The sequence below is a fragment of the Phaseolus vulgaris genome, chromosome 4, assembly GCF_051622355.1.
Source record: "Phaseolus vulgaris cultivar YP4 chromosome 4, ASM5162235v1, whole genome shotgun sequence".
Classification (NCBI taxonomy): Eukaryota; Viridiplantae; Streptophyta; class Magnoliopsida; order Fabales; family Fabaceae; genus Phaseolus; species Phaseolus vulgaris.
Genome location: NC_143501.1, coordinates 45,996,585 through 46,067,534, shown reverse-complemented (window position 1 = coordinate 46,067,534; position 70,950 = coordinate 45,996,585). Strand labels below are relative to the sequence as shown.

Below are 70,950 nucleotides of genomic sequence, written 5' to 3'. Positions count from 1 at the left end.
TCATGAGGAAATTGCTCATATCACCTCTCTGTTGGACACTCAATTCAAGATCAAAAACCTAGGAGACCTCACCTATTTTTTGGGCCTAGAGGTGGCCAGAAACAGCCAAGGGCTCCACATCTGTCAACGAAAATACGTACTGGACCTTCTTCATGAAACCGGCATGATCAATTCTGCTCCTATGCCTACACCCATGGTTCACTCATCTCGACTTTCCTCCTCTGTTGGCACACGACTCAATGACATTGAAACCTCTGAATATAGAAAACTCATTGGCAAGCTCATATATCTAACCAACACACAGCCTGACATTGCCTTTATTGTCCACAACCTCAGCCAATTTATTTCCTCTCCTACCAATCTCCATCAACAAGCTGCTTTTCGTCTTATTCGGTACTTGAAAGGCAACCCTGGAAACGGTATCTTCTTTCACAGCAACAACACTCTCCAACTTCGCGGTTTCAGTGACTCGGATTGGGCTACCTGTCCTGAAACCCGAAAATCAGTAACCGGTTACTCCATCTTTTTGGGTGACTCTCTCGTCTCATGGAAATCCAAGAAACAACAAACCATTTCCAAAAGTTCTTCTGAAGCCGAATATAGAGCCTTAGCCACAACCACCTGCGAGATTCAATGGCTAACCTATATCCTGCAAGACCTTGGTATTTCCTATATCCAACCAGCAACCATCTACTGTGACAACCAATTTGCAATACACATTGCCTCAAATCACGTGTTTCATGAGCGTATCAAGCACATCGACATTGACGGTCACATCGTCTGAGACTAGATCACTGTTGGGCTTCTCAAGTTGCTTCCAATCTCTTCCTCTATGCAGATTGCGGATATCCTTACAAAACGCCTTGCTCCAACAATATACAAAGAGATCCAATCCAAGCTGGGAATGAGAAACATATATTCCCAGCTTGAGGGGGGCTGATAAAATAACTGTACCCTTTATTAATAACTGCACACCTTTACACACTTTTGTTTTGGACCTTCCATTTTTTGGGCTTTTGTTTTTCTCTTTGTAATCTATGTTTTGCTGTTTGACATGTACATATATATACTCTTATGGATCCAATAATAATTAGTTTTTTCTGTGCCATTAAGTTTCACAATTTAGACTTCTTTCCCTCTCTATGTTCTCTGTTCTCTCTCCCTCTCTGTTTAGGGTTTTTCATCCTCTGTTGGTTGGTGCCTTGGGTGATTGCTATCTCTTTGCCATGGCGGTTAATCACATTATGGTATCAGAGCCATTTTCGAGCCTATCCTAGCAAGTGTTTGTGTTGGGCCTATCGTGCCACCCGCTATCAGGCCGCTATCGGACCACCCATAATATATAGTCCCACGCACGAGTTGGTAGTCTCGGCATGAGGGGGTGTGTTGGAGATCCCACATCGACTAGAGATTAGAGCCTTTCATAGTATATAAGTGGGTGCAAACCTCACCCCATTGAGCCGGTTTAATGGGGTTGAGTTAGGCTTAAAGTCCACTTCGTAATAACCCTGGCTCTCAAACCATCAGCAACTGGTTTAAGATTGAGAAGTACGAGGATGCTTACAAGATGGTTTATTGTCCAAGTGTGTGCAATTATTGCAACTATCCAGTGATATTGGAATATATCAGGATCAATATGGCAATCGTTTAGCTCTAACTTCTGAGCCATACAAAGTGCAATTCCAGAGGGTTCAATCCTAAATGAGTTACATACACACAAAAGAATGCCTACTTCTGGACCTGTTGTTCAGGTGGCTTTCCCTCCAAGAGCTGGTATGGTTCACCTCAACCCATTTCTCAGAATAGCAGCATTGTTTCTTCATTATGGTTGCAAAGTCACTTTCATCACTCCAAAACCCACACTCTCTTCTTGAGTCAAACCACATCTCTTGCTTTGTTCTTCTTTTCCTCGCCAAGTAAATACACTTCAACCTCAACCCTCTGCATCCAACAATGAATATTTTGATATATACTTTTAAAATGATTTGTTATACATATTTTTTAAAAAAATTATCATGAAAATTATTACTTGAATTGCAAATCTAAAGGAAATAAAGTGGATATGTACCAATTAAACACTATTTAAACCTTAAAACATTTCGAATTCTGATAAATTTCCAAACCCTCAGAATATTTTGTAACAATGAAATAAAAAGCATTAAACACCAACACTCAACCAAATTGGAAATGTAATCACAAATTACAGTTTGAGTATATGTTTGCATACTATTTTATGCAGTTGAGGTTACTACTTGTTCTTACAACAAGGACCAAGAATACTAGAATCAGGTTGACAAGATTAACTCTTATACAAATCTTCCGAACTTTGGGCTGGACTCTCTCGGTCTCTTCTCGCATTGGGTGCTCTAGGCTTCTCCTCAAGGTAGATGCTCTCGGCTTCTCTTTCGGCTAAGTGCTCTTGGCTTCTCCTTCGGCTAAGTGCTCTCGGCTTCTCCTTCAGCTAGGTGCTCTCAGCTTCTTCTCGGGTTGGGCTCTCACGGCTTCTACTCGAGTTGTGCTCTCAGCTTCTTCTCCTCACAGGTGGGTGTGTGGACCTGCAAGGCGCTCCGATGCCAAAGTCAGATATAGTTTTATGTTCATCAGATAAATTGAATCTCCCTCACCTCTTGAGTTGAACCTCTATTTATAAGGCTCTCTTATTGGGCTTAAGAGTTACTTGGGTCTTTTCTTTTTGCACCTAACATTTTGAAAACACACCTGTATATTTGGGTCCATCTTATGGACTTTGCTATAATCACTAATTTAATTTTACTTATTTACTTTTTATATTTAACCTTTCGGTTGAGACTTTCAGTACAACCTTTCGGTCGAGACTTTCGATACAACCTTTCGACCTAGACAGTACACTACTATATTACAGAAATTCAAATTCACACTTAAACTTCACTTAATATTGTGAATAGGCAACATAGTATTCAGTAGTAATGCTCACAGGCCATTAAGGGACCAATTCCATACACCGGGGGCAACCCTTTAACCACTTTTCCTTCATTCAACGCTGCTAGTGCCTCTCCTTCCAGTTCCTCAAAGGAGTTGATGAAAACCCCATCGAGCTTGGTGAGTTTGCGACTGTCCTCCATGATCATTCTCTGAAAGGAGTTGCTACCTTGAAGAAGAAAAGCGGTAGGGACCGATGATCTAGGTATTGGTGATGTGAAACCCGGAATTTGAACAGCATCACCAATGAACGTAGAAGGGTGCGGTTGTGCAGCCGGATCGGAATCAGCAAGAACAGAAACGTATGCAGTGAAAGAGAACATTCTAGCTGCCGTGGGGAAGTACATGTAACTGGGACAAAAGAGTTTCTCAGAAATTGTGACTGCAGCGGAGATTAAAGCAACATTGTAGATGAAAGCAGAAAGTGGTGTTGTGAGTGAAGATAGGATTGGATATAGAAGGTGAATGGAATGACGAATGGTTTGAAACTGAAGGTAAAAAGGGTCAATGTTGGGGGCAACTGTGGTTGGATCCAATGGAATAAGGTTGAAGTCAATTTGATTCAGCAATAGAGACAGTGGGTCTGGGAGTGATGAGAGTGACTTTGCAACCATGGCGGAGGAACACTGCTGCTAGTCTCAGACATGGGTTGAGGTGACCCATGCCAGCACTTGGGAGCAAAGCCACATGAACAACTGCTTCAGAAGCAGACATAGTTTTGACGTGTTGAATCACCGAAGACTTAGTGTTAGCTGTTGTGATATGAATACCAAGAACAATAACAATTAAGAAAAGTAAACAAGGTATATATATTATTCATATCTCAGATAATAGTTTAATAGATTATAGAACTGCTAACAAAATCCCAACTAATACATAAATGATAATTAAATCTCAGTATCTACCAATGTCTTAACTACTAAAACATAAATGATAATTAAATCTCGATATCTACCAATATCTTAACCACCCAACAATAATATATGTTCTTCGTTTCTATTCAAATTCATACTTATTTCTATTCAACAGTTACATGTTTTCTATTTTATGGTCATAGGAATAGGTTTGGAAGTTTCATTTCATATATACTATTCATTTCTATTCAAGAAGACATTTTATGTGAATGATTTAAATGACATGTTATCAACTACATATCAATGCTTCATTTCAGAAAGTTACTCTCCTTGATGAATAAAAGGATAGTTGTACTTTTATAGGCTGTTTCAAAATGGTTTTCTGTTTATTCAAAAGGAATTCAGGAACTGTTGCTCTATATCAAGTCAAGACAAAGTATAACAACCCTAAATAGGTTTTTACATTCCTTTATCATAGTCTTGTTTTAGCTTTTACAATAACTAGTTATAATAATATTTTATTGACTGATAAAATAATTTTTAGAAAACCACAAGATCATGTGGGGGAGGTGATTTCTAGAAAACAAAAATGTTCAATATTTTGGTTTACAGTAACAGAGTATTTGGAGGGTTAGAGATCAGGTAGTGTAAAATATTAATTTTGGTCTCTGTAAAATATTTTCTTTGATTTTCATCTCCAAAAATTTCAATCTCTATTATTTATTTTTTGATACGTGAATACCATTTATTTTATGAATCATAAGATTCTTTTTTTCAAGTAACACACATTATTGTATAACATTACTAATATATTTCACTTTAAATACTTATTTAACCTGTTAGTTAATTAATGTTACATAATAATAAAGATAAAAAAAAATAGTTTCTAAATTTCGTTAACGTAAGTATTGATGCAATCATAGTAATAAAGAGGAAATAAAAGAAAAAGAGAGAAATACATCAACCTTAAACTTAATTTTTGAATGATAAGAATTTGAGATCTCCAAGATCTTTTTAACCTAAAATGCTTGTGTAGAAAGAATTTGAGATCTCCAAGATCTTTTAACATGAAATGATCTTAACATGAAATGCTTGTGTAGAAAAGTTTTCGTTTGTAAAATGATTGATGGAAAAAACAAATGCGGAAGTAACACACATAATCACGAATCAACTGCAGACAAATAAACGATACAAGATTTAACGTGGTTCGGTCGCCAACTGCAACCTACATCTACACGGACAACTATTAGGTTTTCATTTTTATCCTGTTGCACACCAATTACAAGTATAATGATATCTTTAAACAGAGATTATAAAAGAGACACAATAATTAAGCGCACTCACAAAAATGTGTTTAGACAGCCCAACCTAATTGCTCCTGACTTCATATCCAACCATGATAATGACATTCACATATATAAAATTTGAATTTGTTCCTTTAGTAAATTTGAAATAATCAAACTTAGATTGTTTGTAATCATGAGAAAGTAAGTTACTGCTGAATTTGGTAAACCAACTCCTTGAATCATATTCATGAACATGCATAGATTTGTTGTGTTTACAAACAACAAAAGCTAGAGTGATATTTATGATATTGTGTTTATATCCTTGAGGAATTTGCATAAAGATTTCTTCCCTAAGGTTATCATTGAAAAGAAATATTATTTGACGTCTAACTACGCTAGATATTAATATTGAGATGCACCTAAGGACAAGAGTTGACATCTAACTACAAAATTATTGACATCTAACTACAAAATTATTCAATAAAAATTAATTTTAGAGATAAAAATATTTATTTGTTATATTGATTAAATTAAATATTATTATTATAAAAATTATTGGTATCTAAATTAATTTCTATTAGTGATAAATAATTTTTAAATTGATATATAATTAGATACCAAGATTTTAGATGTTAACTTTAGAATCTAAATAATTGGTAGTTAAAATCTAGGTAGCTAATTAGATATCAATTTAAAAATTATTTATAAAAAATATAAACTAATTTAGATACCAATAATTTTTTTAATCTCTAAAATAATATTTAATTTAGTCAATATAATAATTAATTATCTTTTATCTCTAAAACTATTTTTTAACCTTCACTCTAGTGTGTCATTCTAATTAGTTAGGTAAAAGGGGAGTGATGCTTTTTTATATTAATCTTAAGAAATTTATGTGTGTTTTATTAGCCTTTTGTTTATTTTAAAACTATACATTGTTTTACTTTTTTTATTTTTTTATACTCCTATTATTTACTTTTATCTCAAGTTATACATTTACTCTTTTTATTTATTTATTTATTTATAATTATATCATTTAATTTATCTCTAATTATGTACTAGTCTATTTATTAATTTATAGTCATGTCATTTAGTTTATTACTAGATATGTCATTTAGTTTATTACTAGATACACGTTAATCCTCTTTACTAGATTTATAATTATATATTATGTTATTTGATTTATATCCGGTTACACTAGTCTCTTTTATTATATTTATATTTATATCTTTTAGTTTATCTCAGTCCTCTTTATTAAAATTATGTTTATATCATTTTATTTATCTTTAGTTTCACAATGGTTTTTTTTTATTTATTTAAATTTCTTGCTTTGATTCTTATTTCAAATACTAGGGTGCTTATGGATTGAATTTTTCAAAATTGGATTTTTCAAAATCAAATCTAAATCCAATAAAATGGATTGGATTTAAAATTCAAATCCATTTTAACAAGATCAAAGTTATTTAGATTTTTTTAAATTTATTTAAAAAAATTAAATATAGATTAAATTCACTTTATCAATTAGATTAAATCCATCTCGATCTTGACATAGAATGATTTGGTTTGACATAGATTGAAGTCGACTCGACTTGGATCTAGACTGACTCGACTAGATCTAGATCTAGATCGACTCGACTAGTCCTGAACCAAGACCAACTCAACTCGATATGGACTTAGTACGACTCGACTTCGACTTCAACCGAACTAGGATTGACTCAACTCCACCTAAAAAAATTTGCAAATACAGATAAAAACTAAAAAAAAAAAAAATACCCAAATTTTAACTTCAACATATCACAATATCCATAAACTGTTTGGTGGTAGGTCCATAAACAATTAAACTATTAATACTTTTTTTTGGAGAGTTTGGTGGTAGGTCCATAAACAATTAAAATTTTAATAGTTTTGAGGAGTTTGGTAAAGATTAGATTTTTAACTAACTTCTTCTCTTCCTTGATCACACAACAGCAACCACTTACTATTCTGGGATCCAACACAACAAAAAATGTCTGTTCCTGAAGCTGCTGTTCATGTGGGTTTCCTCTCAAGTGCTGGCATGGGTCACCTCAATCCATGTCTGAGACTAGCAGCAGTGTTCCTTACGTTTCTGTTCTTGCTGATTCCGATCCGGCTGCACAACCGCACCCTTCTACGTTCGTTGGTGATGCTGTTCAAATCCCGGGTTTCACATCGCCAATACCAAGATCATCGGTCCCTCCCGCTTTTCTTCTTCAAGGTGGCAACTCCTTTCAGAGAATGATCATGGAGGACAGTTGCAAACTCACGAAGCTCGATGGGGTTTTCATCAACTCGTTTGAGGAACTGGAAGGAGAGGCACTAGCAGCGTTGAATGAAGGAAAAGTGGTTAGAGGGTTGCCCCCGGTGTATGGAATTGGCCCCTTAATGGCGTGTGAGTTTGAGAGTGTAGATCAAGGTCAAAGGGGTTGCATGAGTTGGATACTGGAGTGGCTTGATGAACAAGCTGAAGGGTCTGTGGTGTATGTTAGCTTGGGGAGCAGGACTGAGACAAGGAAGGAGCAGATAAAGGACATGGCTTTGGGGTTAACAGAATGCGGGTATAGTTTTTTGTGGGTGGTGAAGTTGAAGAAGGTTGACATAGAAGAGGAGGAGGGTTTGGAGGAGGTGTTGGGGAGTGAGTTGATGAGTAAGGTGAGGGAAAAGGGTGTGGTTGTGAAGGAGTTTGTGGATCAGATCAAGATTCTGGGGCACCCTGCAGTGGGGGGGTTTGTGAGTCATGGAGGGTGGAACTCAATAACTGAGACAGTGCGGGAGGGAAAGCCTATTCTGACATGGCCTCAGCATGCGGATCAGAAGATGACAGCAGAAGCCATAAGGATGAGTGGGGTGGGGATTTGGGCTGATGAGTGGGGGTGGGGGACAGAAAAGGTGGTGAAAGGGAAGGAGATTGCAAAGAGATGATGAGCAATGAGTCTTTGAGGGTCAAAGCTGGAGAAATGAAGGAGGCAGCAAAGAAGGCTTGTGGTGTTGGTGGGAGTTGTGAGGTTATCATTAAGAGACTAATTGAGGAGTGGAAGAAGAATGCTCAAGTCACCTGAGCATTATCACTCAATACTATTTTGCCTATTCACAGTATTAAGTTAAGTTTACGTGTGAATTTGAATTTATGTCAGAAAGTAATGCAGTAGTAACCTCAACTGCATAAAATAGTATGCAAACATATACTCAAACTATAATAATTTGTGGTTACATTTCCAATTTGGTTTAGTGTTTATTTTGGGTGTTTGGTTTAGTGTAATTTGGTTACATTACCAAATTTGGTATAATGTAATAAAATCGGAGTTTACATCTTAGGAAAGATTTTTCCTTAGAAGTAAATATTGACAAGGAGAAACTAGAAACTTTAAAAAGACTCCAAATAGAAGACTCTTTCTTTATTCACTGTCGTTGTGTTTGGTTATTATAGTTATGTTTGGTTAGGTATATGTACTATTGAACTGAATTTGGAGGTTGAGAAAATGGTTGTACTCTTCATGTTTGGTTGGATATATTTGAAGTGAAATGCATAGAAAAAAAAAATGTGTGGAAAGTGGGACATGGTGAATGATTTACGTACTTAATTCTTACATGGTTGAAGAAGAATGTGGATATGCATGGTAACATAACTGCATAGTTTTTTACATCAATGAAACATACAAATATGAGTTTAAATTTATCAAAATAAGAGACAGTCATATTAGAAATAAAGTATATTATTAGATGGATTTCATTAATGATATTGGAGATGGAGCATGTAGTTTTTAATTGCAAAACAAACTTCTTACTTAATAACTTTGTTTTGGAACTTTGCCATGTAAAAAAATTAGTGACAATTAAACAATTCAAGAGCAAAAAAATTAGTGACAATTAAACAATTCAAGAGCAAAATGGAAACTGAACTAAATCACACAATAATTTATTCATACAAAATTAAAACATCAAATTCATTCAAGCTTTTTCAAATGAAATATCATGTGTTTAGGATCTGATGATGCTGGTGTTCTGATAGGGATCCAGTGGGATAGGGAAAAACAACACTTGCTCTATCAGTTTATAATTTTATTACTTCCCGTTTTGATGACTCATATTTCTTCATAATGTTAGAGAAGAATCAACCAAATATGGGTTAGAGAAGAGAATAATGTTTTTGTTGACATTGGCTGTTGCTTGAAATTATGTAAAATTTGACAGAAGATTGAACATATGCTTCCTGCTCTTTATGATGACAGCATGAAACATCATAGTCTTTTGTTGGTTGAAAAATCTCTCTTAAAGATTAGTCAGCATGGTACAGTTGAAATGCAAGATTTGATTGAGGACAGGGGTCTGAATTGACCAGCAAGAATCACCTAAAAATCCAAGAAAACACAAGAGATTATGGTTACCAAAAGATAATTCAAGTTTCTTGCATTTCTTGCATGTCAAGTAAATGAACTACATGAGAAAACAGAAGATAGAATCAATAAGAAAACATGTAGTTCTTCAAAACCTATCCATCACCTATAGAGATGAAAAAAATGGCTTCCAGCTAGTTGTAAATAAAAAGCTAAGAACACAAAGAACATTGATGCCTATAATGTTTACACATAGTAAGCGATATAGATACACATGGCTACATGATTTTGTTGGGTCTATTAATGTCTAAGTTCAAGAGGGGAGGGGTGAATTGAACATATAAAGTTTTCGCAACCACAAGCTGTTTTCAGTATATCAGGGGTAAAAGAACAGATTGATTTTAGAATGAACAGATTGATTTTTACAAAACAGTCTAACAACTACACCAGATTGGGATTAAGATCAAATAGTGAAAAATAGCCAAATCAGATTGGTTCACTTTTAAAAGTATTGAAGAACACACACTATACTAAAAGAACAATCCAATTTATTCAACACAAGTGTTTATAGGCAATGAATCTTTTACATGATTTTTATGAAGAAACCTGTTGGTTCTTAATTCAATTACAAACTTATATTCAAAAGCTTTGTTTATGATTAGAGAATTTTGTTCAGATTAAGAAGAACAGTTTTTATTAAATCCATAATTAACAGATTTGATTTCAAACGAATAGATTTCGTTCTTGACAGAATTAAGCAAAAACCAGAAACAAGTGTAGGGATGAGAAGAGAAAGACAAGAGAGTTTTTATACTGGTTCACTCATCAAGAGCTACATCCAGTTCACCTTACTCTTAGGTGGAATCTGTTGAAGATGGTTGCTGCTCCTTCAAGATTGTGTTTGATGAAGACTTATTATGTACATTTCATTTGTATTTTGCTTTGTTTTAAGTGTGTCTTAGGTAGTGCTTAGAGGTTGTCTAAGAGTGGGCTTTTTGCTGAGTAACTCACCTCATAGCCACTGGCCATGTGATAAGAACAAGCATAAGTTTTCTTAAACTGTTTTTCACATGTTTTACAAAAAAACACGTTTACTGCATAAAAATAAATCTGTTCTTTTCTAAATAAACAGATTCATTTTTACACTGATGCCTTGGCTAAGTCTTGGAAAAATTAGATTTTGTGCATCATGTATTTTGACTAAGTCTTCTATCTTTCAAAACGACTGAGTTTTAAATAGTTAAACTTTCTCTGTTTTCGTTTTGAAAAATAAATTTGTTCATCTGTAAATGAATAGATTCTTTTTGTCTCTGGTGCCATGTCAAGCTTAAACGATTTTCAGTTTTATCTCAGCACCATAATGGTTGACTAAAGTCTCCTCACTTAACAAATTCTCTAACTGCTTTTGAAAATAAATCTGTTCATTTTATTTTCAATCTGTTCATTTTATAATAGCTTTAACTGTTTTTCAAAAATCTGTTATAAGTTGGTTTTCTATAAAATGCAAACTTGTTTCTGAGTTTAATACTCATTCAAACGGTTCATACATTTGCAAAAACAAGTTTTGACAGCAGAGGATTAAAAGTTTACAAAGGATTAGCATTTGTTCTTCAAAGATTTCAAAAATAAAAAAGTGCTTGTTCTTGGTTTGGTTCCAAAAGCTTGGTGTGAGGTGCAGTTACTGTTCTAGCAATCTTGCCTACTGGTTTAAGGCAGATCTTTGTATCCTCAATCAGGTGTAGTCGTTTCACTTCTCATTTCTTGTAATAGTTTGGTTGAACACTCTTCTTGATAGGTGTTCTTGAAGAGTGGGTGTGTGTGTGCTGAAATAGGTTTTTTCAGCAAGAGTACCTAAGTTCTTGTAGGTTTCAAGAACAGTGGGAATTGTACTTGGTTGTACTGTGTTTTAGTGATTTCCACCTGTTGTTGGTGAAGACTGGATGTAGCTCAGTTGAGTGAACCAGTATAACTGCTTGTGTTCATTCTCTCTCACTCACTGCAATTTCGTTTCTGCATAATTGACAAAACAGTAAAGAAATAAATCTGTTCAATTGAAAATAAATCTGTTCTTTCTGGGCGCTGTGCACATTGTTCTTAATTTCTGGAAAACTGTCTGGTTTCAATAAGAACACTGATAATCTGTTAAAGGCTAATAAAACAGGTTGTATGTGATAGATTGTCTCACAAATTGTCAAGCCCTTAACTGAATCTAAATCACATTAATTGGAATTAAGGTTTGTTGTTTTCTGTGTTTTACTGTTTTTCAATCTGATATCTGTGTCTGTGCATCTGGAAAATCTATCTGCATAATCTTGTGATTAATCTTGCTGTATTAAAAGCTTTTCAAACAAAAACAGTGCTGAAATAAATCTGTTCATTTTTACATAAATTGATTTATTTTCTGTAAAACTGTGTTAATCACTGGTTCTGCGAGAAAATTTTAAAAGGTCAATTCACCCCCCCTCTTGAACTTTGGCACTATTAAACCCAACAGAATCCACTAAAACAGATACAAACAATTACAGCATACACAGTAGCTCTTGAACCCTTCAAGAACTTCAACAAACACTGCTGAAAAACACTGTTCCAGCATACCTTGCACTCCAAGAAACCCTATCTAGAGTGACTAACATACACTTCACAATTAAGTCAGTCATCTCAGCATCCAAGACAACTGATAACCAAAATTAAAAGACAAGCATGATATCATAAAGATGAATGGAATGGATGATGCAAAAAGAAAGATAAAAAGAGGAAGAGATGAAGAAAGCTTATGGAAGAAAGAAGGTTGTCAAGCCACTTGGAGAAGGAGGTACTCCAAGATGAGTGGTGAAGGAGCCGCCGCTTGAGGTGTTGCACGCTCAAGATAAGACTCAAGAACTTTAGGAGACAAAGCTCACTAAACACTCAAACAACTTATTTTCTATTCAATTTCAATTGTGTGAAATTTTAGGGTTTTGGGTTAGGGTTTATGAGTGTCATTTGTGAGAAACCTTCTAGAAGGTAGGTCAAAGAAACCCTAAACTTAGAAGAACTTGTCATGAAAGGTAGGTTTGGCACAAGCCCAATTTACGCTAAGTACACCCCAATTTATGGTAAGTGAGCCCTACTCTAGCTATTCTCCTATTTGGACCCTCCAAGTGAGCCCAATTTATTTACATAAACTTATCTTTTAAAAAGACTAGAAGAAAGAACATTTGAGGTTTTGTCCTATGTCTAGTTCTTCTTCTGCTGAGGTCCTTCTTAAGTTTGGTGGGGCCTTGTCGGATTGAGAAGCACAAAAAATGAGAGTTTCTTGAAATTCGACCATGAAGCAAATGGTTATAACTTTTGATAGAGAAGTGGAATTGAAAGACTTGAAAAATGAAAGTTGCTTGAAATCAGACAACACAGCAAACTGTTATAATTTTTAATACATAAGTAAAAAATGAGACGCATGAAAATGCAAGTTGTTGGAATTCATGCAACGAATCAAATAGTAATAGCTTTTGATAGAGAAGTTAGATAGAGATGCATAAAAAATGAAAGTGGTTTTAAATTAGGAAAACAAAGCAAACCGCAATAACTTTTTATAGAGAAGTCTCACTGAGACATATAAAAAATGAAAGTTGCTTAAAATCAGAGAACGAAGCAAAACGGTCATAAGTTTTGATTGAGAAGTCAAATTGAGATGCATAAAAAAGGAAAAATGCCCTAAATTAGACAACAAAGTAAACATTCATAACTTTGATACAAAAGTCGGATTGAGACACATAGAAAATGAAAGTTTCCTGAACTTCAGCAACAAAGCAAATTGTTATAACTTTTGATAAAGAAGTGAAATTGAGAGACTTAAAAAATTCAAGTTGCTTGGAATCAGGCAATAAAGCAAACTGTTATTATTTTTAATATAAAAGTCAAAATTGAGACGCATGAAAAATGCAAGTTGCTGGAAATCAGGAAACGAAGCAAACAAAAATAGCTTTTGATAGAGAAGTCAGATACAAAAGCATAAAAAATGAAAATAGTTTGAAATTAGGCAAACAAAGCACACTGTAATAAATTTTTATAGAGAAGTCTCATTAAGACACATAAAAAATGAAAGTTGCTAGAAATTATAGAATGAAGCAAAACGATCATAAGTTTTGATTGAGAAGTCAAATTGAGACAACAAAGTAAACATTCATAACTGAGATACAAAAAGTTGGATTTTGACACATAGAAAATGAAAGTTTCCTGAACTTCAACAACGAAGCAAATGGTTATAACTTTTGATAAAGAAGTGAGTTTGAGAGCCTTAAAAATTCAAGTTGCTTGGAATCTGACAACAAAACAAATTTTTATAATTTTTAAAATGAAAGTCAAAATTGAGACGCATGAAAAATGGAGTTGTTGGAATTCAGGAAACGAAGCAAACAAAAATAGCTTTTGATAGAAAAGGCGGATACAAAGGCATAAAAAATGAAAGTGGTTTGAAATTAGGCAAACAAAGCATACTATAATAAATTTTTTTAGAAAAATCTCATTCAGACACAAAAAATGAAATTTGCTTGAAATCAGAGAATGAAGCAAAACAGTTATAAGTTTTGATTTCGAAGTCAGACTGAGACACATAAAAAAAGAAAACACCTAAAATTAGACAACAAAGTAAACATTCATTATTTTGATACAAAAGTCGGGTTGATAGACATAGATAATAAAAGTTTCTTGAAATTCGACAACAAAGCAAATGGTTATAACTTTAGATAGAGAAGTCAGATAGAAAGGCTTAAAAAATGAAAGTTTCTTGAAATCAGACCATGGAGCAAACTGTTATAATATTAATAGAGAAGTCAAAATTGAGATCCATGAAAAATTCAAGTTGCTAGAATTCAGGAAACGAAGCAAACAGTAATACCTTTTGATAGAGAAGTAGGATAGAGAGGCATAAAAAATGAAAGAGGTTTTAAATTAGGCAAACAAAACAAACCATAATAACTTTTTATAGAGAAGTCTAACTGAGACACATAAAAGATGAAAGTTGTTTAAAATGAGAAAATGAAGCAAAACGATCATAAGTTTTGATTGAAGAGTCAGATTAAGACACACACAAAAAATGAAAAATGCCCGAAATTAGACAACAAAGTAAACATTCATTACTTTGGATACAAAAGTCGGATTGAGACGCATAGAAAATGAAAGATTCTTGAAATTCGACAACAAAGCAAATGGTGATAACTTTTTTTGATAAAGAAGTGATACTGAGAGGCTTGAAAAATGAAAGTTGCTTGAAAAATTGAGATGCATGAAAAATGCATGTTGCTGAAATTCAGGCAACGAAACAAAAAGTAATAACTTTTGATAGAGAAATCGAATAGAGATGCCTAAAAAATGAAAGTGGTTTGAAATTATGCAAACAAAGAAAACCGTAATAACTTTTTATAGAGAAGTCTGAGAAACATAAAAAATGAAAGTTGTTTAAAATCATAGAATGAAGCAAAACAGTCATAAGTTTTGATTAAGAAGTCAAATTGAGACGCATAAAAAATGAAAAATGTTTGAAATTGTACAACAATGGAAACATTCATAACTTTTGAGTAAGAAGTTGGATTGAGACGCGTAGAAAATGAAAGTTTATTGAAATTCGACAACAAAGCAAATGGTTATAACTTTTGATAAAGAAGTGATATTGAAAGGCTTAAAAAATGAAAGTTGCTTGAAATCAAGCAATGAAGCAAACTATTATAATTTTTAATACAAAAGTCAAAATTGTGACGTATGAAAAATGCAAGTTGCGGGAATTCAGGCAACAAAGCAAACAATAATAGCTTTTGATAGAGAAGTAGAATAGAGTGGTATAAAAAGTGAAAGTGGATTGAAATTAGGCAAACAAAGCAAATCATAATAACTTTTTATAGAGAAGTCTCATCGAGACACATAAAAAAGAAATGTCTCTTGAAATAAGAGAATGAAGCAAAATAGTCAGAAGTTTTGATTTAGAAGTTAGATTGAGACGTATAAAAATTGAAAAATGCCAGAAATTAGAAAACAAAGTAAATATTCATAACTTTTGATAGAGAAGTCGAATTAAGAAGCATAGAAAGTGAAAGTTTCTTGAAATTCGACAATGAAGCAAATGGTTTTAACTTTTGATATAGAAGTTGTGGGAATTCAGGAAACATAGCAAACTATTATATTTTTTAATGTAGAAAACAAAATTGAGACGCATGAAAAATGCACATTTCGGGAATTCAAGCAACGAAGCAAATAGTAATAGCTTTTGATAGAGAAGTCAGATAGAAAGGCACAAATAATGAAAGTTGTTTGAAATTAACCGTAATAACTTTTTATAGAGAAGTCTCATTGAGAGACATAAGAAATAAAAGTTGCTTGAAATCAGAGAATGAATTTTGATTAAGTAAGATTGAGACACATAAAAAATGAAAAATTCTTGAAATTAGAGAACAAAGTAAATTCATAACTTTTGATAGAGAAGTCGGATTTAGAAGCATAGAAAATGAAAGTTTCTTGAAATTTGACAACGAAGCAAATAGTTCTAACTTTTGATATATAAGTGATGTTGAGAGGGTTGAAAAATGAATGTTTCTTGAAATCAAACAACAGAGAAACTAATATAATTTTTAATCCATAAAACAAAATTGAGACGAATGAAAAATGCAAGTTGCGGGAATTCATTAAATGAAGCAAACAGTAATTTTTAATACATAAGTTAAAATTGAGACGCATTAAAAATTCAAGTTACTGGAATTCAGGCAACGAAGCAAAAAGTAATAAATTTTGGTAGAGAAGTCAGATAAAAAGACATAAAAAATGAAGTTGCTTGAAATTAGGCAAACAATACAAACCGTAATAAATCTTTATAGAGAAGTCTCATTGAAACACATAAAAAATGTATAGTTTGAAAATAAACAAAACTAATAAAACACACATAAATTTCTTAAGATTAATATAAAAAAAAAATTAGCATCACTCCCCTTTTACCTAACTAATTAGAATGACACACTACAATGAAGATTAAAAACTAGTTTTAGAGATAAAAGATAATTAATTATTATATTGACTAAATTAGATATTATTTTAGATACTAAAAAAATTATTGGTACCTAAATTAGTTTATATTCTTTATAAATAATTTTTAAATTGATATCTAATTAGCTACCTAGATTTTAACTATCAATTATTTAGACTATAAAGTTAGCATCTAAAATCTTGGTATCTAATTATATATCAATTTAAAAATTATTTATCACTGATAGAAGTTAATTTAGATACCAATAATCTTTATAATTATAATATTTAATTTAATAAATATAACAATTAAATATTTTTTATCTTTAAAATTAATTTTTATTTAATTATTTTGTAGTTAGATGTCAATAATTTTGTAGTTAGATGTCAACTCTTGTCCTTTGGTGCATCTCAACATTAATATCTAAAGTAGTTAGACGTCAATAATATTTCTTTTCAATGGTAACCTTAGGGAAGAAATCTTTATGCAAATTCCTCAAGGATATAAACACAATATCATAAATATCACTCTAGCTTTTGTTATTTGTAAACACAACAAATCTATACATGTTCATGAATATGATTCTAGGAGTTGGTTTACCAAATTCAGCACTACCTTACTTTCTCATGATTACAAACAATCTAAGTTTGATTATTTCAAATTCACTAAAGGAACAATTCAAATTTTATATATGTGAATGTCATTATCATCAATGATGTCATTTTACAAACAAAAGCTTTTCTACACAAGCATTTCATGTTAAAAGACGTTGGAGATCTCAAATTCTTTCTACAGAAGCATGCATTTCTTAGAGTGGACTGTGTTTTTGTCTATTTAGTTTGGAGGGTACGGTTAGAAGTTGGATTATGTATTTATTATATAATGGTTGATCCACTCCTAAAGTGATTCGCATTTATATATATGTTATTGCTGATAAAAAAATATATTTCATGTGGAGATCTCAAATTCTTATCATTCAAAAATTAAGTTTGATGTATTTCTCTCTTTTTCTTTTATTTCCTCTTTTATTACTATGATTGCATCAATACTTAAGTTATCGAAATTTATATATATATATATATATATATATTTTATCTTTATATTATGTAACATTAATTAACTAACAGGTTAAATAAGTATTTAAAGTGAAATATATTAGTAATGTTATACAATAATGTGTGTTACTTGAAAAAAAGAATCTTATAATTCATAAAATAAATGTTATTCACGTATCAAAAAATAAATAATAGAGATTGAAAATTTTGGAGATGAAAATCAAAGAAAATATTTTACAGAGACCAAAATTAATACTCTGTTACTGTAAACCAAAATATTGAACATTTTTGTTTTCTAGAAATACCTCCCCACATGATCTTCTGGTTTTCTAAAAATTATTTTATCAGTCAATAAAATATTATTATAACTAGTTATTGTAAAAGCTAAAACAAGACTATGATAAAGGAATGTAAAAAACTGCAGGCTTAGTGATTTTTACTCATAAAATATACTGCATGTACAATTTGCTGAATTATGGGTTTTCTGCAAAAAAGTTGGAGTTCTGGGTTAGGGAGACAAAATATTTGATTATTGATTCTGGAACATCTTTTTCTGCCCCATCTGCATAAATTTGAAGAAAAGAACAATGAAGCTAAAGAAAAGAAAAGAGTAAAGCAAGATATTCATTAATCTCACAATACAGAGCTTAAAAAATGGAAATGCACTAATCTATGTGCTTCTTTTTACTTTACATCCTAAACAGACCAAGCATTTTCACTCTAGTCTTAAACATGGTGTAAGAAGTTAGGCTCTGAAAGATTGAATATAAACCAAACAACAACTTCACCAGAAACTTATAAATCTAGTCAATCACAGCATTGTGAACTACACAATTTTTTTGACAAAATTGAACCTTTATATACAAGCCAATTGTATGAGAAGAAATCCATGACTTTGGTGCACATGGGTACATAGATTTAGATCCATCCCCGGCTAATATAAATGTAAATCTTCCTCTTCTTCCATATCCATCTCACAAGAGTTACAAGAAGAAAAAAATTAAACACAGAAAATTGAAGATGACATTGGTAACATTGGTCCTAGTGGTTGCTTTGAGCACCAACGCACCAGTTGGAGAAGCAGGTCCTGCACCAGAGCAAATTGTGGATACATCAGGGAAGAAGGTGAGCTGGTGACAATTACTACATTGTTCCAGCATCATCTGATGTAGGTGGCCTTTCTCTCTTAGTCACAGGTGAAAATTGCCCTCTTGATGTTGTAGCTGTTGATGGTTACCAAGGCAAGCAATTGAGCTTTGTACCTGCTAATGATAAGAAAGGTGTGATTTGCGTTTCCACTGATCTCAACATCTATTTCTCCACCTGCACAAGTTGCCCACAGTCCACAGTGTGGAAGCTTAAGGACTATGATTATTCAACATAACAGTGGTTTGTCACAACAACTGGTGGTGTTTTGGGCAACCCTGGCTCTCAAACCATCAGCAACTGGTTCAAGATTGAGAAGTACGAGGATGCTTACAAGATGGTTTATTGTCCAAGTGTGTGCAATTATTGCAACTATCCATGCAGTGATATTGGAATATATCAGGATCAATATGGTAATCGTTTAGCTCTAACTTCTGAGCCAGACAAAGTGCAGTTCCAGAGGGTTCCATCCTAAACGTTGAATATCCAAATCTTAGTGTGTGTAAAGTGTAATGCACTACTTGCACTTTTCTTACAAGATTATTCTCAAGTTGAGTTCCATGTACTGAACTACACATAACAAATAAACAAGGTGTCTTCTATTTTGAGTCTTTTTAAAGTTTCTAGTTTCTGTTTGTCGTTATTTTCTTGTAAGAAAATCTTAACTAAGAATGTCAACTCCTAAAAATATATTTACGCTAAGAAAATTTTATTCGTAGAAGCATTTTCCTTTGAAGAATAAACACTACTATTATGGTTGTTAGTTACTGCTAATGGTTGTCTAAATGAGTTACATACAAACAAAAGAATGCCTGCTTCTGAACCTGTTGTTCAGGTGGCTTTCCCTCCAAGAGCTGATATGGTTCACCTCAACCATTTCTCAGAATAGCAGCATTGTTTCTTCATTATGGTTGCAAAGTCACTTTCATCACACCAAAACCCACACTCTCTTCTTTAGTCAAACCATATCTCTTGCTTTGTTCTTCTTTTCCTCGCCAAGTAGATAGACTTCAACCTCAACCCTCTGCATCCAACAATGAATATTTTGATATATACTTTTAAAATGATTTGTTATACATATTTTTTTTTAAATTATCATGAAAATTATTACTTGAATTGCAAATCTAAAGGAAATAAAGTGGATATGTACCAATTAAACACTATTTAAACCTTAAAACATTTCGGATTCTGATAAATTTCCACACCCTCAGAATATTTTGTAACAAAGAAATAAAAAGCATTAAACACCAACACTCAACCAAATTGGAAATGTAACCATAAATTACAGTTTGAGTATATGTTTGCATACTACTTTATGCAATAGATGTTACTACTGTATTATTTTCTAACAGAAATTCAAATTCACACTTAAACTTAACTTAATATTGTGAATAGGCAAAATAGTATTGAGTGGTAATGCTCAGGTGACTTGAGCATTCTTCTTCCACTCCTCAATTAGTCTCTTAATGATAACCTCACAACTCCCACCAACGACACAAGCCTTCTTTGCTGCCTCCTTCATTTCTCCAGCTTTGACCCTCAAAGACTCATTGCTCATCATCTCTTTGATTTTCTTTGCAATCTCCTTCCCTTTCACCACCTTTTCTGTCCCCCAGCCCCACTCATCAGCCCAAATCCCCACCCCACTCATCCTTATGGCTTCTGCTGTCATCTTCTGATCCCCATGCTGAGGCCATGTCAGAATAGGCACCCCTTCCCACACTGTCTCAGTTATTGAGTTCCACCCTCCATGACTCACAAACCCCCCCACTGCAGGGTGCCCAAGAATCTTCATCTGATCCACAAACTCCTTCACAATCACACCTTTTTCCCTCACCTTACTCATCAACTCACTCCCCAACACATCCTCCAAACCCTCCTCCTCTTCTCTGTCAACCCTCTTCAACTTCACCACCCACAAAAAACTATACCCACATTCTATTAACCCCAAAGCCATGTCCTTTATCTGCTCCTTCCTTGTCTCAGTCCTGCTCCCCAAGCTAACATACACCACCGACCCTTCAGCTTGTTCATCAAGCCACTCCAGTACCCAACTCATGCCACCCTTTTGACCTTGATCCACATTCTCAAACTCACAGGGCATTAAGGGACCAATTCCATACACCGGGGGCAACCCTCTAACCACTTTTCCTTCATTCAACGCTGCTAGTGCCTCTCCTTCCAGTTCCTCAAAGGAGTTGATGAAAACCCCATCGAGCTTGGTGAGTTTGCGACTGTCCTCCATGATCATTCTCTGAAAGGAGTTGCTACCTTGAAGAAGAAAAGCGGTAGGGACCGATGATCTGGGTATAGGTGATGTGAAGCCCGGAATTTGAACAGCATCACCAATGAACGCAGAAGGGTGCGGTTGTGCAGCCGGATCGGAATCAGCAAGAACAGAAACGTAGGCAGTGAAAGAGAACATTCTAGCTGCCGTGGGGAAGTAAATGTAACTGGGACAAAAGAGTTTCTCAGAAATTGTGACTACAGCGGAGATTAAAGAAACATTGTAGATGAAAGCAGAAAGTGGTGTTGTGAGTGAAGATAGGATTGGATATAGAAGGTGAATGGAGTGACGAATGGTTTGAAACTGAAGGTAAAAAGGGTCAATGTTGGGGGCAACTGTGGTTGGATCCAATGGAATAAGGTTGAAGTCAATTTGAGTTACTTGGTGAGGGAAAAAAGAACAAAATCTAGAGATGAGGTTTGATTCAGCAATAGAGACAGTGGGTCTGGGAGTGATGAGAGTGACTTTGCATCCATAGCGGAGGAACACTGCTGCTAGTCTCAGACATGGGTTGAGGTGACCCATGCCTGCACTTGGGAGCAATGCCACATGAACAACTGGTTCAGAAGCAGACATAGTTTTGGCCTGTTGAATCACAGAAGAGTTAGTGGTAGCTGTTCTGATATTTCGAAGAATGAGTAGACTTTGAACAGAGAACCTTATAAATGATAATTAAATCCCAACCAATTAAATACCAATATCTACCAATTAAATCTTAACCACCCAACAATAGTATTAATCAAATCCTAAAAAAAACTTCACGACAATGAAACAGAAAAGGCTATATATCTTGTTTGCATTAGAGAGGAGAAAGTAAACGGTGGAAGAAGAAAGAAAGATAAAGAAGACAGGAAAAACAAATTATGAAATAAAATAGGTTGAATTAAAGAAAAACAATGAGAATGAAAAGGAAATAATACTAAAGTTTTGGTCTCCCATTTCAAAAAGGGAGAATGTCATTGTCTTCTATTTTTGATTATTTCACCATCCATGTCACCAAGTTGTAGTCTGCTGCACGTACATATTTGTCAAATAATACTTTAATATAATACTATAGAGGGGATCTTGCACAATTGATCAAGAAACTTTAAATAATTTGATAACATCTAAACTGAAGTTACCTATAACATTTTAATAAAATGTTCAAAACCTTAACTTATTTTATATATTTATTATGTTCTTCGTGTTTCTGTTCCTACTAGAAAGATGGACCTAGAGAACTATTGAAGTCTTCTTCTCCTTCCTTCGGTCGGAGAGGTGACTGGGTGGTGAGCTGAGATTCTTCTCGTCCTCCTGCTTCTCCTTCGGCACTCGGCTGAACATCGGATGGTGGGGTACCTACGAAGGCACTCCGACGCTCAAGTCAGTAAAGCGGGTGGTAAGCTGTGAACAATAATAAATGACATACCTTACTCTTTGGAATGTGTGCTATTTATATTATTCTAATGGGCCTACCTTGTTGGGCCCGTTTATCGAGGTGGATACCGCTTAGGGTTGCATTACCTAATTCTAATGATAGATTAACTTCACTGATGTTGCTTTGAGCGTTAACTGTAATGGGGTCGGCCGTCAGCCAAATCATCATGACATGGGTCGGCCATCGACCATATTCCAGTGGTCTTGATGTCTCGGCCAAGCCTTCTAAGGTCTCAGCCTCTCGGCCAAGTCTTCTGAGATCTCGGCCAGGTTCCCTTGATCTCGGTCAAGTGGATTCGGCCTCACCGTTTCTATTCAAATTCATACTTATTTCTATTCATCAGTTACATGTTTTTTATTTTATGGTCATAAGAATAGGTTTGGAAGTTTCATTTCATATATACTATTCATTTCTATTCAAGAAGACATTTTATGTGAATGATTTAAATGACATGTTATCAACTACATATCAATGCTTCATTTCAGAAAGTTACTCTCCTTGATGAATAAAAGGATAGTTGTACTTTTATAGGCTGTTTCAAAATGGTTTTCTGTTTATTCAAAAGGAATTCAGGAACTGTTGCTCTATATCAAGTCAAGACAAAGTATAACAACCCTTTTATCTACATCATCACTGAAAATGGTACTATACCAATTGCATTTTCTTTCAATCTAATTGTTAAATTAGAATTCAAATATAAAAAATCATTCGTTGGTGCAAATTAATTTTCATTTATACCAAAGCTGAGAGGGGGGATTGATGATCATGTTATTTCCTTCTGACAAATTGTATGCAGGAGTATCAAAATAAGGGTAACACAATGAATGCTCAAAATTGCTAAACCAATTATAGGTTGATATTTCAATCTATTTTGTTGTTTTTTTAGTTTTGTTGTTCTATAAATTTTGTTTTGAGTTGGATTTTGAAACAAGTCCGAAAAAGTATAAGTGTTTTTTATTATTGTTATATATAATATTTATTTATTTTTCAACTTTGAATATTAATATTAACTAAATGAGTGAATTTTAACCATTATGTAACATTAAAATTTTATTAAAGATTACATGATTTTATAATTAATCTTAATCCGGAAAAATTTAATAATTAACAATTTAGAGGTTTACATTATGCATTATGCATTGTTGGTATAAAAAAAATATGCATTTAATAAAACATAAATTGTGCTAAGTATAATTTATAAAATAATTAAGGGAAAATGTGATATTTGTTTCTATATTTTTCTTTCTCTAACCTAATTTTAATCCCTATAGTTTCAAATTCATGAATTGGGTTCTCCTTTCATTTTGTGGTTATAAAAAAACCATCACTACATTTTGAACTTACCATACATGGCTTGTGATTGGAATGACAGTGTAAAACTATTTTGCATTGTTGGTGCATATGCCTTTTTTTTTCTAAATAAAAAGGTCATCTTGCTCTCATTTTGCTTCACTGTTTCCACCACTTCCTGTACAAATATTAGAAAAAAAGAAACAAAATTAGAAAAAAGGTGACAATTTTGTAATTGTATGTGAAAACAGGGAATTTAGATATTGTTTAGCTTTTGAAAAGTATCCTATCTCACCAATTTAGAGAGCTTGCACTTTTCACAAATAAATTTAGGAGTAGCTTGGATTTTCCATTCATGATCTTTTAGAAGCTCTGTTTAGCTAGTTTTTGAGTGCAATAAACTTGTATTGGTTTAATCTTAAGTGAGGAGCCTTACTTGAATTCTCATTCTCTTTCTACCACCTGTCCATTTCATTAAGCTGCACGCTCGAATGTTCTTCTTGATTTCCTCCTGACCCTTGAGGCATGATTCTCTGGTTCTCACCTTATTTCTACTACAGTATTATGACTTCTGAAAGATTGATCTAGAAATAATTTATTAGAGCTTCCATGGTGTACACATGCCTCTTTATGGGACTTTTTTTAACTGATGGATTGTGTTGTACAGAACTATACAGCTGGAAATCCTGCTCCTGTGTTGTATGTTAAGAATTTGGCAAAAGATGTGATTGCTGATGATTTCTATTATATATTTGGTAAGCTCCCAAGACTTTTACTGGATTCAGGTCTTGTTTAATACTTGTCACATGCTATTTGAATGTTTTACAATCCAAAAAAGAAACATAATGAATTAATAAAAATAAATATTTTGAGATTTTCATAATATATTGTATGGATCTTACCTCCACAGTTTACCTTATTTTACCTTTATTGCTACAGGGTCCTTGTTTGGAAGTGTTGAGGCTGCTAAGTCTGGTCTTCAAGTCAAACTAATGCAGGTAGGATATTCACATTCCATAATCAACTTTTATCTGTTGAGGCTATGCAAATATAGCTCCAAAATAAATATTTTCTATTTGTTATATGATTCAGTTGACTAACATGCCAGTTTGGGGTTACATGATTGAGTGCTGACTCAACTAACCTGCACTTATATCCCCATGAAATTCTTGTGGTAGCATATCTGTGAGACTGAAATTGATAGCAAGTTTTCAATTTCAGGAAGGACGAATGAGGGGTCAAGCATTTCTGACATTCCCCTCTATTGAATTGGCTCATCTTGCTCTGGTATGTTTCTCACAGGAGATTGGTTGTGTTCTTTTTAATTGTTTTAATCAAGACGATTTTGGTTTCAGATTTTTATTTCCTTTAGAATTGCAGTTTCGTTTCTCTTACAAAATTGTTGCAGTTTTTTTTGTTGATTGTTACTGTAGTACGTAGAGTTTGACATGCTAATAATATTGGTAATTTTGAATAACTGTCCCAAGTTTTTCATCAAGTTATCTTCTTGTTTGTGTTAGTAATGGTTTGTATTTCATATTACCATTTTGCAGAATCGGGTGAATGGATATGTATTAAAAGGAAAGCCAATGATTATACAATTTGGTCGAAATCCGCTGCTGCTAAAGCTTGATTTAGTGCATTTATTGTATAACAGATGACTAATTACGCATTCGTAATTCACTCATGGGGAGAGGACTGTGCACTAAGCACTGAGACCACAGCATTCATCAATGCTAGTGATATGAATGCTAGCATGTATATTCTCCTTGGGTTTATGCACTAAGCACTGAGACCAAATTTGGCAATGGTTTATTAAATATATAATTTATTGGTTCATTTTTTTCCTCCAGAAGCAAAAGTATTGGGAGCTTGGATCTAGAAAATGTTGCAGAATATATGATATGGCTCTGAAAACGTGGATATGCATCAGGTCTGTAAAAAATTTAGTTATGCAGCTTGCCATTGCCAAATACCATCATTTCTATAAGGAGATATATACATGTATCACATTGTTTTTTGTAAGGTCTAAAAGAAACAATGGACTAAAATATCTAATTGAATGGTTTGATTTTTATTTATAGCTGCTCTATAACAGAGAAGGTTAGTCTTCGCTAACTGCTCTAACAGGGCTAATTCTAATGGGATAGAAGAATAGTTTTGGTGTTTTCTTCTTGCACCTGACTCCCCCGTAAGTGACCATTTGACCCTTAAAATATATTTTTTGAATGGTAAAAATACTTTTTGGATTTCACAATTTAGAATACATGATTTTTAAGAAACATTCCATATTATAGAATCTAAAAGCTATTTTTAGAAAATATCTTTTGAATTCTGCAATATGAAATGTATTTTTTTAAGAAACATATTCTAGATTATAAAATTTGAAAAGTATTTATGGAATGAAAAAAACATAAGTAGAATATAGGGCAATTTTGGTATTTTAAGAAGTATGGTTAGTAGAAGAAACTACAGAGGTGTAGGAAGAAAAGACCAATAATTTTTCACATTGAGTTTGCCTATTGAGTTGAGGAACTTGGTTAGCAAATCAACCACTGATTCAAGGCAGAAATGTGAAAATTTCAAAGTAGAATTGGGGTAGGAGAAGGAATGTGCAACTTAGTGAGAAAATTAAAGATTCGTATAAGTTTCAACTTTAGATTTGATAGGAGAATCCAAGTAAACATGAAAAAAACATCAATAAAAGACAAATAGTATTTATAAATGACATACAAGGTAATATGAGAAGGTCGTCATAGATTACTGATGTAACTATGATTGAAAAAGAATCTAATAAAGAATGAGAAAAGGAACTTCAAGAATAAATAAAAAAAGCAAGACAGCAGAAAAGAATAAAAAAGAAGATTCTGTGAAGTTTCAAAGAATTTTCACCATAGGTGGGCTGAAAGAAGTGGAAGAAGATGCAAGAAAACTCTTCAAATTTGTAAACTCTTTATCATAGGATATTTCTTGATCCTCTTTTTCCAAAATTTACTTCGAAATTTGTATATCTAATAGCTTTAACACATTGAACAAAGAACGAATAATGGTTGAACCACCAAGGATGGTGAAGATAAGGACATAGAGGATGGATCTTTATGCTTGAGATTGTGAAATCAATAAATTTTATCAACAACAACAATTCTTTAAAGAAGAACTTCATTTGTTTCTTGAGATTTAACAAAACACATATGAGGATGAAACTCAAAGAAAATGGAGTTATCTTTGGCAAATTGACTAGTGTTTAGTAATAGAAGGAAGATGTAACAAAATGTTACGTTTAAAAGTTATATCTGTAGCAATATGTGATGCAAATGAAGAGGAAACAACACTAATATGTGTAGCAAACCTGTACCATTTTTTATGAAAATTTGATCCGGACCAACAAAATGACTTAATTGTTGAATATTGTGTGGTTCCCTACTCATATGTGCTAAAACACGCTCTCACAAATTTTTTCTGACCTTAAAGCTTTGTAGAAGAATATTATTGTATTCATATAGCAAACTACAAGAGAGTACTTATATTTGTATACATCATAAGACGTTAACACTCTTAAGTGAGCAAACACTTGTGATCTCTATGATCACATCTTTAATCAAGAATGATTAATGTCCAAACAATACTTAGTGAGTTTAGCTGTGATTGGTTATTGATACAACTCAATTAGATAAGGAGATAACCAAGGACACAACATACACTTCACAATTAAGTCAGTCATCTCAGCATCCAAGATAACTGATAACCAAAATTAAAAGGCAAACATGATATCATAAAGATGAATGGAATGGATGATGCAAAAAGAAAGATAAAAAGAGGAAGAGATGAAGAAAGCTTATGGAAGAAGAAGGTTGTCACGCCACTTAGAGAAGGAGGTACTCCAAGATGAGTGGTGAAGGAGCTTTAGGAGATAAGACTCAAGAACTTTAGGGGACAAAGCTCACTAAACACTTAAACAACTTATTTTCTATTCAATTTCAATTGTGTGAAATTTTAGGGTTTCGGGTTAGGGTTTATGGGTGTCATTTGTGAGAAACTTTCTAGAAGGTAGGTCAAAGAAACCCTAAACTTAGAAGAACTTGTCATGAAAGGTGTGCTTGGCACAAGCCCAATTTATGCTAAGTACACCCCAATTTATGGTAAGTGAACCCTACTCTAGCTTATTCTCCTATTTGGACCCCCAAAGTGAGTCCAATTTATTTACATAAACTTATCTTTTAAAAAGACTAGAAGAAAGAACATTTGAGGTTTTGTCCTATGTCTAGTTCTTCTTCTGCTGAGGTCCTTCTGAAGTTTGGTGGGACCTTGTCGGATTGAGAAGCACAGAAAATGAGAGTTTCTTGAAATTCGATCACGAAGCAAATGGTTATAACTTTTGACAGAGAAGTGGAATTGAAAGGCTTGAAAAATGAAAGTTGCTTGAAATCAGACAACAAAGCAAACTGTTATAATTTTTAATACATAAGTAAAAAATGAGACGCATGAAAAATGCAAGTTGTTGGAATTCATGCAACGAATCAAATAGTAATAGCTTTTGATAGAGAAGTCAGATAGAGATGCATAAAAAATGAAAGTGGTTTGAAATTAGGAAAACAAAGCAAACCGTAATAACTTTTTATAGAGAAGTCTCACTGAGACATATAAAAAATGAAAGTTGCTTAAAATCAAAGAACGAAGCAAAACGGTCATAAGTTTTGATTGAGAAGTCAAATTGAGATGTATAAAAAATGAAAAATGCCCTAAATTAGACAACAAAGTAAACATTCATAACTTTGATACAAAAGTCGGATTGAGACACATAGAAAATGAAAGTTTCCTTAACTTCAGCAACAAAGCAAATTGTTATAACTTTTGATAAAGAAGTGAAATTGAGAGACTTAAAAAATTCAAGTTGTTTGGAATCAGGCAATAAAACAAACTGTTATTATTTTTAATATAAAAGTCAAAATTGAGACGCATGAAAAATGCAAGTTGTTGGAATTCATGCAACGAATCAAATAGTAATAGCTTTTGATAGAGAAGTCAGATAGAGATGCATAAAAAATGAAAGTGGTTTGAAATTAGGAAAACAAAGCAAACCGTAATAACTTTTTATAGAGAAGTCTCACTGAGACATATAAAAAATGAAAGTTGTTTAAAATCAAAGAACGAAGCAAAACGGTCATAAGTTTTGATTGAGAAGTCAGATTGAGACACATAAAAAATGAAAAATGTCCTAAATTAGACAACAAAGTAAACATTCATAACTGAGATACAAAAGTCGGATTTTGACACATAGAAAATGAAAGTTTCCTGAACTTCAGCAACGAAGCAAAAGGTTATAACTTTTGATAAAGAAGTGAGTTTGAGAGGCTTAAAAAATTCAAGTTGCTTGGAATAGGACAACAAAGCAAACTGTTATAATTTTTAAAATAAAAGTCAAAATTGAGACGCATGAAAAATGCAAGTTGCTGGAATTCAGGAAACGAAGCAAACAAAAATAGCTTTTGATAGAAAAGTCAGATACAAAGGCATAAAAAATGAAATTGGTTTGAAATTAGGCAAACAAAGCATACTATAATAAATTTTTATAGAAAAATCTCATTGAGACACAAAAAATGAAATTTGCTTGAAATCAGAGAATGAAGCAAAACAGTTATAAGTTTTGATTTCGAAGTCAGACTGAGACACATAAAAAAAGAAAACACCTGAAATTAGACAACAAAGTAAGCATTCATTCTTTTGATACAAAAGTCGGATTGATAGACATAGAAAATGAAAATTTCTTGAAATTCGACAACAAAGCAAATGGTTATAACTTTAGATAGAGAAGTCAGATAGAAAGACTTAAAAAATGAAAGTTTCTTGAAATCAGACAATGGAGCAAACTGTTATAATATTAATACAGAAGTCAAAATTGAGACACATGAAAAATTCAAGTTGCTAGAATTCAGGAAACGAAGCAAACAGTAATAACTTTTGATAGAGAAGTAGGAGGCATAAAAAATGAAAGTTTTAAATTAGGCAAACAAAACAAACCATAATAACTTTTTATAGAGAAGTCTAACTGAGACACATAAAAAATTAGAGAATGAAGCAAAACGGTCATAAGTTTTGATTGAGAAGTTAGATTGCTACGCCTAAAAAATGAAAAATGTCTGAAATTAGACAACAAAGTAAACATTCATAACTTTTATAGAGAAGTCGAATTGAGACGCATAGAAAATGAAAGTTTCTTGAAATTCGAAGCAAATGGTTATAACTTTTGATAGAGAAGTGAGATTGAGAGCCTGGAAAATAAAACTTGCTTGAAATCGGACAACAAAATTGAGACGCATGAAAAATGCAAGTTGATGGAATTCAGACAACGAAGCAACAAGTAATAGCTTTTGATAGATAAGTTGAATATAGAGGCATAAAAAATGAAAGTGGATTGAAATTAGGCAAACAAAGCAAACCGTTATAACTTTTCATAGAGAAGTCTCATTGAGACACAAAAAATTAAAGTTGCTTGACATCAGAGAATTAAGCAAAATGGTCATATGTTTTGATTGAGAAAGTCATATTGAGACACATAAAAACTGAAAAATCCTGAAATTAGACAACAAAGTAAACATTCATAACTTTTGATAGAGAAGTAAGACTGAGACGCATAGCAAACAAAATATTCTTGAAATTCGACAATGAAGCAAATGGTTATAACTTCAAATAGATAAGAGATATTGTGAGACTTAAAAAATGAAATTTACTTGAAATCATGCAAGGGAGCAAACTGTTATATTTTTTCATGCAGAAATAAAATTTGAGACACATAAAAAATGCAAGTTGTTTGAATTCAGGCAACGAAGCAAACAGTAATAGCTTTTGATAGAGAGGCATAAAAAATGAAAGTGGTTTGAAATTGGGCAAACAAAGCAAACCGTAATAACTTTTTATAGAGAAGTCTCATTGACACACATAAATAATGAATGTTGCTTCAAATCAGGGAATGAAGCAAAACGGTCATAAGTTTTGATAAAGATGTCAGATTGAGAAGCATAAAAAATGAAAAATGATCAAAATTAGACAACAAAGTAAAAATTCATAACTTTTGATAGAGAAGTCGGATTGAGACACATAGAAAATGAAAGTTTTTGAAATTTGAAAATGAGGCAAAAGGTTATAACGTTTGATAGAGAGAATTAAAAAATGAAAGTTGTTTGAAATCAGGCAACAAAACAAACTCTTATAATTTTTAATACACAAGTGAACATTGAAGCGCATGAAAAATGGAAGTTCCTGGAATTCAGGCAACAAAGCAAACAATAATATCTTTTGATAGAGAAGTCAGATAGAGAGGAATAAAAAATGAAAGTGGTTTGAAATTAGGCAAACAAGACAAACTGTAATAACTTTTTAAAGAGAAATCTCATTGAGACACATAAAAAATGAAAGTTGATTGAAATCAGAGAATGAAGCAAAGCGTTCATAAGTTTTTATTGTGAAGTCAGATTGTGAAGTCAGATTGAGAGGCTGAAAAAATGAAAGATGCCCGAAACTAGAGAACAAAGTAAACATTCATAAATTTTGATAGAGAAGTCAGATCGAGACACATAGAAAATCAAAGTTTCTTCAAATTCGACAACGAAGCAAATGGTATAACTTTTGATAGAGAAGTGTTTGAGAGGCTTAAAAAATGAAAGTTGCTTGAAATCTTGCAACAGAGCAAACTGTTATATTTTTTTATTACAGAAGTTATATTTCAGACGCATAAAAAGTGCAAGCAAGTTGTTGGTATTCAGGAAACGAAGCAATTACTAATAACATTTTATGGGGCACAAAAAATGAAAGTGGTTTGAAATTAGGGAAACAAAGCAAATCGTAATAAAGTGGTTACTCTCCTTGATGAATAAAAGGATAGTTGTACTTTTATAGGCTGTTTCAAAATGGTTTTCTGTTTATTCAAAAGGAATTCAGGAACTGTTGCTCTATATCAAGTCAAGACAAAGTATAACAACCCTTTTATCTACATCATCACTGAAAATGGTACTATACCAATTGCATTTTCTTTCAATCTAATTGTTAAATTAGAATTCAAATATAAAAAATCATTCGTTGGTGCAAATTAATTTTCATTTATACCAAAGCTGAGAGGGGGGATTGATGATCATGTTATTTCCTTCTGACAAATTGTATGCAGGAATATGAATTGATTGATCCTCCGCTCTCCCTTGAGTAAGCCCTCCTTGCAGATACATCCAGATTTGATTACTAGAACACAAAAGATATCCAAAACTCTACCCAATCTGGTTTAAGAATTTCCTACAACACAGAATTGTTTCATCAGTTGATTCATGTTAAGAAGGTGAATTTCATTAATCATCTATGACGTGCCTAAATGCCATCATAATGACTAATGAGCCTATTGCTCAATGGCCACACTTATAGTCTTCAAGTCCGGTGGATTGTGTTAAATGCAAATATATGTATGAGTAGAGTTTCTATATAATTCTGAGCAGTGTATTGCTTGTTTAGAGTTCTGATTTCTGAATATTTTTAAGAAAAAGAGGAGATCAGCACAAGGATTGACTCCAAACCATCAAAATAAGGGTAACACAATGAATGCTCAAAATTGCTAAACCAATTATAGATTTATGAAGCATAAAGCAAGACATACTTGAAAAGGAATAATCAAGTTGTAACTAGTGTGTAACCAAAAAAGGGTAGCAACTAGTTAGCTTTTCAATATAAGAGTCATCTCAAACAATCAGAAAGGTGAAAGAGAAATTCCACCTGCTAATGAATTGTAAATGGAATGAGATATGCCGTTATAACCGTGTAAAAATCAAGTAAGCCTGATCAGATCAGATACAAGGAAAATATATACTTTAAGATTTTTCTTACAGATAAATATATAAACATTATTAATATAGTTGATTGGAAACATGTCTCTTTATACATCACAAAGATAAATAGTTCAGAGTTTCGTTAACTGAAATCACCAGGGTCAAAAGAATGAAACGAATGCAGAAATTATAGTTCTTGGTCTACTTTTCTGTCATTTGCTTCAATAGCAAAGGCCTCTGCACCACGAGTGTTGTTAAAAATGATATGTTTCTAAGTGCTCCTTCATTCCCTTTAGCAAGTGGCAAAGCTCTGCACTAACATGGAGCGATGTGTCTTCAGCAAAGAATTCTCGGACAACACCATTCACATCAACCATACTACAACCAGGATTTTTTCTGACCCTCCTTTCCCTCATAAACTTCCTTATCTCTAAGGCTTCCTTCCACATATCAGCAACACAATACATATTCCATAGAAGCATATAAACACCATCATCATTTGGTTCAAGTTCAATTACCTTCTTTCCTGCTATTTGGGCCATGCTCAAATTCCCATGGACTAAGCAAGCATTCAGTAATGATCTCCACATAGCAGCATCAGGGCTAATTGGCATCATCCCAATCACTTCTTTTGCTTCTTCCAGCAATCCTGCTCGGCCAAGAAGATCCACTAGGCATCCATAATGTTCAATCTTTGGCTTCAGGTAACGGCACTGAATCATTCTGTTGAACAACAACTTTCCCTCCACAACTAGCCCAGCATGGCTACAAGCAGTTAAAACTGACAACAGGGTTACCTCATTTGGGTTAACCCCTGATTCTAACATGCGAGAAAAAGCCTCCAACGCAAGATGCCCTTCCCCGTGATAAGCATACCCTGATATCATTGTAGTCCATGAAAACACATCCTTCTTCAAGATTTCATCAAATATCCTTACAACCAAGTCAAGCCTTCCACTTTTGGAGTACATATCCATCAGAGCATTGCTCACCGCAACATCCAGCTCCAGCCTCCTTTTCTTAACACAACCATGTATACATTGACCAAAATCAAGAGCCCCAACATCCGCACACGCCGAGAGCACTGCCACCATCAAATCCGCACAATGAAGAGCTCCTCCATCACCAGCTTCCATCTGCTTAAACATCTCCAAAGCCTGAACTGGAGCTCCTGCTCTGACACACCCAGTAATCATAGCCGTCCATGAAACCAAATTTCTTTCAGGCATTGCATCAAACATTTCACGAGCACAACTCACATTGTTACACAACATGTACCCATTCAACAAAGTAGTCCAAGAAAACACATCCTTGGACCCCATACTCTCAAAAACCAATGCAGCCATTCCCATCACCCCATTTCTACAATACATGTCAATCAGAGCATTCCCCACAACAGGGTTTTCATCAAAACCATTCCTCAACAGCATTCCATGAACAACCCTCCCTCTAACCAAATCCTTGCACTTCCCACAAGAGGATAAAGCTGCAACAATAAGGAAGCTATCAGGTCTTAGACCCACATGCAAGCAGCGGGAAAACGCAGAGAGGGACTTGGAAGGAAGACCAGAATGAAGGTAGAGGTTGAGGAGGCATGTCCATGACACTACATCAGGATCATTAATCTGATCGAAGACCCTCTGTGCTTGTTCTGCTTTTCCGACATTCTTATAACTTTGAAGCAACTTGCATGACAAAGGTTGTTGGAGATTTTGTGTGTGCAAGAATCCTAGTGTCACACACAGTGCATGGATTCGCTTTATCTGGTCGATGCTTGCACAACTCTGCAGTGTTCTCTGCAAGGATACGTACTTCATCAAATCAAATTGGTTCATAGTTCATATGGTTAGAAAACATAAAAATCATTTTGATTTTCTTAAAAAACATTTTACTTTTTTAAAAAAATTTTTGAATACATTTACTCTTTTAAATATGTTAATCTTTTATATCAAGAGACATGATTTTTGGATTTTTTTTTTAGTTCAAAACTCAAAAAACATATTTTATCATTAAAATTACTTGTAATACAAACTCTGACTGTGTAAAGATACTTTTACATGTTAATTTGTTGGTTAAAAACTGATTCAGTGATAATGTATGCAACTTTTCTTTAAATGTAAGCTTAATGAAAAATTATTTTATATGTTTTTTCTCTTAAGAATACTTATAGGAAGTCATATTCTGTATGTTTAGCCATGTTACCACTTTTCCCTTCATTCATAGAAGTGCAGGCAGAACAGGAAATATGTGTAAAGAAACTCTGAAGCACAGAAACATGAAACAGTTGGTATGAGCAAAGAAACTAAATTTCATTTCATTTCATTTGAAAAGAAAAACATATTGGTGGAAAATCATAAAACAGATGCAAGTACTGTTTCTGATCTGTGCCATGAGAACCAAGAAATAAAAACTTCTGATGATTCTTTCTGCTGCCACACCAAAAATCCAGTTCCCTACTACACTCTTATTGATTATTCAAAGTCACAACCCCCTATAACTACACAGCTCATAGAGCTACCAAACTACACAATGCTGAAGGGTTTCTTCTCTTGGTCCTTCAAGGAAAACTTCTGGAACCTGACATAGTAGGGGTCAATGTTATCCCCAACAGCCATGACTTTGGTTCCATCAGAATCTTGAAAGGTTCCCACAGGAGCACACAGTACACCAGGCCTACTGGGGCAGAACTTGAAGCTGTAGATCTCATAGGCGTGATCCCCTTCAAGCCTCTCAATCTTGAACTTGCTTGTGATATCCTGAGGGTTCCCACTGGTGCTCACAAACCAGAACCCTGACCCTTCCTTGCTGAGCTTCCACACTGTAGGCTGGTTGCAGGCTGTGACCACAGGGAAGTCAATGGTGAGATCAGTGAGAGTTGGAATGTGGTCAAGCCCTTCTGCCGAGAATGCCACTGGTGAGCCAATAAAAGAAGGGTCACGGATAACATCAAGAGGGCATGTCTTGTTCCTTGTTTGGCCTAGTGTGAGGCCTCCTTCATCAGCCCAAAGTGGCCACACATAGTACCCCACTCCTGGCACCAAAGGTTCCCCTTGCTTATCCACCACTGGCTCAGGCTCAGCAGCTAGAAGTGGCTGTGTGTTGAAGGCCAAGAGAAGGGAAAAACATAGAGGGAGAGACTGAAGAAACATGGCAACCTTCATTTTCTCGGATTAAAACCAAGTATTGTCTGTGTCTGTGTCTTGTGTGTTACATTCTCATTATGCATCATTATATAGTGCTGCATTTTGGCAAGTGAAAGAGGTTGTTGTGGTGTAGAAAATTTGGGTTAAGCAGCACGAGGAATATAGATTGAATAAATTATGATGTAAAAATATGAAAGTTAGGAGACTGTAGTACAAAATTGCTGTGGATAACTATGAAAATAAATGTAATCGCTTTTCACATCAAATAATACAATTCTTCTGTTCTCACTTATTACTTAATATTATATTTGGCACGAGGGACACGAGCGTGGTGCTAACTTTGATTTTGGAGAATATAATAAAGGAACAGAACCACGAGTGATTCGACAATTGCCTTTACCAAAATGTTCTTTTTCAGATATTTACTAATCACAAGTGTTCTTTTGATTCACAGTAGTTACAAACCATCTTATGCAATTTCACAAGCCATTGCATTCAAAAGTTCTTTGACAAAACACTTCTCCAAATTTGTAGCCAAGATGAAGATACTAATGCCCCTATTGTTTTTTACTTGTAGATGTGTAGGTTGATTCACAAAGAGAAAGAAAAACACCATAAATAGAAATGTTTCCATTTTCACCAACTATACTGCAAATTCATTAATTCTTTGTCTTCTCTTCATGATTTAGTGCTGCAAATTGAGGCAATCACTACTGCAATCACATGCTCCTGCTGCAAGTTACTGAACTTCAACATATTTTATATACTATGTTACTTTTTTTTATAAGATTTGATGACTTTTAACTATTATTATTATTAAATTGTGAGACTATTATATTGTGACTCTGGTTAGTGAGACTAAAAGGGCTTCGAAAGCTTAAAAAACTAAGTTATAATATTAATAGCATGTGGAGTCTTTAAACGAAGAAAGTAGAAATAGCAGTCACAGAAAACTTTGGTGGTGAGGATCCATTCTTAACTCTTGCTTTAATCAGATGTCTTAATATGGATACAGCGTTTAAAGTTCACAAACCCAGTTCTACAGCTTGGGTTAAACAATGCTTAAATTTTTTACTAGTTTCTCCTTATAGAAAACCAAATAATTTTTTTAATAAATAACATAATAAATCTCAATGTCCACAATATAAAGTTAAAATATTCATTTTAACAATTTTTAGAAGAAGAAACTTTATCTTTAGTTTATATGCTTAAAATTCATTCATTTTAAAAATTTCTGTATATACCGTTTTCAATCTTTTTAAAATGGTACATAGAAATTAAAATAAATAAATTTTAAATACAGAAATAAAAATATTTATATAATTAGAGAAAATAGTTAAATCTCCATTTTACAAATAACACAAACATAAATGTTGCTCAGAGCAAACTAAAACCATGTTATAATCAACTACTCGATATTTCACATTTTCAATTAGATAATATATTCTGAATTAGAAGGCCTTGGACAAATACTTCATCTAACAAAATAATAATGTGCTTTGTTATCATGAAATTAAAATCAATGGTAAAAGTGTTTCATTTTTCACCCGATGTATACGAATATCAGAGCTTATTTTTTAGCTCATCATGGAGTTGTAAGAAGGTATTGACATCGAAACTCAGTTTGTTAAACGGAATTTTCTTGCATGGATTTACCATCCAAGTTCTCCTCATGATGCATCCCATTCAAGCTTTTGCTAAATTTTTCTCCAAGCTTTGACCATTCAGCTCGAATATGTGTTTGGTTTTTCTTGGCCACTTCCAACTCATTTTTCAAGTGAGGCACTTGTTCCCTCAACTCATCTCTTTGAGCTTTAAGAATCTTTGCTTCTTCAAAAGCTTCTCTTTTTCTCTTTGTACTTGTTACCTTGGCTGATTGAAAAACAGAGATGTTAGCTTTAATTGCATTTATTTGCTCTTCTAGCTCTTTCTTCCTTTTCTCCAAACATGATAACTGGTTGCTTAATTCATTCTCTAAGGACGAAACCTCCTTGAACTCTTTCTTGTTAGCTTCAAGATTTTCTTCGAGTTTATCTGCTTTCAAGATGTTGGTGCTGGCAGATTCTATTTTCCTATTAGCCTCGTTGTAGTCACAACTCCTGCGAGTGAATTCTCTAGAAACTTCTAATATCAACAACCTCATTTCTGCCGAGATTCCATCATCTGCAGACAACTTGGAAAGATATTCTATGGTGGATTTTATGGTACCAGATTGTCCAGTATGCAGTAGATCAGTGAAGTCTTTGGAAAGAAGGTCTTGCAGAGTTTTCAATGCTTTCTTAGTCTCTTCACAGGGTGTGATGTTGGATAATTCAGTAACGACTGTGGTATCTTGGGAAGGAGACATAACCGAGGTCTCAGCATCAAGAGAAGCATAAAATGCTTTCATTTCTACGTCATCCAGAGTGATATCCCCCTGATTCTTGGGAGATTCAATGGTAGGCAGCATAAGAGGGGAACTAGTTTTTGCATGTAGCTCTTGAATGGGACTGGGAGCATTTTCAGTGGATGCAATGGTTGGAACTCGATTATTTGAAGTCTGAAAAAGGTATGGGACTTGTGATTCAGGCTCAACCTTTAACGGACGAACCATAAGCACCGTGTTTAATCCAGATTCTACAAAATAAGAAAAAATATAGCAGTGATAATGAAATTTAATCCAGATGTGTTTTCTATGAACAAATGGTAAAATCATGTATGGCCACATTTCAATTGGAAGAAATGCTAAATGTAATTAAAAACACGGGACAGGAAATCAAGTTTCTCAAGCTGCTGCCACAGATTATAGCAAATCTAGCATTGAAGCTAATAGTAAATGTTGTCTAAATCAATCTCTTACTCTATTATAGCTACCACATGATGCATCGGTTCATCATTATTAGTGACTTAAGGCAGAAAACAGCTTAAACAACTCATGTGCAGATGATCAACTATTGTTACAATAAAAACTTGAAAAATATAACCATTTAGATGTCATGTCCTAGCTAAATTTTAAAACATTTTCAACCATTAATTGATCAGATTTTTGTTTGGGTCCATCTACCACAGAATATTATAGTGGAAATTGATCAACTATATAAGTAAATAAAATTGGAGTTGGAGATAACATCAATTTGGGGGAACAAAGATAATGCTTACCTCTAGCACTACTGGGACCTCTAAAACATGTAATTGAATCTTGAGTAATAACATCCAGACGTTTAGGACGCTTAGGGCATATCATTAAATGACGCTTTAAATGAGAAGTCCCACAGTTATCTTGCAACAGTTTTCCACAGTGTCTGCACAGAACTTTACTACCTTCAGTGGTTTGAATTCGCTGCATTTCTTCCCATACTTTAGAAGTCATTTTTGGGCGCTTGGAACTATTGCAATCATCGTATTCATAATCTATCTCAATGCCTGTTGTATTCTCATGTGCCATTTTCTCCTGTTAAATAAATATGAACTTAACTTAGCAAAGCAATTCATAATTTTGTTGAATTCAAATAAGGTTGCTCACACAAATAAAAATGGGTTCACAAACGCCTGAACTCTGGCATCTACTATACATCAATAACAACAAACAAGCCTTCAACACTGCAATCTTTATATTAAAGTAAAACAAACTCACCTGCTCAGCTCTTTGAAAATAAGCAATAAGGTATAGCTGAAATAAGATTTCTTTCATTCATATGATCAATTCCATAAATTCATAAAGTTACAAGTGCAACTCAGATATGCAATTCAACACCAAAGAATTAGCAAGATATGACTAATAGCTCAATTATCCTAAATAAGATACATAACACAATGTGCTGGACTCTACGAACAGAAAGTCCAAGTATTGAAAGCAAAAGTTTTGCTGGTAAACAAAACAAGAAAAGTAAAGAAGACCTTCTGCAAGAAAACTCAGACTATAAACCAACCACCAAACATGTTTCCCATAGTTACACATTAGCAAACAACAACTTGCATGCTTTGCATCAAATGCACCACCATTTAGACCAGAGTTGAAATATATGTCTCCAATTTTTTTAGGTTTCCCACATATATCCTTCTTCAGAAACAATCTTACTTGGAGATATGGTAAAACATACTTGGCTGGTCAAGTTGTGAGGGACTGATCCCTTTTGCATGCTCAATCCCTATTAGTTTATCACTTGCCATGATCTCCAACTCAAGAAAAATATGCATATTATTACACCTTAAGGAACAGCTACAATACATAGATGGTTTTTTGCCAATTTGGTTTGTTATCAAGCGAATTATATTCTGTCATTAATAATGTTCTTTAAATAACAGTCAATCTCTTCATTGACTATTATAATTCAAACAATAAACCTTTTCAATCTTTTTCTCTACTTTTTCTTCTGAATTTCTTCAACATAAACCCAATTTCTCCACTCCAAATTCCAACAATACCAAATATTCAACTTTTTTTATAACTTTTCAAATTCAAGTTTCACAGATCTCAACCACGAACAAAAATTCAGTAGTCCTCTATTACATCCTCTAACAATTGAAATTAAACAATAAAACATGAAGCCCATATCAAATAAAAGTGACGTCAATTTTGCTTCTTAGAATTGAAATTGAAAGGAAGCTCGCGGCAAAAACAAAAGGTTAAAAATTGAAAAACCACAATCATGGTTACAATAAGAATTGATGAAAAGGGGGTTTGTAGTGTTACTTGGGTTGTGCTGTGAGAGGAAGCCTGTTGAAGGTTTTTGCAAACGTCAATGGAAGTTCAGAGGCCGTAGCAGCTGAAAGAGACAGAAACTGTATCCAACGGAGGCAAGAGACGAAAAGCAGAAACTCAGGTATGTAGGTTTCGGGCTTGGGCCCGGGCCGGGCTATACGGTTACCGATTCTGGCCGAGTCCATGGGCCCGAGGATTTGAGAAGGGACTAGATAAAGGGTTTTGTTGAACATTTGACTTAATGTATTTATTTCCATAGGTTTTGTTTTCTGTGTAATTAAAACAAAGTTGTTTTGTTTTTTTATTGTTATGATTTTTAATTTAAATAGACTTTATTTATAATTTTATATTTGGATTTGTTTCACAGAGTTATATTTTACCTTATCTATGTTTAGTAAAATTTTATATAACCATTATTTCCAATTTGAAGATTATTTCATTGCATGAATATTTATTTTAGAAGACATTGTTAAAGTTATCATGGTATAAAATGTACATTTGTTAGTTATTTGTTAGTTTTATTTATTTTTTAATTTTATGTACTTTCAATGTTTAAGAAAAAATTTTATGCATTTCTGCTTGTAATTTAAAATCAAAATTTTATTTTTTAATAATCTTTTATCTGTGTGTCAATATCATTTATTGTAATGACATATAAAATATTAATATTTGTTTAAAATAATACAAATAATATTTATAATATTAATTACTGATAAAAGAAATTAAGCATTAGTTATGGAGCTGAACCACCTGTTTATGTTTTATTTAAACATAGAGAATCTAGTCAAACTTAATGATTAATTAATACATATTGATGTCTTTTTTTGTACATGTAAGTACATAAACATAATGTATTGGGTTTAAAAGACTTATTTTTTTATATTTTGTGATAAATTATAGTGATCAATGAAAATTTTGTTAAAAGTTATTTATCATGAGAAGCAATAACTAACATGAAGATCCTAAACACATTTAACCTAAATTATTATTTTTCATCATAATTTATTTCATACTCAAACTCTTATAACTAAAATTTAATCCAGAAAATAATTAAAGAATCCAAAGTAAAATTAGTTTATCATTCATCTTATTGTTTATATCGTAAAATTTAATTCAATAATAACAGTGATGATATGGGATTGGAATTTTTGCCCTTGATCATATAGTAAAAAAAATAATTTCTCAACTGCAGAACACTTTGTGGTTAAAACAAAAATTTCAGCCAAATATAGAAAGAGTTTTGAAGCAAAATTCAACCTAAGTATAAACTTGCAAAATTCAAGAGTAAGTTAACAGATTTAAAATTAAATATAATTGTTGTCTAATTTTTACCCATAATAGTATTATTTTCTTACACTCAATTTTATTTCAAGAAATGAACTTCTTTTGAATTGGTTTTACATTAAGAGCTTATATTTTTAAAAATTTATATATAATTTAGTCATGTATGCAGTTTAATCTTATTTATACCTAGTTTTCTCTATTATGAAGTGGTGGAAATATTGAATATTGTTATTAAGAGCATTATGTTAACTTCATGTATGTTATAAATAAACTAGTAAATATATATTTTTTATATTAAATAAATTCTTAGGAGTTCCCAATTGAATTTATGAACAGTGTACAAAAGTTCCATAGTTCCATAATTTGTGATCCCTTTGTTTTCTGCTTCTAGTGCCTTGGCAAACAATGAAACTCAGTCTACAAGTAACAGATGGTACAGATAGTCCTCAAAATTATTATATATAAACAAGCATCTGGATACATACATATATCAATCTTTCCAAAAGACTAAGAGGTCACAGTTGACACCCTAAGAAAGTAGGGTACCTAACAATGTCATAAGAGAATTAACCAAATTAAAGAATTACACAATTGTTTATCTTTCAAATCTTTCAAACCTTTCAAATCACAACTTGGTTGCAATTTGGAAAACCAGAACATAATTGTGGCAGCTAAAGAAAAAATACTTTTTGTTGCACTATTCTTTATTGACCATAAGAAAATAAATTAGCAACCGATCCTATCACCAATTAAATGAACTTGGAAGGAATGGTGTTGAAGTTGATATTGATACCTAGAACGAGATTGTAGAATATTGAGTGAAATATGTAATACTAAACGCTGATTTAGAGAAACATGTAAACAACTTCAAATACTCAATCTATTTTTTGTAGAATGCTAAGTTAATATCTAAAGTCAGTTCTAAACGTACTCAAGACCTATAGTTATAACTATCATAACAAAAAATTCAAATAAACAAAGAATGCAAGATCCTCCTTTGAGCACCTAGAATAACAAACAAACATATCCAGTATTGCATACATGATAATAAAATCCAGGATTACGATGCACTTAAAAAATCCTGTATCACCATGCCATTACTAGAAAAATGCTGCATCACAAAGCGCCCTTTCAACAGAGCCAAAATAGAAGAGAATCAGAGGATATAGCTTTGAGGTGAGGTGAGAAATTCTTACGGGCAAACCAAACTCAATAATTCTTTAGTGAGTTTTGGCTCATAAACCCCACTTTTACTCTGCCTTTGTTTTTCATCTTCACTCCCTGTTGTTTCCGAAGGATTTGCAACCAACGCAACTTCTTCTGATTATGTCCATGTGGCTTATTCCCTGACCGTTTCACAATATCAAGTTTGGAAGGCTTTGGTTTCTTTGAATGTTGGATGTGCCCCAGGACCCCTTCTGCAAGTCTATGAAACTGCCCAACTTGGTTTCTCCGAGACAACACTTTTGCAGCAGCTCTTCCCTTTGTCTTTTCAACCTTTTTTGTTCGCACTCCATGCTTGTCTTTATGGTGGAAGACATTCCGCAAGTGATTCCACGTAGTAGGTTCATGACCTTCTCTAGAATGAGTGTTACCATGATTATCATGATGATGATGGTGATGATGGTGGTGGTGAAAGATTAGTCCCAACTTATTTCTCAGCCTCCTTAGTCTTCCAGTTGTTTCCTTAGGATACATTTCATAGTGATGTTTATAAGATTTGAAACTTCCTAATCTAGGAGAAGGGTAGTCATCATCCATCTCAAGATATGAATTGTTTGTTTCCTCTGAACTGCCCTCATATGCAGCATCCACCATATTTCCTGACGAGGGACTTTGTATTCCATCTGATAAGGAATAGTTCTCAGAGTCACTGTTACTACTACTATTGTCACTGTCTTGCTGAGAACTCCAGCTAGAAGAGTCACAGTCAGAGTTAGAGCTTGAGCTTGACTCCTCCCGTTCATGATGTTGTTGTAGAACCCTTGTCTTCCGTGGTTCAAGATGACTACTGTTAAGAGTCCTTCTTCTGTCTATGTGTTTATGGGAATTTACCTTAATCTCACTGGATCTCTGATCCAATAGGGTTGGTTTCATTCCCATCTGATGAGGTGGTGGTTTTGCTCTCCTTGCAATAATGGAGTTGGATCCAGCTGACTTCTGTGTATAGGAAGATTTAGGACTCATTTCCTTTGGATTCTGATCAGTCTTAGACCATGCCACTGGATTTTTTCTTGCCAAGATTACCCTGTTTGTTTTACTCACTAACATGGAATGCTTCTTACTATCATGGTCTTGAGTCAAAGGGACCCTCAAACCTTGAATACCCTTACTAGCTCGACTCCCAAAATAGTCATCACCCCTGACTAACTTATTCAATGGCTTAACACTATCTATCATAGCTATGTTTTGTTCTGAATTTTGAATTCTTTTATGACTGCTCAAGCACTCTACATCAATATTCTTTGCAGACTCTGCACTATTATGCAGCCGATGGTTCTGATTTGTCGTCTGATTTTGACTCAGTGGTTCCTTTCCTGCAAAAAAGGATTCCTCAAATGCACTTGTAGAAATCCAATTTTCATCCTTACAACTTGGTTTAAATGTTTTCTGATTCATCAACCTATGTCCTTTCAAGAGGGACTTTCCACTACTCATCTGACTTCCTGAAACCCCATTGTTTCTCTGTATTACGGGACCGTCTGAATCTGCTGCTTCATGTGTAGTAAGATGACTTGCACTGTTCTTAGTGGAATCCATCACATTGGAACAAATTTGGAAAGCTAAAATCCGAGACTCGATTCTTTTGATTGCACTAACCAAATCATCAGAGAAATCTCCCTTCTGATCCAGATGTTCAACCTGTCCGTCAGCATTAGAGTTTCTTTGGGCTTCATGGTTTCTATTCATCAATAATACATTATTCTCTTCATTTTGCCAATCATCTTCTGCATCAAACATTCGTAACGATTCTTTTGCGTGCTCACCATCACCATATAAAGGGTTTACATCATTTTGCTGTTGTTTGCTATGACTACTCCCTGTGTTTGGCGAACTGTCATTGTCATTAGACACATCTGTTGCCATCACTGCATTCTGTTGCATCGTACTACTTTCCTCACCTATACTGCATAGTGTTTTACATTTTGTTCCTCCATCATCAGAGATACTAAACTTTGACAGCTCTGGCAGTTGTTTCTTTGAAATTAATTTCAACTGAGGCTGTTCATCCTTCTCTGAAGTCATTTTACTACAAGTAGGATATTTGACTGAGCTTTGAGAAATGTTGGCTACCACTAGAGAATTTGACTCCTGCCACTGGAGAAATATTTTTTTATTCAAAGGATAGCTTTAGTAAAAGAAATCATATTCTTTATACTGCCTAAAGTTCAGTAGGTGCTAGAATGTGAAGCATTACCACAAAAGTTCATTTTATTCCTCTCATTAAGGTAAAAAATAGAAGAAAAGATAGAAAAGAATCATGACATCTCTCATTTACAACTTTTTACTCCTAAAAAGAAGGGTTCCATTGGAGAATGGTGAATCATATATATGAACCTTTAAATGAGTCTCAAAAACACTTTCAACAGCAACATCCAGCAAACTTTTCAATAAAGCTCGTGCCCACTCAACCAACTGCCACAAACAAAACGAAATTACACATCAAAAGAGCTACCACTCAATAAACACTCAGATGTCTCTAAGTAGTTAGTAATAATACGATAAAAAACAACAGCAAGAACGAAAAAAACACAATTCTTTCAGATTCCTAACTAGTCACGTTAAATTGGGAACAAAGCTATCAACTGAAGTCGGTAATACTCCTAGTCGTTTATGTTTCCAATACGATAATATTTGTTTCCTTTAAGTAAATAGTTTGAGTTTAATTTCATGCACTTTAAATATGTATAATCATTAAAATAATCGATACAAAAGTCTAATATTTTATTACGGTGTAATTTATTTATTATAAACCTCTTAACTGGTTCAAAGGATTAAAATTCATAAGAATATCTCGAGACTCGCGGAGAAATAGTTACAAAAAAAAATTACAGTATGAAAAAGGTTTTTACAGAGAGGATATTTTACTTAAATTCATATTCTTTTTTATCTTTGTCTTTGTTCCGGTAAGAGTTTCTTCCAATTTCTGAAACTCAATCAGACATTCAAATTCTGTTCTCTTATTTTCTCTAGCTCTGGGACCTTTACAGTGGTTATCGTTGAGATCCCCACTCTGAAAATCTTCAAGTAACCGAAATATTTTCGAAGATTTTACGCTAGCATTGTTGTTAAGTTTCTTACTTTTTGATCACTTACACTATATGTGATACACTTGCAACAATTTCTAAGTAGAATTAGCAGAATCTAACTAATCAGATATACACCAACATCTACACCGACCCAACAAACATGGAAAATGCAATGCAAGTAAAAAGGAAGTGACATACATGCTTTGAATTCGAATTCTGCAAGGCGATGCTATTATCTTCGAGAAGTCTATATAACAGTCTTATGGCGAGGAAATTGTTATGCGCTTCCTCCAATTCCATTGCAATGAGCTCTTCTGGAATTCGATTTTGCCTCAGAAATTGGCAGCGTACGTGTAACGATGACCAAAACGAACCGTTTGAATCAGAAAATCAAATTAACGAAGAAAAATACAGGAGTACCTGCATTGCGGCGAATAATCAGTGGATGAAACAGAGCCTCAAAACACGAACGTGAAATCAAATGGAACGAAACGAGAAATTCGAAAATTGGCAACAGTTGCAAGTTGTAACTGCTTAAAAATAAATAAATAAATAAATATTTTATAAAGAAATTAAGAGTTAAATATATTTTTTTATCCCTTTATTATAATAAAAAAATTGATTATAATACGTTAGAATAAATTTTAATTATTAGTTTTTTTATAAAAAAATTATTATTTTTTCTTATAAAATTCGTAATTGTTTTGATCGATAAAATTCGTTGTTGTTTTATCATTGTTTACATACTTTAACTGATGATAAGGTGAAACCTCAAATTAAATTAATTTTATACATAAAAACATTCCAATCATTTATACATTACCAAAATTCTAAAGTTTGATTAAAGATACAATTAAATTTAGTATTAAATATATTTAATCCAAAAAATAATGGAGATTTATTAAAAATACTTAAATTTATAACATATTTAAAAATGAATTAAACTTTTTTTATACAAAGCTTGGATTTAAAAAAAATTGAATATATTTTAACTGGTGTATTATTTAGTGCAAATAATAATGACAGTAATTAAAAAAGTTATTGCTATCAACATTTGAGATGAAGAATAGGAAATTAAATGAAACTTAATATGAAAATTGAAATTTAATTTATGTATTACAAAATTGAACATATGAATAAGTAAAATTATATTGGAAGCAAAGTATATAAAAAAAAAATATTGGATGAATTAAAATATATACAATATATAAAACAGGAAAGAAAAATAAATGTAATGCAACTAATAACAGGATTATTTATAACACAGAAGAATTGGTAGATTCAGATCACATCACATGGAACTCTTGTCAATAAAATTACAGAGTGTTCATCTTTGAGACAAATTGATCTTCTGGATATGTACAAGATGTTCTAATTCCATTGGATCCCAAGCCATTTTCCAGACATGTTGGTATCTCTTGTTATGAACATCATCATCCTATTTCATTCAAAATGTTACATTATTAATATATGTTGTTTCATGTCTGCTATCAGTGTTTCTCAGACAGTTTAAGCTGAAGCAAATGAAGGTGATGTGATAATTTTATTATGAGACCATAGTTGTAAATGTTTTATAAATAGTAAAATATATTGTGAGTATTCTTATTTGAAACTAGTAAAGTGCAAACTTCATCTTCACAAACTTTTTCTTTGATTGATAAAGTAACTGTGAATTAGATTAAGTAGAGATTAATAAATCACTTTGAAATGCCATAAATTTACACTAACCTTTGTCATTGGTAGCTGCTCTACTAATGGGTTTCTCTCATTGTCATTTCCATAATGGTTGCTGCATTTTACCACTTCCTTCACTTTGGCTTCATTGATGCCATTAGAGCCTTCAAAGTTTTGTTCAGTGCTGGAAGGTAAATGTTGCTCCTGCAAACCTGGAAATCAGAAACCATTTTAGGCAGATAATGTAATGAACGCTAAAAGAGCTGACAATTAAGAAGTAGACTTTAAGTTTAACTTAATTTCATAAAACCGACTTATAAATGAGATTTACACCCACTTATAAACTATTAAATGTCTTAATCTCTAATCGATATAGGATCTCCAATATTTTTCTCAATCAAACACGAGAGATCATTTTGTCAGTAGTTATGAAGTGAATTTCAAACCAGGCTCTAAATGACTCTGATACTATGTTGAGGTGAATTTAAACCTAATTCAACCTTATAACGTAAGGTGAGATTTGCACTCATATCGATGTGGGATCTTCAAACATCAGTAACGAATAAATTACTAACATAAATTACTAACACAAATTACCTTGGACAGTGGTGATGCATCTCCTCTGCCATGAGACCATCAACTCCAATGATGGAGGAGAAAGCAATGAAAGAAATTCTCTGCCCCTACGTTGCAGTAAATCCAATGAAGCCGTGCGTCGTTCTTGCAACAAACCCAAAATAGCCAATCTTTTCCGCTGCTGAACAAATTGCAAAGCTCCCATGTCCAAACGTAATTTCTGTGATGCAGTTCCATATTCTGCTGGGATAATAAATTTGAATAATTTGTTTCAAGTTAGTAAGTCAAAATACTGATCAAATCAACTGTTAAAAATAATAAGATATTTTTTTTCCTGATTCATCTTCTAGCAGATTCAAAAAACAATAAAGAAGTACAAACACAGCATGTCAATAATCAATACAGTTTCATTCACACTGAATTAAGAAACACAGAAGTAGTTGAAAAGTTGAGTGTGTATGACTAAATTTATAGCAGTTGAATATTTCTTAATCCGTGTGCCATGATTTAAAATACTATTATTGAAAGTGAGGATGTGACAAAGTGAATTCAATACCCTGGACACTGGCAATGCTTCTTGTTCCAGGTGAAAATGAATCCCAATTCACGTTATTTTTGCATGCTTCTGGTGGAATCAATGAAAATAACTTTCTGCCTTGTCTCACATGTGGTTTCAATGGAACCAAAGTGGTTTGCTGCTGCATAAATTGTCTGTGACAATCAACAGTGTCAACCAATGTTTGCTTCTCTTTGAAGGATGGTTGGTTACAAGGATCAGTGAATTGGATATCATCCATGCTACTTTCTGGTTTGATTACATGGAGTGCAGTTTGCTTGACAAAAATCTCTTCTGGGGTTGGCTCAAAATCAAGAGCAATGGAAACAACCACATGATTCCATTCATTTTCTGAGAGTGATTTATCCAGATTATCTCCAAGCTTCATGTACTTTGTACCAATGATAAGTATATGATAATCTAATGCTGGGAAGTCGAAACAAAACCTCTTATCAGTTAAGGACTGAATCTCCATTGTGTTGCCATTGATGGTCATGATTGGTCTAAACAAAATTGAGTCCTTACCCATTGGCCCAAGAACAAAACAGAGATCCATGACAGGAAACTTCTCACGAAACCAGAAACATAATGATGGACCTATACTTTGTTGCTCTAACCATTCTGGGATCCTAGATCCTGGCAAACAAAACATGGTGTTTCCAGCTTCATGCAGTTCCTGATAATCATAAATTATTCATCAGTTTAGCAATTTTAAGTACATAATCAATGATCAAATCAAAAAAGTATAGTCATAAATAATGCACAAGTTTAGCAGCATTAAGTACATTATCAAAGAAAAAAGAGCAGCCATAAATACATAAGTTTAGCAAAATCAAGTATATTATCAATTATCAAATCAAAAAGTATAGTCATAAATATTGCAGAAGTTTAGCAATATTAAGTACATTATCAATTATGAAAACAAATGGATAGTCATATATATATTGCATAAGTTTAGCAACATTAAGTACATCAACTATAGAGAAGATACAGTTAAAAACAACCTGGTCCAATAGCATGGCTGAACAAGAGAAACTCAAGGATTGGCAATTTCCAGCAGAGAAATATTCTAAATTTGGTGGAATCCCTCTAATTTCTTTAAGATGCTCACAGTTATCCAAATTAAGTAATGTTAACGAGCGACATTCTTTGATGCATTCAGGAAGAAATGTGAAGTTATTGCTCGATAGCTCTAACTCTTTCACATTACCAAACCATGCTAAAACCATGGGAAAGTATTCATCTAGTAGATTGCAGCCTGAGAGACAGAGACATTTTACATTTGAAGACACAAAGCTTACTTTTTCTTCATCATTCTCGTCTTGTTTTGGCAACAGCCACCCTTTACATCCCAGGGCGAAAATCTCAGCCAGTTCTGGCAACATAACAATGCTACTCGGCAACTGAACATTTCCACAGTCAACCAGCACCAAGTCTTGAAGTCGAACAAGATTTCTAAATGAAGATGGGAATTCTTTCAAGGGAGTATTCTTCAACTCTAGCTGTGTTATATTTTCCATCTTTCCTAATATTTCTGGAAAACTCTCAAGACTAGAACAAGATGAAAGATCAAGTTGTTCAAGAGAGATCAACTTGATGGGTGGAAAACTCGTAAGCTTGCTGCAACCAAAAGCACTCAAGACTTTAAGTTTATCAAGAAAACCCACAGAATCATGAATTGCTTCTAAATTCTCACAACACTCAAATGTCAGTTTTTCTAAATTCTGGAGAGTGGATATGTCAGGTATTTTCGTCAAACATTCACTCCCATCAAAATTTAAAACTGTCAGATTCATGAACTTCTGCAAAAGAAGAAGGGAAAACAAATAAGAACCAACTGAATAATCTTCGAATGATCATGGAAATGAACTCACTACACTTGCCTTTGATATGGTAGCTAACTCAAGTGATGTAAAGCAACTTCTGGGTAATTTGCATATGGCAAGTTTGTTGGGATGAAAATCAGTTGGTAAATCATGTAATGGATATGTCCACCATTCTAATACTCTTAAACTATTTGGAAGATATGTTGGACCTTTTGAAAAATGAGAGTTTCTTATAATTAGTGTTTTGAGGTTTTCCATCTTCTTGAAGGCCTCTCCATCCCATTCTACAAATACTTCTTCATCTTCTTCAAATAAGGGGAAATCCAAACAAATGATTTCAATCTCACTAGTCCCCTGTTAGAACAAAAGGCACAAAAAACACAGCAGTTATGTGAGTATACATACAAATAGCCAAAGAAACAAATCAAGGTCACAAATCTAAGAACAAGCCATCCATGTCAGTCTTACTGAATTTTCTGCAAAAACTTGAATTATATCTTTATGGAACCATAACCTCCTGTGTTTCCCAAGCTCTTTGGGTGACTCTTGGCGATCAATTTCCTTCCCCATAACCTCTATCAATTCATGAAGTGTCACACAGCCATTCTTAATTTTTATGAGAGATTTATCCACCAACACTCCTATGCCATATTTCATGCAAACACCATGATGAGCACCAAGTATATCTTCAACCTCTTGCAATTCATATCCTTTCAAGCAGCAAGCGATGTCTAGAAAAATTCTCTGTTGATTTTCCTCTAAAGCATTATAGCTTACCTTAAGTATGTCTTGGATCCTTTTGTTAGGGATCTTTTTGAACTGATCTAATGCAGATTCCCATTCTCTTGTGCCTTTCCCGAACAACAAGGAACCTATTACTTCCAAGGCTAGTGGAAGACCAGAAGCATAAGCCACTGCTTGGTTTGAAATGTCCTTGTAACTTGGATCAACTTTGTCATCTTTAAAAGCATTCCAACTAAGCAATTCAAGTGCTTCTTCCTCATTCAAATCCTCTACCTCATATTTTCCATCAACCCCATGAAGCAAATGTTTGTCTCTAGTAGTTATGATGACTCTACTGCCACAACCAAACCAATCACGCTCTCCAACAGTTGCTCGAACTTGTTCTAGTTTGTCAACATCGTCAAGAATCAAAAGAACCTTCTTTCGGTGGAGCCTATGCTTTATTATTGAAATCCCTTTACTAACACTTCCTATCTTAATATCCTTCTCTCCAACTATTTCAGAAAGAAGCATCTCTTGGAGATGTACTAACCCGTGTTTAACAGCATTTTCTCTAACACCATCAAGAAAACATAAGCCTTCAAATTGATCTGAAATTGAATTGTAAACTGCTCGAGCAAGCGTGCTCTTCCCCATTCCACCTATTCCATGAATCCCCACAATGTGGACTCCAATATCAGATCCAAATTGAAGAAGTGACTTTACTTTTTGCACTCGATGCTCCATCCCAACGGGGTAATCCGCAACATGCAAAGGTCTGCGATTTATCTTGTTGGAGACCTCTTTAACTATCTTTGCTATAAACTCATGTTCATATTCACTTCTGTCCAACCAAAAAGTTTTTGTGAAGACATGCTAAAATAATCATATCCATTATTAAGAATTGAATTTAAGTCTAACTCAATGTTATAAAACCGACTTAAAAGGTTAAATTTGCATCCATATATTATGCAATGTTTTTATCTCTAATTGAAGTGGGATCTCCAACACTCCTCACACCTGTCACCTACTATCAGGTCACCCACGGTCGGATTGCAATCTGACCACCCATAGTCTCAGTCACAAGTTGGAAGTTTCAGCATTAAGGATATGTTGGAGATCCCACATTGATTATGGATAAAAACATTATAAGTGCGTACAAATCTCATCTTATAAAACTCATCCAGGTGCCAATTATCTGTAATTTCATGGTGTAAAAATCTTTGTCAATACATAGACTATTTACTCAAAATGAAATAATATGTAAAACATGAGTGAGACCATCCTATGATCATGGTTCCGACCAATCTCTCTGCAACATGAAATGTCACATAGATATTGGTCGGATGGACACACATGATTGTCTGAGGAGAGGGGTAGCATACCCAAGTTTGTAATGCTTGCCAGACACATTAGCTGCTTGGTTAAGAGCCATCTTCCATTTTTGCAACTTTTCCATGTTAAAGTTGAGGTTTTGGTTGCTGCGTGTGAACCTTTGCTCGTGCATGGCCAAAGCTTCTGCATAACTCCCAGACTGGCGTCGAACATGAGAAGGGTGGACGTCGTAGAAAATGGGCAAAATGAAGCGACCCTTTGCCTTAACACAGTCAATGATTTTGAGAAGTTCATCTAAGCAAAAGGAAGAAGAAGCATAGTTCTTGGAGAAGACAACAATGGCCATCCTAGAGTGTTTAATGGCAGTAATAAGTGCTTCTCCAATTTCATCCCCTCGTTGAAGCTCCTCATCGTCAAAGAAGACATGGATTCCCTTGTCAGAAAGAGCTTTGTAGAGATTGCCAGTGAAACCGTAGCGAGTATCAGAGCCTCTGAAGCTGAGGAACACGTCGTAGCCAAAGGATGCTGCTGACATGTTAAGATGCTGCAAACTCAGAGAATGAAACAACCAAATGGTAACTACAAAGATACTAGCAGCGACTCCAAGAACTGCATTGTCAACTCAACTCTTGTTCTAGATATTTTCATGGACACAAATCATCAAAAATCAACATCATAGTATAAATACAATAACTAGGTGTATTCACAGTTTTATTATATTAAAAAATATATAATTTTATTATTATTATTATTATTATTATAAATAAATAATTTATTAAAAATATTATAATTTAAATATATATATATATATAATTTTGTAAAAATAGTATTAAAAAATTATATAACTATTATTTAAAAATTAATATTTTAAAATAAAGAAAAATTATTCAATTATTTATTTTATTATATAAATTAATTAATTAATTAATTTTATTTACTGAAAGATCAAGTTTTATAACTAAAAAATAACACTAGACAGCTACCAATTTTCTTTATACAAGAATAAAGATTGGATTATTTAAATTAAGGAAACTAATAATATTATATTATTATAATAGGACCATTAAATTGTATATAAAATAAAAGTTGTCAATCTTGTTACTATTGATACTTCAGATTTTTTAATACAATAAAATAAATACGTTATTAAAAACTTAAAGTTATTACAAATCATTTTAAAATTTCAATGTTTTAAAATAAATTATTATTAATATTATTACTTTAAAAGTTTAAAAATATATTTTAAATTACATGATCAATAAATAAATAATATATTTTTAAATTACGCAGTCTATAAATTAGAAATAAATTTTTATTTTATACATGCAAAAATTCATATTTTTATTTTATGCAATTTAAAAAAAATTGAATTTAAAATGTATTTTTAGATCTATCAAACGGCTCAAGTTGACCTCTTCGGATCGTATCTCACATATTAACTCTAAGTTTATATCTGCCGACACAAATCATTTTTAAACAAAACTTGTGATTTTTTTAATATAATTAGATTCTAAGTCGAGTTGACCATTTGATATTTTTAATAAAAATTGAGAGTTAAAATTAAAAAATTTAAATAAGAAAATATATATATTTAAAATTTTAAATTACAATATTAGATTTAAATTTAATTGTTAGATATAACATTTTCATACATAATAAATATCAATTATAATATATTTATGCGTGTTTTAAAAAAAATATTACTTTATTTTTAATATAATTATTATTTCATAAAATAATTTGATCTGTAAATTGTAAAAAGTATCTTTAATTTAATTTAAATTATAATTTTTTAAAGGTTTAATCTAATCCATAGTAGTGCATCAAATATGAGGCTTTTAAGTTTTTGTACCCCTTAATCATTTTTTAAATGATTATTTTACTCTTTTAATGCTAACTTCTAGACTACTTGCTTGTTCTATAAATTTTGTGGAGGAAGTTTCCTAGAATTTTCAAAACATGATTTATTTAATCAAATTTTATTGTTAGAACATGATTTCAGAATATATTACATGTTTTCTACAATAATTTTTTTCATAACAAAATTTTTAGAATAAGTTTTTTGAAATATATGAGATGTTTTTCACGATGAACTTTTAAGAATAAACTTTTTGGAATGAATTTTTCAGAATAAATTTTTCAAAATAGATATTTTCTTGAATACTTTTCTGAACAAACTTTCTATAGAAGATATAAAATACTTTTCTCAACATTATATTTTTATTCTTTTGTTGTTAGTATAGAGGTGTATAGGTAACAATGATGGGGCTCTTTACTATGCACCTTCATATATTCTTCTCTTATCTCCATAAATTTTCATATTTCTAAAAATACTTCTATGTAATATTTTGGATTACATAATTTAAAAATCTTTTCTCAAATTGGCAATTAGCTTTCAGATTACATAATCTGTAAGCCTTTTTTTTTATGCATGATTAGTTTTCGGATTATGTAATCTGAAAGTATTTTTTAGCTTTCGGATTATATAATCCAAAAATCTTTTTTCAGATATCTGTGCGGATTACATAATCCGGAAGCTATTCTATGGGGGTGACACAAGAAGAATAAAAAAGTATTTTTACATTTTGTATGAGAGTGACAGAAGAATATGTGGAGGTGTAGGAAGAAACAGTCTAATGATGGATGTGCGGGAGCAAAAGCCCAAATATGTTCATCCCTTTGTCAATTGGCTCGTAGTACATTCCAACTCAGGCAAATTCTTCCTGCACCATATCAATTTTAACCTCCACCATATCGATTTTTTAAATTTCCAAAACTATCCTTATTCCAAATTAAAAAATCCAAAATAATAATTATAATTGAGAAATAACAAAATACATGCTGAAAAAAAATTATGAACACAACTAAAAATACATTTTGGATAAAAAATTTCAGAATTCAAAAATATGTTTCGAAAATTGAAATCCAAAATATTTCAGATAAAAGTTTCAAAAATAATTTTTCCCATTTTTGTGTAAGATTATTTTCATCATTTATGAGGGGTATTTTTGTCATTTTCTAGAGTTGATTGGGTTAGGTAATTTTGTTATTTTTTAGAGCTGATTGGGTTCATGCTGAAATTGATATGGTGGAGGGAGAAATTGCCTCCAACTCAATGTTGTTTCTTTCTGCAACTTCATATGTCCTTGTAGCATCTTTATAAGTTTATAATTCTAAAAATATTTTTTTATATAAAACTTAAAATGTTTGAAGGTTTGCTTATGGATGTGTGTTTTTGTATATTTCAGATTATCTAATATCGTGATTACATAATCCATAATTAGTTAAAATGTTTGTGCACCTTCTGAATTTCAGAACTTCTTTCTGAATCTAGTAAAATATTTTGGATTAGTCTATTCATAATGAAAATTTATAGTTTGGATTATGTAATTCAGAACGTATTTTTTTAAGAAAAAAATATATTTTTATTACTGTTCAAAAGTCAATTTATGATATGGGAACCTTTTCTGGATTGGTAGAATCCATAAGTTTTTTTTAAAAAAAATATATTATAGATTACATAATTCATAAGCTTTTCCTGAATTTAGAGAAATAAATACATTTCATATTACATAATTCATAAGTTTTTTTTCTGAATCCATGAATAACTTCTAGATTATGTAATCTGTAATGTACTTTTTAAAAAGTGTGTTTCGGATTACATAATTCAAAAGTTTTTTTTAATCTATCTAAAATATATTTTCTTAATGAAGGACAAAAATATATTTTCACATAAAGTACGGAGGTGTCATAAGAACGTATGGAGGTGCAGGAAGAAGCAGTCTCAACTTAATTTTGGAAGCCCATTTTATCAACTTAGGAGACACATAGTGGAGAAAAAAAAATAGTTTTCATACTTTCTTTTAAGTGTAGCTAGGTATGCTTTTTATTAATACCAGTGGATTTTTTTAAAATATTTTTTTATATAATATTATTATATTATAATTTTATAACAATTCTTTAATTAATATTATTATATTATAAATTTATAATAATTTTTAATTAATATATGATAAATTTGTAAATATTATTATACATTGTAACATATATTGCTATATATATTGGAGAATCCTTTTTATATATTATTATATTAGTTTTAAATTTAATAAATATATTTTTTTAGTAAATATTTATGTAAGTTAATTATAAATATTTGAATGTAATTACTATATTATAAAATAACTAAGAGTAAAATAAAAATATTAATAGTGTATTCTCTACGTATATACACTATTTAAAACACATGAGACATGTGACTAACATGCGCGTGTGTTTATCTTTTTATCACGATAAAAAAAAAATATTATAATTATTAAAATAGTTTTTTTATTAAATATTTTAGATTCTAAATTAGTCTTTAAAAAATTAATAAAGATTAATTTAAAATATAAAATAGTAGGTAATTAAAATCTTGATATCTAATGGTTAAATACCAATTTAAAAACTATTTTATAAAATTTTATTAATACTATAAACTACTTTAAATATCAATATTTTTTTTTAATTTATAAAATGATCTCTAATTTAACCAAATAGTAACTATTTATTTTGGTCCTTAAAATTAATTTTTATTCATTTTTATTGTATTGACACTATACTCTTATTCACATATATCATGTATACTCTCTTTATTAAATTCAGTTTTACTCTTAATATTTTAAAATTAATTGACTTAATTTTTAATTTTAAAAATATGTAAAGTTGGTCGTTCACATATCACATTGTATAATCACTTCATTGTTGTGATTTTTTTTAATATATGGAATGGAAAACTTCTCACAAACACTAGAGTTTTACCATATCACCCATTCATGCTCATTAATATATACAAATGTATTGTAATGATAAAAAAAAATTAAAATGATTCAGAAAACTATTTAAAGGGATTACACAGTCTATCACATATCACAATGTATAATCCACTTAGAGTGTCTAACTGTATAATGAATTTATTATTATAATTTTTAGTATATGCAACGAAATTATTTAAGTTGACCTTACAACATCTACCACATCATTCCTTTATGCTTGTTATCATATATAAAATTGCATTTTAGTGATGATAAAATTTATTAAAAGGATTTTAAAAAAATACTTAAAAGGTATTAGAAAGTCTTTCATCCATCTTATTGTAACCTCTATGCTCATTATCATATATACAACTTCCTTTTAAAATAAAAATAAAATATTAAAAGTATTTCGAAATTTATTTTAAGGTATTAGACAATATTTCACTCATTCTTCCATATAATCAGTTAAATTGTTTATTACATATCACATTGTATAATGAGTTTATTGTTGTAATTTTTTTCATATGTGGAACAAAAAGCTTCTCACTCCTCCTACAACATGTACCATATCCCTCCTTTATGTTCATTATGAAATATAAAAATGTATTGCACTGATAAAAAAAATTAAAGAGATTCACAAAACTATTTTAAGGGATTAGACTGTCTTTCACCAATTACATAGTATAATCAGTTAGATCGTCTATCACATATCACATTGTACAATAAATTCATTATTGTAATTTTTTTAACATTTGGAAAAGCTTTTCATGATAACAAAAACCAATTGCAATGTCTTCATGTATCTTGAATAATTTAATCAATGTACGGAGGACTATCCACAAGTTCCAAGTCACCATACATAGGACTAAGAACAAAAAAGTGTACAACATGAATAATTGTCTTAGTCGGTATAAAATTGTAAAAAGTAGAATAGTTTTGTTCAAGTCTTGTATTTCTAGACCATTTCTAGAGTAGGTTGTAAATAAAATCAAAGACACTCGGTAAACCCCTACTTGTTATGCATGCTAGGGTTCCTAAAACATCTTAAAAGGACTTGGACAACACCTAGTTAAGCTACTAAAACTCACCATGGTTAAGCTTGTTTAACTAGAGTTATGGTAGTTTAAGGAGCAAGCTACTTTCATCCTTTTCACCTATAAACAAATGTCTCATATCTCTTGTATTCAGATTTGTAATCATTTGAATGAAAATTCAGACCTCATTCTCCCTAAATCCCCCTTTTGCTAGAGAGCCTAGAAGCTTAATGAAACCCTATAGAGTTGGCCAAACCTCTCCCTAATTTCAACACCAAAATCACTTCAATTCTTTACCAATTCTCCATTTCATTTGGTGCAACTCTCACATTTATGTTGCTTATTAATTCTCATCCATCCAAAACCCATTTTGGATTACATCACAATGTTTCTATACATGCAGTACTTAATACATAGAATCTAAAACATGTGTTGTTTCTGATATATGTTGTGATAAAACTTCTCAATTAATTCACAAATCCTAAATCCTAAACCCTAAACCACCTGTGTTATCAATCATCTAATACCTCTTTGAACAATTGCAATATCTAGTAGACTAATTGAACTTAACATACAATTTACATTGTTAATCATGCTAGACGATCTAATAAATAATAAATGTACAACGAATAAAAGTTTATTTTTTATCATAAGAGTTAAACAATATCTTTTCAACCCATATCTTTTAAGAATGTCTTCAATCAAGTTGATATTATATAAAAACCGAAAAGAATTAAATCTGTGTGATTTATGGAATACTTTGTTCGTCTTGTTTTCTGTTTATAATCTAAATCCATCTTTTTCTAAACAAATTTTTTGAAATAAATATTTCAAATATCTTTCTTAATCTATTACAAATATTTTTCAATCTTCTTGAATCAGAAACAATTTTAATAAATTAAAAATGTAAAGTACTCAGTTTTAGTATCTATGTTATCTTGAACAAAATGATTTTCTCATTATATTCTTATTTGTTTCCTTTAATAAATATTGTAAATATTGATGAATTAGTTTCTTTAATTGTTTGAAACAAAATCAAATTTCAAAATCGAGTCTTCTATATTTATCGTTTACTATAAAATACTATCTTTTGTAAAATCCAGAATTAACAAGTATCAAAACACATTCACATGACTATATTAAGGAATTGAACATAAATAATGAAAAAATAAACAAACCAAATCATTGAAGTTATGAAGTATAACGTTTAATGTTTCATATAATATGATATCCACAATTCCTCTCCCATACTACTATGCTTTATACTCATTATTATATATACAAATTTATTTTACCCATAAAAATATATATTTAATTTTGTATTATTTTTATATATTACATTATGATATTTTTATATAATAGAATTTTTTATTTATTCTCGAATTATAAACATCCAAAAACCTCTCCGTTTAACGGTTCCAAATACTAGTACTAAAATTACAAACACAACATATATACACTATACTCTTATTCATATGTCTCTTATTTATATTTTAAAAAATGTTTTTGGTACGTATATTTTCTTTATTAAATTCAATTTCACTCTCAATATTTTTAAATTGATTGACTTAATTTTTAATTTTAAAAATATGTAAATTTGGAATAACCTTGGTTTGCTCAAAATTTCTGAAAATTCTCCTGAAATAGTTTTTTCCTCAAATTCCACGTAAGAATCTCCACTGAATTTGGGACAAAACGCGACAAATTTCAGGTCAAACGGATGCGTATTCACCAACGAAAAAAATCAAACAGTTTCACACACAAACGAACCTTCCTTTTAGCCCTGGCAATGATGAATAAAAAAAGTATTATCATTCTTGCGGGACGAATCTGGGGCTCAAATCTAAGCAAAAACTCAGTAGACACAGTGACGAACGTTTGGTAAAAATTTCAGACCAAAATACCCAAGGAGTAAGGCGTAATAAGTCCCAGACCGAGAGTGAATAAAACTGGTTTTCTGAAAACAAAACGTCCTGGCTTCTCTCCCCCGTATCTTCTTTTTGTGATTTGTTTATGGACGTGCCTTCTTATCTGGGTGCAAAAAATATATGAAAGTACTTGTGTGAATTTTTTCAGCGCAATACGGACCCATGAAAAAATTTCAGAAAGTATGGCGAAATTTCACAAGTTTGTGCTAGAGGATAACCTTGGTAGAGGATAAAATTTCTGAAAAATTATCCCAAAATAGTTTTTTTCTGAAATTCCACATAAGAATCTCCACTGAATTTGGGACAAAACGTGATAAATTTCATGTCAAACGGATGAGTATTTACCCACGAAAAAAATCAAACAGTATCACACACAAACGAACATTCGTTTTAGCTATGACAGTGATGAATAAAAAATTTATTGTCAATCTTGTGAGACGAATCTGGCGCTCAAGTCTCAACCAAAACTCTGTAGACACAGTGACGAACGTCTGGTAAAAATTTCAGAGCAAAATACCCAAGGAGTAAGGCATAGTAAGTCCCAGACCGAGAGTGAACAAAACTGGTTTTCCGAAAACAAAACGTCTCCCGTATCTTCTTTTTGTGATTTGTTTATAGACGTATCTCCTTACCTGGGTGCAAACAGCATATGAAAGTACTTGTGTGAATATTTTCAGCGCAATACGGACGTAGAATAAAATTTCAGAAAGTAGGGCGAAATTTCACAAGTTTTGGTAGAGGATAACCTTGGTAGAGGACAAAATTTTTGAAAAATTCTCCCAAAATAGTTTTTTCCTGAAATTCCACGTAAGAATCTCCACTGAAATTGGGAAAAAACGCGACAAATTTTAGGTCAAACGGATGAGTATTCACCCACGAAAAAAATCAAACAGTTTTACACACACACGAACCTTCCTTTCAGCCCTGGCAGTGATGAATAAAAAATGTATTGCCAATCTTGTGGGATGAATCTCGGGCTCAAATCTTAGCCAAAACTCAGTAGACACAGTGACGAACGTCTGTTAAAAATTTCAGACCAAAATACACAGAGAGTAAGGCGTAGTAAATCCCAGACCGATAGTGAACAAAACTAGTTTTCCGAAAACAAAACGTCCTGGCTTTTCTCCCCCGTGTCTTCTTTTTGTGATTTGTTTATGGACGTGCCTCCTTACCTGGGTGCAAACAACATATAAAAGTACTTGTGTGAATTTTTCAGCGCAATACGGACCCATAATAAAATTTTAGAAAGTATGGCGAAATTTCACAAGTTTGTGGCCTTGGTAGAGGAAAAAATTTCTGAAAAATTCTCCCAAAATAGGTTTTTCTTGAAAATCCACGTAAGATGTTCCACTGAATTTGGGACAAAACGTGACAAATTTTAGGTCAAACGAATGAGTATTCACCCACGAAAAAAATCAAACAGTTACACCCACAAACAAACCTTCCTTTCAGGCCTGCCAGTGATGAATAAAAAATTTATTTCCAATCTTGTGGGACGACTCTGGGGTTCAAATCACAACCAAAACCCATTAGATATAGTAACGAACGTCTGGTAAAAATTTCAGACCAAAATACCCAAGGAGTAAGGCATAGTAAGTCCTAGACCGAGAGTGAACAAAATTGGTTTTCCAAAAACAAAATGTCCCCCGTATCTTCTTTTTGTGATTTGTTTATGGACGTGTCTCCTTACCTGGGTGCAAACAACATATGAAAGTACTTGTGTGAATATTTTCAGCGCAATACGGACCTAGAATAAAATTTCAGAAAGTAGGGCGAAATTTCACAAGTTTTGGTAGAAGATAGACTTGGTTTGCACAAAATTTCTGAAAAATTATCCCAAAATAGTTTTTTCTTGAAATTCCACGTAAGAATATCCACTTAATTTGGGACAAAACACGACATATTTCAGGTCAAACGGATGAGTGTTCACCCACGCAAAAAATCAAACAGTTTCACACACAAACGAACCTTGCTTTTGCATCCCTGGCAGTGGTGAATTAAAAATTTATTGTCAATCTTGTGGGACGAATCTGGGGTTGAAATCTCAACCAGAACACATTAGACACAGTGACGAATGTCTCGTAAAACTTTCAAACCAAAATACCTGAGGAGTAAGGCGTAGTAAGTCCCGGACCGAGAGTGAACAAAACTGGTTTTCCGAAAACAAAACGTCCTGGCTTTTGTCCCCCGTATCTTCGTTTTGTGATTTGTTTATGGACGCGCCTCCTTACCTGGGTGCAAACAACATATCAAAGTACTTGTGTGAATTTTTTCAGCGCAATACGGACCCAGAATAAAATTTCAGAAAGTAGGGCGAAATTTCACAAATTTTGGAATAGGATAGCATTCGTTTGCACAAAATTTCTAAAAAATTCTCCCGAAATAGTTTTTTCCAGAAATTCCGCGTAAGAATATCCACTGAATTTGGGACAAAACGTGACAAATTTCAGGTCAAACGAATGATTATTCACCCACGAAAAAAATCAAACAGTTTCACACACAAAAGGACCTTCCTTTTAGCCTAGGCAGTGATGAATTAAAAATTTCTTGCCAATCTTGTGGGACGAATCTGGGGCTCAAATCTCAGCCAAAACTCAGTAGACATAGTGACGAACGTCTGGTAAAAATTTCAGACCAAAATACCTGAGGAGTAAGGCGTAGTAAGTCCCAGACCGAGAGTGAATAAAACTAGTTTTCCGAAAACAAAACGTCTTGGTTTGCACAAAATTTTTGAAAAATTCATCCGAAATAGTTTTTTCTTGAAATTCCTCTTAAGAATCTCAACTGAATTTGGGACAAAACGCGACAAATTTCAGGTCAAAATGATGAGTATTCACCCACGAAAAAAATCAAACACTTTCATACACAAACGAACCTTGCTTTACATCCCTGGCAGTGGTGAATTAAAAATTTATTGTCAATCTTGTGTGACGAATATGGGGCTGAAATCTCAGTCAGAACTCAATAGACACAGTGACGAACGTCTGGTAAAAATTTCAGACCAAAATACCCGAGGAGTAAGGCGTAGTAAGTCCCAGACCGAGAGTGAACAAAACTGGTTTTGCGAAAACAAAACGTCCTGGTTTTTCTCCCCCTAATCTTCTTTTTGTGATTTTTTTTTATGGACAAGCCTCCTTACCTGGGTGCAAAATACATATGAAAGCACTTGTGTGAATTTTTTCAGCGCAATACGGACCCAGAATAAAATATCAGAAAATAGGGCGAAATTTCACAAGTTTTGGTTTGCACAAAATTTCTGAAAAATTCATCCGAAATAGTTTTTTCTTGAAATTCCATGTAAGCATCTTAACTCAATTTGGGACAAAACGCCACAAATTTCAGGTCAATCGGATGAGTATTCACCCACGAAAAAAATCAAACAGTTTCATACACAAACGAACATTGCTTTTGCATCCCTGGCAATGGTGAATTAAAAATTTATTGTCAATCTTGTGGGACGAATCTGGGGATGAAATCTCATCCAGAACTCATTAGACACAGTGACGAATGTCGGGCAAATATTTCTGACCAAAATACTCGAGGAGTAAGGCGTAGTAAGTCCCGGAGCGAGAGTGAACAAAACTGGTTTTCCGAAAACAAAACATCCTGGTTTTTCTCCCTCGAATCTTCTTTTTGGGATTTTTTTATGGACTTGCCTCCTTACCTGGATGCAAACAACATATGATAGTACTTGTGTGAATTTTTCAGCGCAATACGGACCCATAATAAAATATCATAAAGTAGGGTGGAGTTTCACAAGTTTTGGTAGAGGATTGTCTTGGTTTGCACAAAATTTATGAAAAATTCATCCGAAATACTTTTTTCTTGAAATTCCATGTAAGTATCTTAACTCAATTTGGGACAAAACGCGACAAATTTCAGGTCAAACGGATGAGTATTCACCCACGAAAAAAAATCAAACAGTTTCATACACAAACGAACCTTGCTTTTGCATCCCTGGCAGTGGTGAATTAAAAATTTATTGTCAATCTTGTGGGACGAATCTGGGGTTGAAATCTCAACCAGAACACATTAGACACAGTGACGAATGTCTCGTAAAACTTTCAAACCAAAATACCCGAGGAGTAAGGCGTAGTAAGTCCCAGACCGAGAGTGAACAAAACTGGTTTTCCGAAAACTAAACGTCCTGGCTTTTCTCCCCTGTATCTTCTTTTTGTGATTTGTTTATGGATGAGCCTCCTTACCTAGGTGCAAAATACATATGAAAGTACTTGTGTGAATTTTTTCAGCGCCGGACCCAAAATAAAATATCAGAAAGTATGGCGAAGTTTCACAAGTTTTGGTAGAGGATTGCCTTGGTTTGCACAAAATTTCTGAAAAATTCATCCAAAATAGTTTTTTCTTGAAATTCCATATAAGCATCTCAATTGAATTTGGGACAAAACACGACAAATTTCAGGTCAAACGGATGAGTATTTACCCACGAAAAAATCAAACAGTTTCATACACAAACGAACCTTCCTTTACATCCCTGGCAGTGGTGAATTAAAAATTTATTGTTAATCTTGTGTGACGAATATGGGGCTGAAATCTCAGCCAGAACTCAATAGACACAGTGACGAACGTCTGGTAAAAATTTCAGACCAAAATACCCGAGGAGTAAGGCGTAGTAAGTCCCAGACCGAGAGTGTACAAAACTGGTTTTCCGAAAACAAAACGTCCTAGTTTTTCTCCCCCGTATCTTCTCTTTGAGATTTGTTTATGGACGTGCTTCCTTACCTGGGTTTAAACATCATATGAAAGTACCTGTGAGAATTTTTTAAACGCAATACGGGCTGAGAATAAAATTTCAGAAGGTAGGGCGAAATTTCACAATTTTGGTAGAGGATAGCCTTGGTTTGCACAAAATTTTTGAAAAATTATCCCGAAATATTTTTTTCCTAAAATTCCGTGCAAGAATATCCATAGATTTTGGGACAAAATGCGAAAAATTTCAGGTCAAACGGATGAGTATTCACCTACGAAAAAATCAAACAGTTTCACACACAAACGAACCTTCCTTTCAGCCCTGGCAGTGATGAATAAAAAATTTATTGGCAATCTTGCGCAACGAATCTGGGGTTGAAATCTCAGCTAGAACTCAGTAGACACAGTGACGAATGTCTAGTAAAAATTTCAGACCAAAATACCCGAGGAATAAGGCGTAGTAAGTCCTAGACCGAGAGTGAACAAAATTGGTTTTCCGAAAACAAATCGTCCTAGTTTTTCTCTCCCGTATCTTCTTTTTGTGCTTTCTTTATGGATATGCCTCCTTACCTGGGTGCCAACAACTTATGAAAGTACTTGTGTCAATTTTTCAACGTAATACGGACCCATAATAAAATTTCAGAAAGTAGGACGATATCCTGGATTTGGACAAAATTTCTGAAAAATTCTCCCGAAATATTTTTTTCCTGAAATTCCATGTAAGAATCTCCACTGAATATGGGACAAAACACGACAAATTTCAGGTCTAACGGATGAGTATTCACCCACGAAAAAAATCAAACAGTTTCACACACAAACGAACCTTCCTTTCAGCCTTGGTAGTGATGAATAAAAAATTTGTTGCCAATCTTGTGGCATGAATCTGGTGCTCAAATCTCAACCAGAACTGAGTAGACACTGTGAAGAACGTCTGGTAAAAGTTTCATACCAAAATACTCAAGGAGTAAAGTGTAATATGTCCCAGACCGAGAGTGAACAAAATTGGTTTTTCGAAAACAAAACGGCCTAGCTTAACTCCCCCGTATCTTCTTTTTGTGATTTTTTTATGGACTTGCCTCCTTACCTAGGTGCAAACAACATATGAAAGTATATGTGTGAGTTTTTTCAGCGTAATATGGACCCATAATAAAATTTCAGAAAGTAAGGCAAAATTTCACAAGTCTTGGTAGTCGATAGCCTTGGTTTGCACAAAATTTCTGAAAAATTCTCCCGAAATGGTTTTTTCCTGAAATTACACGTAAGAATCTCCACTGAATTTGGGACAAAACACGACAAATTTCAGGTCTAACGGATGAGTATTCACCCACGAAAAAAAATCAAACAGTTTCACACATAAACGAACCTTCCTTCTAGCCTTGGCAGTGATGAATAAAAAATTTGTTGCCAATCTTATGGCATGAATCTGGTGCTCAAATCTCAACCAGAACTGAGTAGACACTGTGAAGAACGTCTAGTAGAAATTTCAGACCAAAATACCTAAGGAGTAAGGCGTAGTCTGTCCCAGACCGAGAGTGAGCAGAATTGGTTTTCCAAAAACAAAACGTGTTGGCTTTTCTCCCCCGTATCTTCTTTTTGTGATTTTGTTTATGAACGTGCCTCCTTACCTGCGTGCAAACAACATATTAAAGTAGTTGTGTGAATTTTTTCAACACAATACGGACCCAGAATAAAATTTCAGAAAGTAGGGCGAAATTTCTCGAGTTTTGGTAAAGGATAGCCTTGCTTTGCACATAATTTTTGAAAAATTCCCCCGAAATAGTTTTTTTCCTGAAATTCCATGTAAGAATCTCCACTGAATATGGGACAAAACACGACAAATTTCAGGTCTAACGGATGAGTATTCACCCACGAAAAAAATCAAACAGTTTCACACACAAACGAACCTTCCTTTCAGCCTTGGTAGTGATGAATAAAAAATTTGTTGCCAATCTTGTGGCATGAATCTGGTGCTCAAATCTCAACCAGAACTGAGTAGACACTGTGAAGAACGTCTGGTAAAAGTTTCATACCAAAATACTCAAGGAGTAAAGTGTAATATGTCCCAGACCGAGAGTGAACAAAATTGGTTTTTCGAAAACAAAACGGCCTAGCTTTTCTCCCCCGTATCTTCTTTTTGTGATTTTTTTATGGACTTGCCTCCTTACCTAGGTGCAAACAACATATGAAAGTATATGTGTGAGTTTTTTCAGCGTAATATGGACCCATAATAAAATTTCAGAAAGTAAGGCAAAATTTCACAAGTCTTGGTAGTCGATAGCCTTGGTTTGCACAAAATTTCTGAAAAATTCTCCCGAAATGGTTTTTTCCTGAAATTACACGTAAGAATCTCCACTGAATTTGGGACAAAACACGACAAATTTCAGGTCTAACGGATGAGTATTCACCCACGAAAAAAAATCAAACAGTTTCACACATAAACGAACCTTCCTTCTAGCCTTGGCAGTGATGAATAAAAAATTTGTTGCCAATCTTATGGCATGAATCTGGTGCTCAAATCTCAACCAGAACTGAGTAGACACTGTGAAGAACGTCTAGTAGAAATTTCAGACCAAAATACCTAAGGAGTAAGGCGTAGTCTGTCCCAGACCGAGAGTGAGCAGAATTGGTTTTCCAAAAACAAAACGTGTTGGCTTTTCTCCCCCGTATCTTCTTTTTGTGATTTTGTTTATGAACGTGCCTCCTTACCTGCGTGCAAACAACATATTAAAGTAGTTGTGTGAATTTTTTCAACACAATACGGACCCAGAATAAAATTTCAGAAAGTAGGGCGAAATTTCTCGAGTTTTGGTAAAGGATAGCCTTGCTTTGCACATAATTTTTGAAAAATTCCCCCGAAATAGTTTTTTTCTGAAATTACACGTAAGAATCTCCACTGACTTCGGGACCAAACGCGACAAATTTCATGTCAAAGGGGAGAGTATTCACTCACGAAAAAAATCAAACAGTTTCACACACACACGAACCTTCCTTTCAGCCCTGGCAATGATGAATAAAAAAATTGTTGCCAATCTTTTGGCAAGAATCTGGGGCTCAAATTTTTGCTAGAACTCAGTAGACACAGTGACGAACGTCTGGTAAAAATTTTAGACCAAAATATCAAAGGAGTAAGGCGTAGTATGTCCCAAACCGAGAGTGAACACAATTGGTTTTCCGAAAACAAAACGTCCTGGCTTTTCTCCCCCTGTATCTTATTTTTGTGATTTGTTTATGGATGTGCCTCCTTACCTGGGTGCAAACAATATATGAAAGTACTTGATTGAATTTTTTCAGCGCAATACGAACCCAGAATAAAATTTCAGAAAGTAAGGCGAAATTTCACAAGTTTTGGTAGAGGACAAATAGCCTTGGTTTGCACAAAATTTCTGAAAAAATCTCCCAAAATAGTTTTTTCTTGAAATTCCACGAAAGAATCTCCACTGAATTTGGGACAAAATGCGGCAAATTTCAGACGGATGAGCATTCACCACGAAAAAAATCAAATAGTTTCACACACAAACAAACCTTCCTTTCAGCCCTCGCAGTGATGAATAAAAAATTTATTGTCAATCTTGTGGGACGAATCTGGGGCTCAAATCTCTGCCAAAACTCAATAGACGCAGTGATGAACGTCTGGTAAAAATTTCAGACGAAACTACCCAAGGAGTAAGGCGTAGTAAGTCCCAGATCGAGAGTGAACAAAACTGGTTTTCCAAAAACAAAACGTCATGTCTTTTCTACCTCGTATCTTCTTTTAGTGACTTGTTTATGGGTGTGCCTCCTTAACTGGGTGCAAACAACATATGAAAGTACTAGTGTGAATTTTTTCAGCGCAATACGGATTCGGATAAAATTGCAGAAAGTAGGGTAGAATTTCACAAGTTTTGGTAGAGGATATAGTCTTGGTTTGCACCAAATTTCTGAAAAATTCTCCCAAAATAGTTTTTCGTGAAATTCCACGTAAGAATATCCACTGAATTTGGGACAAAACGTGACAAATTCCAGGTCAAACAGATGAGTATTCACCCACGAAAAAATCAAACAGTTTCACACACAAACAAACCTTCCTTTCAGCCATGGCAGTGATGAATAAAAAATTTATTGTCAATCTTTTGGGACGAATCTGGGGCTCAAATCTCAGCCAAAACTCAAAATTTCAGACCAAAAACCCAAAGAGTAAGGCGTAGTAAGTCCTAGACCGAATGTTAACAAAACTAGTTTTCCGAAAACAAAACGTCTTCTTCTTTTTGTGATTTTTTTATGGACGTGCCTCCTTTCCTGGGTGCAAACCACATATGAAAGTACTTGTTTGAGTTTTTAAGCGCAATATGGACCTAGAAAAAAATTGCAGAACGTAGGTAGAAATTTCACAAGTTTCGGTAAAGGATAGCCTTGGGTTGCACAAAATTTCTGAAAAATACTCCCAAAATAGTTTTTTCTGGAAATTCCACGTAACAATCGAGACTGAATTTGGGACAAAACGCGACAAATTTTAGGTCTAACGGAGGAGTATTCGCCTAGGAAAAAAATCAAACAATTTCACACACAAATGAAACCTTCCTTTCAACCCTTCCAGTGATGAATAAAAATTGTATTGTCAATCTTGTGGAACGAATCTGGGACTCAAATCTCCTCTAAAACTCAATATACACAGTGACGAATGTCTAGTAAAAATTTCAAATGAAAATACCCAAGGAATAAGGCGTAATAAGTCCTAAACCGAAAGTGAACAAAACTGGTTTTCCGAAAACAAAAAGTTTTTGTTTTTCTACCCCGTATCTTCTTTTTGTGATTTCTTTATGGACATGCCATCTTACCTGAGTGAAAACAACATATGAAAGTACTTGTGTGATTTTTTTTTAATTTTTCTACGCCAGACAAAACCAGAATAAAATTGCAAAAAGTATGATGAAATTTCACAAATTTTCGTAGAGGATAGCCTTGGTTTGCTCAAATTTTTTGAAAAATTCTCCCAAAATATTTTTTGTTGAAATTTCACGTAAGAATCTCGACTGAATTTGGGACAAAACACGACAGATTTCACGTAAAACAGATGAGTATTTACTTTGGAAAAAAATCAAACAAATTCACACACAAACGAACCTTCTTTTCAGCTCTGACAGTGATGTATAAAAAATTTATTGTCAATCTTGTGGGAGGAATCTGTGGCTCAAATCTCAGCCAAAACTCAATAGAAACAGTGACAAATGTTTGGTAAAAATTTCAGACCAAAATACCCAAGCAGTAAGGCGTAGTAAGTCACAGACCGAGAGAGAACAAAACTGGTTTTCCAAAAACAAAACGTCCTGGCTTTTCTACCCCGTATCTTCTCTTTGTAATTTTTTTATGGACATGTCTCCTTTCCTAGATGCAAACAACATACGAAAGTACTTCTGTGAATTTTTTCAGCCCAATACGGACCCAAAAAAAATTGCAGAAACTAGGGTAGAATTTCACAAGTTTCGGTAGAGGATAACCTTGGTTTGCACAGAATTTCTGAAAATTTTTCCCGTAATAGTTTTTTCCTGAAATTCCACATAAGAACCTCGATTGAATTTGGGACAAAACGCAACAAATTTCAGGTCAAACGGATAAGTATTCACCTAGGAAAAAAATCAAACAGTTTCACACACAAACGAACCTTCCTTTCAGCCTTGGCAGTGATGAATAAAAAATTTATTGTCAATCTTATGGGAGAAATCTGGGGCTCAAATCTCATCCAAAACTCAATAGACATAGTGACGAATGTCTAGTAAAAATTTCAGACCAAAATACTCAAGGAGTAAGGCGTAGTAAGTCACATACCGAGAGTGAACAAAACTGGTTTTCCGAAAATAAAACATCCTGGCTTTTCTACCCGTTATCTTCTTTTTATGATTTCTTTATGGACATGCCATCTTACCTGGGATCAAACAACATATGAAAGTACTTGTGTGATTTTTTTTTTAATTTTTCTAGGCAAGACGGAGCCAGAATAAAATTGCATAAAGTATGGCGAAATTTCACAAA

General features: G+C 33.1%; 7 protein-coding genes and 4 pseudogenes across 18 annotated transcripts in view; 4 read left to right on the top strand and 7 right to left on the bottom strand.

Moving 5' to 3' along the window:
• Nucleotides 1-2,344, top strand: part of LOC150028125 (miraculin-like) — a 19,871-nt pseudogene extending 17,527 nt beyond the window's left edge. Inside the window, exon 4 of the transcript XR_016520298.1 lies at nt 1,504-2,344. The product of XR_016520298.1 is annotated as a miraculin-like (transcript). The remainder of the gene's footprint in view (nt 1-1,503) is intronic.
• LOC137838888 (UDP-glycosyltransferase 708D1-like) lies at nt 1,725-8,518 on the top strand (annotated as a pseudogene).
• LOC137837824 (UDP-glycosyltransferase 708D1-like) lies at nt 2,082-3,756 on the bottom strand (annotated as a pseudogene). The gene is made up of 2 exons (XR_016520406.1): nt 2,954-3,756; nt 2,082-2,555 (listed from the first exon to the last, which is right to left on the bottom strand). The product of XR_016520406.1 is annotated as a UDP-glycosyltransferase 708D1-like (transcript).
• A 9,777-nt stretch (nt 8,519-18,295) lies between the features above and the next one.
• Nucleotides 18,296-21,630, bottom strand: LOC137837820 (UDP-glycosyltransferase 708D1). 2 transcript variants are annotated; one of them, XR_016520404.1, is made up of 3 exons: nt 20,019-21,630; nt 19,438-19,663; nt 18,296-19,110 (listed from the first exon to the last, which is right to left on the bottom strand). XR_016520404.1 is itself a non-coding variant. In XM_090301305.1 (2 exons), exon 1 carries the CDS (start codon nt 21,500-21,502, stop codon nt 20,060-20,062), a length of 1,443 nt encoding a protein of 480 aa, XP_090157431.1. In that variant the 5' UTR covers nt 21,503-21,630; the 3' UTR covers nt 19,330-19,663; nt 20,019-20,059. The 2 variants fall into 2 exon arrangements, 1 of the variants encoding a protein (XP_090157431.1); XM_090301305.1 differs by lacking the exon at nt 18,296-19,110 and having other exon boundaries at nt 19,330-19,663.
• LOC137838887 (miraculin-like) lies at nt 18,514-19,114 on the top strand (annotated as a pseudogene).
• A 2,580-nt stretch (nt 21,631-24,210) lies between the features above and the next one.
• On the top strand, nt 24,211-25,601 carry LOC137836526 (U11/U12 small nuclear ribonucleoprotein 65 kDa protein). The gene is made up of 4 exons (XM_068645197.2): nt 24,211-24,388; nt 24,573-24,631; nt 24,855-24,920; nt 25,187-25,601. Exons 1-4 carry the CDS (start codon nt 24,283-24,285, stop codon nt 25,292-25,294), a joined length of 339 nt encoding a protein of 112 aa, XP_068501298.1. The 5' UTR covers nt 24,211-24,282; the 3' UTR covers nt 25,295-25,601.
• Nucleotides 25,602-31,535: 5,934 nt separating this feature from the next.
• LOC137837822 (pentatricopeptide repeat-containing protein At2g29760, chloroplastic) lies at nt 31,536-34,293 on the bottom strand. The gene is made up of 2 exons (XM_068646969.2): nt 32,594-34,293; nt 31,536-31,913 (listed from the first exon to the last, which is right to left on the bottom strand). The coding sequence occupies exon 1, from the start codon at nt 34,270-34,272 to the stop codon at nt 32,692-32,694; it is 1,581 nt and encodes a 526-aa protein (XP_068503070.2). The 5' UTR covers nt 34,273-34,293; the 3' UTR covers nt 31,536-31,913; nt 32,594-32,691.
• A 434-nt stretch (nt 34,294-34,727) lies between these two features.
• LOC137837823 (kunitz-type elastase inhibitor BrEI) lies at nt 34,728-35,609 on the bottom strand. The gene has a single exon (XM_068646971.2). The coding sequence runs from the start codon at nt 35,596-35,598 to the stop codon at nt 34,960-34,962; it is 639 nt and encodes a 212-aa protein (XP_068503072.1). The 5' UTR covers nt 35,599-35,609; the 3' UTR covers nt 34,728-34,959.
• Nucleotides 35,610-37,059: 1,450 nt separating this feature from the next.
• Nucleotides 37,060-40,510, bottom strand: LOC137837819 (uncharacterized). Its single transcript, XM_068646966.1, has 3 exons — nt 40,253-40,510; nt 38,719-39,010; nt 37,060-38,196 (listed from the first exon to the last, which is right to left on the bottom strand). Exons 2-3 carry the CDS (start codon nt 39,002-39,004, stop codon nt 37,208-37,210), a joined length of 1,275 nt encoding a protein of 424 aa, XP_068503067.1. The 5' UTR covers nt 39,005-39,010; nt 40,253-40,510; the 3' UTR covers nt 37,060-37,207.
• A 1,965-nt stretch (nt 40,511-42,475) lies between these two features.
• On the bottom strand, nt 42,476-46,128 carry KPL (kokopelli). The gene is made up of 3 exons (XM_068646965.2): nt 45,994-46,128; nt 45,104-45,181; nt 42,476-44,863 (listed from the first exon to the last, which is right to left on the bottom strand). Exons 1-3 carry the CDS (start codon nt 46,093-46,095, stop codon nt 42,755-42,757), a joined length of 2,289 nt encoding a protein of 762 aa, XP_068503066.1. The 5' UTR covers nt 46,096-46,128; the 3' UTR covers nt 42,476-42,754.
• LOC137837815 (TMV resistance protein N) lies at nt 46,078-53,144 on the bottom strand. 9 transcript variants are annotated; one of them, XM_068646960.2, is made up of 9 exons: nt 52,536-53,144; nt 50,896-51,994; nt 50,485-50,781; nt 49,903-50,403; nt 49,127-49,277; nt 48,602-49,027; nt 48,067-48,285; nt 47,524-47,681; nt 47,005-47,233 (listed from the first exon to the last, which is right to left on the bottom strand). In XM_068646960.2, exons 1-9 carry the CDS (start codon nt 53,018-53,020, stop codon nt 47,123-47,125), a joined length of 3,447 nt encoding a protein of 1,148 aa, XP_068503061.2. In that variant the 5' UTR covers nt 53,021-53,144; the 3' UTR covers nt 47,005-47,122. The 9 variants fall into 9 exon arrangements, with proteins under 9 accessions (XP_090157173.1, XP_068503061.2, XP_068503056.2 ...); XM_068646955.2 differs by having other exon boundaries at nt 48,067-48,288; nt 49,606-50,403; nt 52,536-53,139; XM_068646956.2 differs by having other exon boundaries at nt 49,606-50,403; nt 52,536-53,139.
• Between the last annotated feature and the right edge of the window lie 17,806 nt (nt 53,145-70,950).

Coding starts and splice junctions, on each gene's coding strand:
- LOC137837819 (XM_068646966.1), bottom strand. CDS start 39,004: ATGGCACATGAGAATACAACAGGCATTGAGATAGATTATGAATACGAT. Junction 38,197..38,718: donor AGGTCCCAGTAGTGCTAGAG/GTAAGCATTATC, acceptor CTTATTTTGTAG/AATCTGGATTAAACACGGTG.
- LOC137837815 (XM_068646952.2), bottom strand. CDS start 53,020: ATGTCAGCAGCATCCTTTGGCTACGACGTGTTCCTCAGCTTCAGAGGC. Junction 51,995..52,535: donor GGCAAGCATTACAAACTTGG/GTATGCTACCCC, acceptor TTGGTTGGACAG/AAGTGAATATGAACATGAGT. Junction 50,404..50,484: donor AGTTAGCTACCATATCAAAG/GCAAGTGTAGTG, acceptor CTTCTTTTGCAG/AAGTTCATGAATCTGACAGT.
- LOC137837822 (XM_068646969.2), bottom strand. CDS start 34,272: ATGAACCAATTTGATTTGATGAAGTACGTATCCTTGCAGAGAACACTG.
- LOC137837820 (XM_090301305.1), bottom strand. CDS start 21,502: ATGTCTGCTTCTGAACCAGTTGTTCATGTGGCATTGCTCCCAAGTGCA.
- KPL (XM_068646965.2), bottom strand. CDS start 46,095: ATGGAATTGGAGGAAGCGCATAACAATTTCCTCGCCATAAGACTGTTA. Junction 45,182..45,993: donor AGAATTCGAATTCAAAGCAT/GTATGTCACTTC, acceptor TGTTTGTGGCAG/TTGGTTGAGTGGGCACGAGC. Junction 44,864..45,103: donor TTTTTGAGACTCATTTAAAG/GTTCATATATAT, acceptor ATATTTCTCCAG/TGGCAGGAGTCAAATTCTCT.
- LOC137837823 (XM_068646971.2), bottom strand. CDS start 35,598: ATGAAGGTTGCCATGTTTCTTCAGTCTCTCCCTCTATGTTTTTCCCTT.
- LOC137836526 (XM_068645197.2), top strand. CDS start 24,283: ATGGATTGTGTTGTACAGAACTATACAGCTGGAAATCCTGCTCCTGTG. Junction 24,632..24,854: donor TTCAAGTCAAACTAATGCAG/GTAGGATATTCA, acceptor TTTCAATTTCAG/GAAGGACGAATGAGGGGTCA. Junction 24,921..25,186: donor AATTGGCTCATCTTGCTCTG/GTATGTTTCTCA, acceptor ACCATTTTGCAG/AATCGGGTGAATGGATATGT.